Source organism: Oncorhynchus mykiss, chromosome 3, assembly GCF_013265735.2.
Source record: "Oncorhynchus mykiss isolate Arlee chromosome 3, USDA_OmykA_1.1, whole genome shotgun sequence".
In the NCBI taxonomy this organism is placed as follows: Eukaryota; Metazoa; Chordata; class Actinopteri; order Salmoniformes; family Salmonidae; genus Oncorhynchus; species Oncorhynchus mykiss.
The window spans coordinates 66013490-66084162 of NC_048567.1; the positions used below are offsets into that span (position 1 = coordinate 66013490).

The 70673-nt window shown below is 44.4% G+C and overlaps 3 protein-coding genes across 19 annotated transcripts; 1 reads left to right on the forward strand and 2 right to left on the reverse strand.

Annotated features, from left to right (window-relative positions):
* Nucleotides 1-6543: 6543 nt before the first annotated feature.
* Nucleotides 6544-14112, reverse strand: ttf2 (transcription termination factor, RNA polymerase II). 3 transcript variants are annotated; one of them, XM_021597737.2, is made up of 23 exons: nucleotides 13964-14112; nucleotides 13511-13625; nucleotides 13254-13340; nucleotides 13075-13144; nucleotides 11933-12946; nucleotides 11703-11823; nucleotides 11418-11594; nucleotides 11146-11303; nucleotides 10954-11035; nucleotides 10703-10819; nucleotides 10412-10562; nucleotides 10195-10300; nucleotides 9920-10104; nucleotides 9646-9799; nucleotides 9478-9569; nucleotides 9304-9392; nucleotides 9028-9167; nucleotides 8423-8596; nucleotides 8245-8303; nucleotides 7706-7859; nucleotides 7515-7597; nucleotides 7360-7434; nucleotides 6544-7214 (listed from the first exon to the last, which is right to left on the reverse strand). In XM_021597737.2, exons 1-23 carry the CDS (start codon nucleotides 13989-13991, stop codon nucleotides 7070-7072), a joined length of 3576 nt encoding a protein of 1191 aa, XP_021453412.2. In that variant the 5' UTR covers nucleotides 13992-14112; the 3' UTR covers nucleotides 6544-7069. The 3 variants fall into 3 exon arrangements, with proteins under 3 accessions (XP_021453412.2, XP_021453411.2, XP_021453410.2); XM_021597736.2 differs by lacking the exon at nucleotides 13964-14112 and adding an exon at nucleotides 13824-13875 and having other exon boundaries at nucleotides 9313-9392; XM_021597735.2 differs by lacking the exon at nucleotides 13964-14112 and adding an exon at nucleotides 13824-13848.
* A 31-nt stretch (nucleotides 14113-14143) lies between these two features.
* Nucleotides 14144-22810, forward strand: LOC118964312 (centromere protein J-like). 15 transcript variants are annotated; one of them, XM_036974978.1, is made up of 17 exons: nucleotides 14144-14278; nucleotides 15813-16172; nucleotides 16405-16884; nucleotides 17085-17258; nucleotides 17383-17488; nucleotides 17649-18303; nucleotides 18414-19217; nucleotides 19331-19439; nucleotides 19562-19725; nucleotides 19964-20251; nucleotides 20369-20438; nucleotides 20564-20708; nucleotides 20910-20989; nucleotides 21875-22015; nucleotides 22132-22216; nucleotides 22290-22405; nucleotides 22571-22810. In XM_036974978.1, the coding sequence occupies exons 6-7, from the start codon at nucleotides 17959-17961 to the stop codon at nucleotides 19158-19160; spliced, it is 1092 nt and encodes a 363-aa protein (XP_036830873.1). In that variant the 5' UTR covers nucleotides 14144-14278; nucleotides 15813-16172; nucleotides 16405-16884; nucleotides 17085-17258; nucleotides 17383-17488; nucleotides 17649-17958; the 3' UTR covers nucleotides 19161-19217; nucleotides 19331-19439; nucleotides 19562-19725; nucleotides 19964-20251; nucleotides 20369-20438; nucleotides 20564-20708; nucleotides 20910-20989; nucleotides 21875-22015; nucleotides 22132-22216; nucleotides 22290-22405; nucleotides 22571-22810. The 15 variants fall into 15 exon arrangements, 14 of the variants coding, with proteins under 14 accessions (XP_036830873.1, XP_036830874.1, XP_036830875.1 ...); XM_036974979.1 differs by having other exon boundaries at nucleotides 22311-22405; XM_036974980.1 differs by having other exon boundaries at nucleotides 21875-21994.
* Nucleotides 22811-22852: 42 nt separating this feature from the next.
* rnf17 (ring finger protein 17) lies at nucleotides 22853-56645 on the reverse strand. Its single transcript, XM_021597738.2, has 37 exons — nucleotides 56445-56645; nucleotides 55877-55989; nucleotides 51840-51937; nucleotides 50622-50685; nucleotides 50362-50451; nucleotides 50013-50116; nucleotides 49647-49815; nucleotides 49457-49533; nucleotides 49254-49328; nucleotides 48748-49169; nucleotides 48524-48631; nucleotides 48253-48414; nucleotides 47955-48126; nucleotides 47690-47831; nucleotides 47302-47492; nucleotides 44701-44851; nucleotides 44421-44598; nucleotides 43194-43309; nucleotides 42917-43037; nucleotides 42680-42800; nucleotides 42277-42528; nucleotides 41904-42051; nucleotides 41617-41729; nucleotides 41287-41377; nucleotides 34144-34265; nucleotides 33716-34020; nucleotides 33098-33261; nucleotides 32870-32989; nucleotides 32690-32770; nucleotides 32377-32502; nucleotides 32231-32284; nucleotides 31960-32067; nucleotides 31737-31860; nucleotides 31447-31582; nucleotides 25231-25417; nucleotides 24784-24901; nucleotides 22853-23047 (listed from the first exon to the last, which is right to left on the reverse strand). The coding sequence occupies exons 1-36, from the start codon at nucleotides 56521-56523 to the stop codon at nucleotides 24806-24808; spliced, it is 4980 nt and encodes a 1659-aa protein (XP_021453413.2). The 5' UTR covers nucleotides 56524-56645; the 3' UTR covers nucleotides 22853-23047; nucleotides 24784-24805.
* Nucleotides 56646-70673: the final 14028 nt, after the last annotated feature.

Sequence of the window (70673 nt, forward strand, 5' to 3'; positions counted from 1 at the left end):
CTCAGACACATATGCCGTTCCTTAACCTAATGACCTATTGATTATTGGATTCAGGATCCATGTCTAATGACCCAGACACATGTGCCATTCCTTAACCTAATGACCTATTGATTAGTGGATTCAGGGTCCATGTCTAATGACCCAGACACATGTGCCATTCCTTAACCTAATGACCTATTGATTATTGGATTCAGGATCCATGTCTAATGACCCAGACACATGTGCCATTCCTTAACCTAATGACCTATTGATTAGTGGATTCAGGGTCCATGTCTAATGACCCAGACACATATGCCGTTCCTTAACCTAATGACCTATTGATTAATGGATTCAGGGTCCATGTTTGATGGCCCAGACACATATGGCTTGTAATGATTCTGCTTACTACTCTAACATGTGTAATGTGCACATATGTACTGGAAAATGTCCAATATATTCCTCCTCTGGGGCTTACCAAGTCTTAAAGTTTGTTCCAGTAGAAGTGAGAAGGGAAGCAACTTCTCTGTTGCTAAGGAGACAATCTGCCTCCCTTTCACCTTATTATCCTTTGCTTTACTTTCTCATCCATACTGGGGAGTCAGGACCAAACATCTCCTTTCACATATAGCTAGAAAGAAGTAAAAGATCCCTCATCAAGTCAATTGTCCTTTAACATAATGTAAAAGCATGCACACGCATTTCTTTGCCTTGCCTGAGGTTCTCATTTATGTAGAATACAAGAAAAAGAATAAAAACATGAAAGACAATAAACTGGAACCTTATAAATCCTTATAACATCATTCTCAATATGACACCTAAACACATGGCCCTCCCTCACAGACGCCTCTCTAACAATTGTTTGGTCATAAGTGAAAAACCTGTTAGATGATTAAGGGCAGGGTCCGTAAACACTTGTAACTGGAAAACCCTATGTAACATAAAAATGTCTAGGCGAACAAAATATTAAGCAGGTCTCTCATCATTTATCCTTTAGCAACTGTTATATTGAGTACATGGTTATACACTTTTAGTATTGATTCCGTTGTATCTTTCTTACATGGCATATATTGCACTTTTACTGTCTTCTCCAACACTGTGTTTTTAAATTATTTAAACCAAATTGAACATGTTTCATTATTTATTTGAGACTAAATTGATTTTATTGATGTATTATATTCAGTTAATTTAAGTGTTCATTGTTCATTCAGTATTGTTGTAATTGTCATTAATATACAATGCTCAAAAAAATAAAGGGAACACTAAAATTACACATCCTAGATCTGAATGAATGAAATATTCTTATTAAATACTTTTTTCTTTACATAGTTGAATGTGCTGACAACAAAATCACACAAAAATGATCAATGGAAATCAAATTTATCAACCCATGGAGGTCTGGATCACACTCAAAATTAAAGTGGAAAACCACACTACAGGCTGAAATAACTTTGATGTAATGTCCTTAAAACAAGTCAAAATGAGGCTCAGTAGTGTGTGTGGCCTCCACGTGCCTGTATGACCCCCCTACAACGCCTGGGCATGCTCCTGATGAGGTGGCGGATGGTCTCCTGAGGGATCTCCTCCCAGCCCTGGACTAAAGCATCCGCCAACTCCTGGACAGTCTGTGGTGCAATGTGGCGTTGGTGGATGGGGCGAGACATGATGTCCCAGATGTGCTCAATTGGATTCAGGTCTGGGGAACGGGCGGGCCAGTCCATAGCATCAATGCCTTCCTCTTGCAGGAACTGCTGACACACTCCAGCCACATGAGGTCTAGCATTGTCTTGCATTAGGAGGAACCCAGGGCCAACCGCACCAGCATATGGTCTCACAAGGGGTCTGAGGATCTCATCTCGGTACCTAATGGCAGTCAGGCTACCTCTGGCGAGCACATGGAGGGCTGTGCGGCCCCCCAAAGAAATGCCACCCCACACCATGACTGACCCACCGCCAAACCGGTCATGCTGGAGGATGTTGCAGGCAGCAGAACGTTCTCCACGGCGTCTCCAGACTGTCACATGTGCTCAGTGTGAACCTGCTTTTATCTGTGAAGAGCACAGGGCGCCAGTGGCGAATTTGCCAATCTTGGTGTTCTCTGGCAAATGCCAAACGTCCTGCACGGTGTTGGGCTGTAAGCACCCCACCTGTGGACGTCGGGCCCTCATACCACGCTCATGGAGCCTGTTTCTGACCGTTTGAGCAGACACATGCATATTTGTGGCCTGCTGGAGGTCATTTTGCAGGGCTCTGGCAGTGCTCCTCCTGCTCCTCCTCGCACAAAAGCGGAGGTAGCGGTCCTGCTGCTGGGTTGTTTCCCTCCAACGGCCTCCTCCACGTCTCCTGATGTACTGGCCTGTCTCCTGGTAGCGCCTCCATGCTCAGGACACTACGCTGACAGACACAGCAAACCTTCTTGCCACAGCTCGCATTGATGTGCCATCCTGGATGAGCTGCACTACCTGAGCCACTTGTGTGGGTTGTAGACTCCGTCTCATGCTACCACTAGAGTGAAAGCACCGCCAGCATTCAAAAGTGACCAAAACATCAGCCAGGAAGCATAGGAACTGAGAAGTGGTCTGTGGTCACCACCTGCAGAACCACTCCTTTATTGGGGGTGTCTTGCTAATTGCCTATAACTTCCATCTGTTGTCTATTCCATTTGCACAACAGCATGTGAAATGTATTGTCAATCAGTGTTGCTTCCTAAGTGGACAGTTTGATTTCACAGAAGTGTGATTGACTTGGAGTTACATTGTGTTGTTTAACTGTTCCCTTTATTTTTTATATATATAAAGATCGGCATCGGCTTTTTTTGGTCCTCCAATCGATATCGGCATTGAAAAATCATCATAGGGAAACCTCTAGTTCCTATTGTTTGGTATACTTCATGTAAGTGAATTTGTCCAAAAATGGGGGGGGGGGGGGGGGGGGGACTGCTATGCTAAAAGTGCTGTTACTTCTAAACGGTTTACCTGATATGGATGAAAATACCCTCAAATTAACGCAAACAGTATGCAGTTTAACCTCATAGTCATGTAATCATTTCAAATCCAGAGCCCCCAAAAACCTCATGTGTCACAGTCCAAATACTTGTGGACCTCACTGTATAAAATAATCAGATTGAAACAAAACTTCCAAAAGGTGGCTAGACTGTAGAAAAGCAAGTGATATATTGTGAAACTAATAATGATGAGACTGTGTGAAGTCTATACCATAACAGTGATTTCTGTCTCAAACATTCAGAATAACCTAGGTCACACTACATTACGTTGCACTGATAGGTCAACAAGAATTGCTCAACTGAATTGCTCTGTACATAAACCCATATCTCATAGAAAAAGTGTGATTTAGTCCTATTCTGTAACTTAGATTTTTGGTTGATATGGAGACGTGAATCCAACATATCAATTATTCATTTATAGAGAAACTGTAATTAAAGCCAGACAAGTCAGTGGCACAGATGGAACTATCCAAGTAGAAGATATTTGGTTGCATTGTTAACAAAACACATTTCCAAATCACTTTTGTGATTAGCCTGTTAACCTGATTAGCCTGTAAATAGCCTGTTAACCTGATTAGCCTGTAATTAGCCTGCCGACAAGTTAACAGATTGTTGGATTTACGTCTCCAACTCAACCAAAAATAAAAGTTGAAGAACATTAAGCCAGTGGCTCAGAAGAAACTATCCAAGCAGTAGATGCATCTCCTTTAAAGATTTGTATTTGGTTGCGTTCTCAACCAAACACAATTCAGTAATACATTAAATGGCCTAAAGAGTAACACACCGATGGCAACCTTGGTTACGGTAACTAATGTTCTCTAATGTGATCATAGAAAGCATGCATGTTCAAGATAGCAAGCAACGGTCATGTGTCTCTGGAGATGTTCAAAATTGTTATAATAAAGAATCTCAAACAGCATTGATCACTTGCACTATGCATAGGGTATGTACTTTTAATGTTCTCAACTGCAGTTAGTTGGGATTGGCCATTTGTTGTGTGATGTAATATTTCACTATAAAAACAGAGAAAAGTTAATCAAGCAGGTTTCACAAGTAGGTGAAACCTGTGGGCTGTATCAAAATGTCTTAGGGCAGTTTCCATAAGGGGAAATATGACCTCAGTAACCCCACCTTTTTAAGATAGTTATAAAAAGACAACCAGCACATGATACAATCACAGAGCACCACTCCATACATCATTTTGACCAAGGGGAGGTGTTCTTATTTGAGCTGATATGCCAGCACATGCCAATCACCCAGCCCTAAACTCTGAATTCTTGATGAAGTTGTTTGCTACAGGCTACAGTGCTTTTGCCATTGTTGCCTTTTTCATAATTTTCCAGTACATTTTCAAACTGGACTTCACCTGTCCTTGTCAGCCGTATTATAAGAAAATAGCTTGCTTAGTTTATATGGCGTGGCCTTGCCTTATACTGTGTTTTGTCCTGATGATGATGGACCCACAGTTCATGAAAATCTGTAGGGGGGGAATGCAGTTTTGTTCATTGTTGCATGTTTTTCTTGAGGTCATTTTCAGCTGGACTTTTATGGGTAATAACAGCGCTCATTGATGGAGACTGGTTTGTGTGTCTCCGATCCACAAACCCCAAAGAGCAACTATCATGCAAAGATCAAAAAGACTAGACCAAATCAAATGTATTTATATAGCCCTTCGTACATCAGCTGATATCTCAAAGTGCTGTACAGAAACCCAGCCTAAAACCCCAAACAGCAAGCAATGCAGGTGTAGAAGCACGGTGGCTAGGAAAAACTCCCTAGAAAGGCCAAAACCTAGGAAGAAACCTAGAGAGGAACCAGGCTATGTGGGGTGGCCAGTCCTCTTCTGGCTGTGCCGGGTGGAGATCATTACAGAACATGGCCAAGATGTTCAAATGTTCATAAATGACCAGCATGGTCCAATAATAATAAGGCAGAACAGTTGAAACTGGAGCAGCAGCACGGCCAGATGGACTGGGGACAGCAAGGAGTCGTCATGTTAGGTAGTCCTGAGGCATGGTCCTAGGGCTCAGGTCCTCCGAAAGAGAGAGAGAAAGAGAGAATTAGAGAGAGCTCACTTAAATTCACACAGGACACCGAATAGGACAGGAGAAGTACTCCAGATATAACAAACTGACCCTAGCCCCCCGACACAAACTACTGCAGCATAAATACTGGAGGCTGAGACAGGAGGGGTCAGGAGACACTGTGGCCCCATCCGAGGACAAAAGAAGCAGCAACATTCTGTCTCCAAGTAATGTGTTCTCGGGTATATAACCTATTTAATTAATGTACTTATTATGGGAAATAATTTTCTAATCACAAATATCCTCATTACTTTCAGACATTAGGATTGACTTTGACAGTTATCTTGGCTCTGTGGGTTTGAATCAGAACACTCACAGTCTAATGTCGCCCACACACAGAGTGGACGACCTCAGAGTGGAGAAAGCATTAATGGAGGACCTCAGATTGGAGGCTTGGAGCATCAAGATCAACATGGATGTTCAGATTGGAGGCTTGGAGCATCAAGATCAACATGGATGTTCAGATTGGAGGCTTGGAGCATCAAGATCAACATGGATGTTCAGATTGGAGGCTTGGAGCATCAAGATCAACATGGATGTTCAGATTGGAGGCTTGGAGCATCAAGATCAACATGGATGTTCAGATTGGAGGCTTGGAGCATCAAGATCAACATGGATGTTCAGATGAATCAACATTCGACTGATCAGGAGAACTATTATGACGGGACAGAACCTCCGGAAGACTCCTCTACTGAAAGGTCAGAAGAGGAATGTTTTCTCATTACAAGGATAAATTAAAGTCAATTACATTATTAGCATATCAAGTTTCCTTACAAAATATTTTTGCCAGTGGAAGAGATTGTTTGTGAATAACCACTGATTTTGCAAAGTGGTTGAGCATTAACAATATCCGTCAGCAACCTCCATAGAAAAAGGCAACTCCTAAAATTTTAAGCATAAGAATCTACACAGCTTAACATCAGAAAATTGATTAATATTGCATGTAGCCTAATGCTACTGAACATTTTAGTTTGAGCAATGTGTATATTTATAGTGTTGTTAACATTACTCCATAACCCCTCCCCTGTATGTACTTGCCTGAGTTTTATTCTAAACCATGTGACTGGTGGTTTAGGGACTTTCTCTCAGTGGGACAATCATTCCATCATCTCACGTTTGAAAAACTCTGAACTGGGTATGGTTTTAACCAGAATACTTTCACAAACAACATAACACCCACTTTTGTAATACATCTGGCTGTACATTGTATGATTACTGATTGTAGTCTTTATTACTCATAACAATACTGGGTTCTCAACGGTCAGATGGATCATTATCTGCTATTTGCCACTTTAAATGATTCTCTTAATAAATCCACTTATGAAGACCCCGGGTCATTTAGGATGCTTTCTGTTAAAACAGAAACTCTGTTTATGTAGATTTCATTATTAATCCAAAATCTAAACATATTTTCACCCACTGCAGTGATTGTTCTTACGGAATTCATGCAACTTTTCATTCTCAGAATAAGCGGGTTGATCAACTGTAATAAATAATATTTTATTAAAAAACATCCAACAGCCTTGAGGAAGACCTAATAATCAAACGCAGCATAAGAGGTAAAAGTATTTAGGATTAGAAATAACATGACCCAGCAGAGATAAATCAGTCTTATAAATTACACTTAAAATGTATTCAATGAAAAGACCATGTGACCTGACCAGGAGAAACACGGTCGTTGTCGTAACACATGGAATAGTGTGAAACAGAGTGCTGGATATGGGAAATACAACAGTACACAGCTAGTAGGCCTGAGGCTCTGCAACCTGCCAGAAGACCATGTGGAGAAAAGTAGCAGCAAAGCATTCAAGCGCATAACAGCAAAGTAGTGCCAACCACATTAGCCACACTATGTGCCAATATGTACTGTTGTGCGCAGTAACCAACAAGAGCAAAGGGGGTTATCAACCAGATTCATACACAACACTAATAGTTTAAGTATGGCTGGCCCCGCTACTACCTGGTCCTCAGTCTGGCTGCCCCCACCACCCTTACTTCCTGGTCGTCAGACCCCAAAGATGACCCGGAGGTCAGCCAGGGAGAGCTTGGTAAAGGAGGCTCCAGTCCCTGACAGCACCTTCTGTGCGAGATCCTTCTTCTTCTCCTGCAGAATGGAGATCTTATCCTCCACTGTGCCCTCACACACAAACCTGCAGGGATAGGGACACACATGCTCTGTGTAAGCACTCACATCAGCAATCAGATTTATACAATGTCTTTATCCAACAGGGCACAACCTCAAAATATGTCAGTGAGATTCTCCTACAGTATCTCTGCACCCAAGCATGCGCTTACCTGTGGATGGTGACGTCTCGGTGCTGACCCACTCTGTAGATGCGGTCACAGGCCTGGTCCTCTAGAGCTGGGTTCCTGTCAGAACCACAGTATAAATCAATAAAGAACACTCAGATGGTAGTGGTGGATGGGTGTGTGTGTGTTGTGAGTCTCACCAGTGCATGTCCATGAGGAAGAGGTGATTCCCTCCAATAAGGTTAATGCCCACTCCTCCAGCACACAGAGACACAAGCATCACCTAGAAACACAAAACACCTTGTCTAAACTCTACCAACTACACTGTATCCAAAGCTGAAAATAGGTAGAGCATATCAATATTTTATGGTCACGGTTGTCCATACGATACCTGTGGTCCTTTAGGGTTGGTGTTGAACTCTTCGACCAGGTCCATGCGGCGTTTGGGGTTGACAGTGCCGTCGATGACAGCAAAGCTCAGGCCCATTCTCCTCAGGTGAACGGCCACGATGTGAAGCATGCTGGTCCACTGGGACACTATCACACTGACAGACAGACAATGGATGATTATCATATATGATTACTGTACAATCAAAATGCAACATAACGACACATGCATTCAATCACTTTCTGACTGCACCTCTTTAGATTTGAACGAAGCCTTCCAGACGTGTTTGCCCATGGTAGAAGTGGTCAGAAAATGATTTTTTGAACCCAAAACATTCAAGAGATAGAGGTGCTCAAAGTTGACCCATTTTGCATACCCACCCTACTATGAGGGAAACATGTTCTATTACCAATAATCCTTTATTTGTCATGGACTTTAGTTGTCTATCAAACTCCTCTATATCTGTCTGCCAGGACGACATCATCCAGATGACACCAAACATTTGTAGTTTGAATGGGCTACATTTAGGTGTGTGGAATTACCTTTTCTGAGCCTCACTCTGCTGCCTGATATCCTTCAGCTCTGTGAGAATGGCAGCGATCTGAAACAACATTAAGACAAACATTAAGAAAATCAAGCAGGTAGTAGCGTATAAAGATGCACCAGATAGCCGTATAAAAACAGAAACATTTTAGTATACATGGAGGCAGTTGACGTCACCTTGGTGCTCTCGTGGGTGTCCTCAAAGAGATCGGAGGCGAATCGGCTCCCATTGAGGGACACGGTGGCTTTGGGGTCGGGGCCCGAGGGCTCGGAGGAGAGGCACAGGGCATTGAGCTGCTCCTCAAGGGAGAGAGAGATCCCATCCCCCTGCAGCTCAGACGGATCCAGGGTCTTTGAAGAAGACACACAAAGAGAACGCCAGGTAAAGACAGACCAAACTTACCCATTGTCTGTGGAGCAAGACACACAGAGAAGAGCAGCAGGTAAAAAACCAAACAGATGCCTGTTCCATAGACCCCAGAGATAAAGAAAAAAGAGAGGAGCGCAGGTCAGGCCCTCTCCACAGGTCTGGCTCCTGATTGGCGCAGCGCTCTAAGGCACTGCATCTCAGTGCTAGAGGCCCCACTACAGACCCTGGTTCGATTCCAGGCTGTATCACAACCGGCCGTGATTGGTAGTCCAATTGGCCCAGCGTCGTCCGGGTTAGGGTTTGGCTCGGGTAGGCCATCATTGTAAATAAGAATGTGTTCTTAACTGACTTGCGTAGTTAAATAAAAGGTTAAAAATAGTTTTGTTTTTTAAAGGTAGAAGTGTGTTTGTACCTTCTTCAACAGAGACAGATGGCAGCAGCTCTGTCTGAGTCGGAGCAATAGAGACAGGATGTGAACAGTGCTGGTGGGGCCCTGGGTCTGCTGGGAGGAGGACACAGAGTCCGCCTGGGACACTCCAAACTCACGAGCCACTGGGGGGGGGGGAGAGAGACAGACACTAAGGTGTCACATTGGTATCCTGTCCAAATTCACACGCCTCTGGAGAAAAAGACACATGAATTCAAACAGATTATTATTATTAGTATTATTTTTTAACAGAAAGTTTACCTCCCTTACCCTTGTCGAAGGGATTGGAGTCGTCTCCCTTTTTACCATTGTCTCCCTCATGTCTCTTCAGATAGTTCTGCAGAGTGGACCTAGGAGAAAAAGTTTAAAGAATCAGTCATTAAGCCGTAGACCCAGAGAGGGAAGTTTCAGATACCAATCAGACATAGCTGTTACCTGGACTGTGCAAACACCACATCGTAAACAGACTGCTCCTCTTCAGACAGCTTCAGGCGATGCACCTCACAGGTCCGATCTGGCAGATTCACCTGGAAAATTAAGAAGGAAATCAAATCAGCTAATAATCCACATATGCTAATGTGTGTGTGTCTGTGTGTCATGTACCAGAGGTTTTCCGGTAGAGTCCATCTGGTCTTTGGTGCGTCGGAGCAGCAGAGTTCTGGTCAGAATGTTAAGTCGCTCTCCTCCTCTCTTAGAGCCGTTGTCTACCTGGGTTTTCCAAAGCTTGAACTCATCAAATGGGGCGCAGCGCAGAAACCTGACAAACACAGGCAAAGACTTTAGCAGAGGATTCTGTGGTTTTGGGGGGTGTATTGTTACTGGACATGTGGTATGATATGTGTAATATAAGGGTAGAGTAAGATATTGATGGACTTACTTGAGCAGGGCGTATATATCCAGTAGGTTGTTCTGGATGGGGGTCCCGGTAACAGCCCACCTGGCCTTGGCCCTCAGCTTACACACAGCCAAGGAGGTCTGCACCTTGGGATTCTTGATGTTGTGGGCCTCGTCCAGCACAATGCGGGCCCAAGCCACCCGCAGCAGAGGAGGGAGGGCTGATGGCTGGGGAAAGGGAGCGAGGGGACAAAGTCGTAGCATCATTAGCACCATCAATACATTACACACCGTTTCTCTCTCTGTGTTTATTCTTACCACATCCTCAGGGTCCTTGCTAGGTTTCTCTGCGTCGTCCTTCGGGACTGGGATCTCCTTGGAGACAAGGCTGTAGGTGGTCACCACCACATCATGCTCAGCCAGACTATCAGAGAGCAGGAGATAGAAAACAAATAAAACACGTGTCAAAAGTCTTTCAGGTGACACAAGTGTGTTAAACTCAGGGAAACAGATGACTCAGGTGTGTGTGTCTTACACTTTGGCGTTCTTCTGGCGGTTGGGCCCGTGGTACAGGTAGATACTGAGTCGGCTGCTCTTGACGTGTCTCTCGATCTCCTTCTTCCAGTGATGAACCAAAGAGGCAGGGCAGATGATCAAAGTGCCCTGAGACACTGCCAGGCTAGAGTCTGCAACACAATACAGGGTATAACAAATATATCATACACAAGTTACTAAATACATTATATATACACATTGTTCACATACATGACCAAATATATCATAATACAAGTTAATAATTACATGAGAAGTTGCCATTTGATATTACCATTTCTGGAGATCCAGCCTTCCAATTTAGTGTCTTTCTCCTCCTCCTTTTGCTTCTTCTTCTGGGCCAGAATGAGAGCGATCATGGTGAGGGTTTTCCCCAGGCCCATGTCATCAGCTGAGGATTAGGGGAGAAATGTTGTTAATGCATTTTCTGAAGGTTTTTGAAATACTCTGGCCATTCAACTCCTTACAAAACCCCTGGGGCTGCTGCAATCAAAGCAACTACACAGACAGGCTGGTTGACCTTACCCAGGATCCCTCCACAGGGTTTCTGGGTCTCTCTCCACAGCAGCCAGGCCAGAGCTCGTCTCTGATGGGCCAGTAGAGGCACCTGACCAATGAGAATGACCACAACACCACAGTAGATTAGGGTACCATACCCATGTACAATATGAGGTTTAGAAGGGTTGAGGCATTGAGTAGTGTACAAGGAGGTCTTGCCTTGATGCCTTTTGGGTCCGTAACCTCAGCATCGGGGTCGGGGCAGGACTCCAGGGAGCTGTGGAGGTGGTCAATGGCCTCAGAGGTGGCGTTCTTCACCGCTAGCAGACGGTTGTCTGTCATCCTGCCTCCATAGAACGCTTGGCTCTGGGGGTTCACTGGACAATCAGGGAAAGACAGAGGATTTACTGACGGTGATCACGGAGATACGATTATATCTGACTAAAGCAGGTTACAAGAATACCAAGTGTGTGTGTAGCCCTGTTCCATACCTCCATACATCTGAGTGTATCCCTGGCTGAGCTGCAGCCCCATTGAGCTGGTGGAGGCCTGGTACTGGAGGGGGGCAGGAGCAATGGGCAGTAGGATGGTGCCTCCCGGGCAGCTAAATGGGTTGTACTGGCTGGGAGTGGGCTTCGGGTTGGCATTACCTTCGTCACCCTGAGGCTCTAAAAACAGAACATTAAATTGAGTTTGTGCTTGAAGTACCTACAATGACAATTCAGTAGGCAATGTTGTGGTTAGCCAAACAGTCCAGTATCCTGCTAGGGTCTTACCTGGCTCAGTGGAAGTGGTGAGGCAGAGAGACTCCAGAGCCTCCTCCAGGTCTTTGACCTGACTCTTCAACCTCTCCCCTTTATCGGGCAGAGCAGACATATTCACCACCGACAGAGTGGCCTGAGAAAGGGAAGGAGAGTTAAATATTAACTATTTATTTCAGTGTACATTCTGACACACACACACACACACACACACACACACACACACACACAGGGGTGTCCCTTACCTTCTTCTGTTTGAGCTGAGCAGTGAGCTGGCTGTGCAGGGCCCTGGGGTCCTCCCGCTGACCTTTGACCTGAGAGGCAGGCTGGAACCCTGGGAAGGATGTCAGGGCTCTCTGGACCAGGGGCACTGGTACTAGAGACGTCGTCTGTGTACCTGGCTGAACTGAAACAAACTGGACATCATCATCATCATCTTCATCACAACGCCACTCTCCAAATTGGTTCCCACAATGGGACTTGTCCTGGTTCTGCTGTGATGATGAAGCAGTCATTTTCTCTGCCTCCTTATCCTGTTCAGTTGTTGGAGTGGAAAGTCGCTGCGCTGGTTTATCAGATTGTGGGATTGGGGTTTTGGTCTTCTCTGTGCTCTTATGTGCTTGGGCGTCTTTAGAGGTAGTGCCATTTGGGTCGGAGGGGTTGCTCTTCATCCTATCTGTGCTTGGCTTTTTCCCAGCATGCTTTCCAGACTCTTTTAGGCTATTGGTTGGTGGCTCTCGTGGGTAGTATCCATGATGACCCTTTGAGGCTTTGTGTGGGTCCTCTGTATCCTGGGGTTTCGGGCTAGAGTTGTTGCTTTTCTCAGCCTCTCTCTGGCTGTCTTTGTTTGAGTTCTTGTTTTTGTCTTTCATCTCCTTGACAGTCTTTTCCTTTTCCTCAGGTGATGTTTCAGAACTTTCCTTATTCTCCTCGCCTGATACTCTCTTCTTTATCTTCATCCCTGCTGGAAGCTGTTTGTCTCTCCAAGACTCTGAGGGACTTGACATCCCCCTCTCCTCCTCCTCCATACCTCGCCCGTGTTCGCTTTCTTTACCTACACTCTTGTGAAGCCTCTCCTTCTCTCCACCTTTCTCATTCTTTCCTTTGCTCTCATCCTCCAGTCTCCCCCCATCTTGGAGTCTCTTCCACTCTGACGTCTGGTCAGTCTTGCCTGGGGCCTTGAATGGATTTCTCTCTGGGGGCAGGCTGGAGGGCTGCAGCTGTCTGTCAGACAGTGGGCTGCGTTTCTCTGCCTCTGGCTGCAGGGGTGGAGCACTAGTCAGCCATTTTGAAACACATTCAACGAGTGCTTGCCATGACAGTAATAGGCTATGAATTAGGCAATGTATACTGTATTTATCATTACCAGTAGTTAGGAGGTGCTTACCGCTGTCCAGGGAACATTGCCACACCACCTCTGACCTGCGTTCTTCCCCAAAACACACCGGTAGTACAACCTGAGAAGAGAAAAGAGAGTGAGACAGAGTATGATAATGCACCTGAACACAAACCATTGATCATAGCTAGAGTTAGAGGAAGCATCCACACACATGCACACAGACAGACCTGTAGCCCTGCTGCTGCTGACTGCGGATGAGAGTCTGGAGTTCCACCATAGAATCCTCATGAAGCAGGCAGTGTGAGGCCGGGATCCTAATGAAAGCCATAAAACAGTCATATCAGTAAATTACTATTGCATAAGTCCTGTACTTTGTTAGATGGCTTTTGAGAATGCCACGGTCAGATACCAGTTAGGATAGAGCTAGTGCTCTTCATGAAACGAGAAACATGCATTAATGAACTGACAAGAGAGACCAACCTACCCTGCCACTTTGGTGAAATCACAGGGAGACCCCAGTTGACGCTCCCCGCACAAGTAGAAGCTTTTACCCTTATTTGGCCCTTCTTTCACTCCCGTCTTCAGCATGCATGTGCTGCCTGGTTAGTGTAAATACAAGTCAAATAGATGAAAACATGAGTTCATATTCAGTAAAACACGTCCTTGCATTACTAACGTTATCACCCCTATTGGTTGATATGATGTCTCAATTATGTTAATATTATTATTAGGCAGGTGGCTAGCATCATATTCTGCCTCGAGAGATAAAGAAAACACCATTGAGCTATGTTCCCAACCTGCTAACGTTAGATGGCTACAATAGCAAGCTAGCATACGTTTCAGAAAAGCACCTCGTTTCAACAGGCACGAATAACAATATAATAATTATGATAATGCAACACTTTGACTATGTCAATGCAAAAATAAACACATTTACCGTGGGTATTGCATAGTACAATCTCCATTATCAAGAAAAGTTTAAGATAATGATCAAATTCGTCCAAAAGTAAAAATGCGTTTGAACTTCTTGAAACTTTCAATTGACCAATGGGAATTGTGTTTGAAAGTCACTTCCGAGTCAATTATTTAACGTTAATTACTACATTACCCAAATTGCAATGCGACCCATTTTTTTCTCTCTCTCGCGGGCTTTGTTTCAGTGTTGCGGAACACTTCGAAATCTCGAAACTCCCATTCGTTGTCTTCACAACAAAAATACCGTGAATACGTGTACTTGTCGCATGTAAACAAGGTACGTTATGTAAGTTCGCTTTGTATCCATCATTATATAATTGAAGCACAAATGTTGTGGACTTCAGGAAACAGCAGAGGGAACACCCCCCTATCCACATCGATGGAACAGTAGTGGAGAGGGTAGCAAGTTTTAAGTTCCTCGGCATACACATCACAGACAAACTGAATTGGTCCACTCACACAGACAGCATTGTGAAGAAGGCGCAGCAGCGCCTCTTCAACCTCAGGAGGCTGAAGAAATTTGGCTTGTCACCAAAAGCACTCACAAACTTCTACAGATGCACAATCGAGAGCATCCTGGCGGGCTGTATCACCGCCTGGTACGGCAACTGCTCCGCCCTCAACCGTAAGGCTCTCCAGAGGGTGGTGAGGTCTGCACAACGCATCACCGGGGTCAAACTACCTGCCCTCCAGGACACCTACACCACCCGATGTCACAGGAAGGCCATAAAGATCATCAAGGACAACAACCACCCGAGCCACTGCCTGTTCACCCCGCTATCATCCAGAAGGCGAGGTCAGTACAGGTGCATCAAAGCTGGGACCGAGAGACTGAAAAACAGCTTCTATCTCAAGGCCATCAGACTGTTAAACAGCCACCACTAACATTGAGTGGCTGCTGCCAACACACTGACACTGACTCAACTCCAGCCACTTTAATAATGGGAATTGATGGGAAATGATGTAAATATATCACTAGCCACTTTAAACAATGCTACCTTATATAATGTTACTTACCCTACATTATTCATCTCATATGCATACGTATATACTGTACTCTATATCATCGACTGTATCCTTATGTAATACATGTATCACTAGCCACTTTAAACTATGCCACTTTGTTTACATACTCATCTCATTTGTACATACTGTACTCGATACCATCTACTGTATCTTGCCTATGCTGCTCTGTACCATCACTCATTCATATATCCTTATGTACATATTCTTTATCCCCTTACACTGTGTACAAGACAGTAGTTTTGGAATTGTTAGTTAGATTACTTGTTGGTTATTACTGCATTGTCGGAACTAGAAGCACAAGCATTTCGCTACACTTGCATTAACATCTGCTAACCATGTGTATGTGACAAATAAAATTTGATTTGATTTGATTTACTTGCCTGCCATGGTAAGACTTTGTTGCAAGCTTGCAAGCTAGTTTGCTAGTCAAACCAATGCGTTGTCAATGGAGTGGCAGGCACTAACGTTAACATTAAACTGCTAACTAAGCTGTTGTTCCCAACATTATAAAACACATCTGTCATTTAGCACGCAATATAAGGTAGTTACAGGTACTTTACGGTTCAGGGATTTACAACTTATTGCAACTAGTGTAAAAGGCACAGTGGGTAAACTGTAGGTAGCAAGCTGTTGCTAACAGTCCTTTTTGCCGTAGCTAAAGCCTAACTACATTGTGACATTCATAACTAGCTATATTAGGTCGCTAGCCACTTGATCGTGCATTCTGAAGGAGGCACGCCGCCTTATTATTGACCTGTCTCTAAACTATGATTTACTCGGTTTAGCCCTGCCTGGAGAGCACTTTCATGTCATCTCCAGCTGGGTTACAGGCTCAGCAGTGCCAAACAAACTTCCTCTCCCGATGGATGCCAAGCAGCTCTTGTGCCGGGGTTATCCTGAACCACTACCTAGACCTGGCTGAGTCTCTTCGACATAGCTCTGTCTGGGGGTCCCGGGACGTGGTCGATTCCTTCGCCTCTCAATTCCTTTGCCTCAGTGTACATTCCCTCGTCCATGATGCTGAGTCTGGGACAGAATTGAACAAACAGAACCAGCGACCTGGGGATAGGCCTGGAGAGATGGACGGTATGGAGAAGTTGGTAAAGCAGTCTCAGGACCTACCCCTGATACTCAAACTTGAACAGGTAAGAAAAAAACATTGTTGAATGGCTTCATAAAATATTTGAGAACTGTTTGGAATGGCTTGTCACTTCCAGGTAGGTAGGCCTGTCTAGTGTTGTACAACAGGAACATAAGCACTGCAGTGCATAGTGCTGTTATCTAGGCCTATGCTTTGTTGTAATTGAGGCACTGATTATTGATGTGTGCTGTATTTGGAAGCAGTGCTTATTGGTAGTGTAATGTGCCGTGTTTCAGCTGAGGCAGTGGCAGCAACACATGCAGGAGCAACTGAAAGCCCACCAGCTGGAAGAGCTGGTCCATCTCCAGGAGGAGCAACAGAGGCTACTCGGCATGGTGCATGTTGCTCAACAGGATGGAGCAGATACTGAAACACGCTCACACTGTGTTATTGCCATGTCATTGTTGTTATTCCGGTGGTATTACTCAGCAATCTGGATGGAGCAGGAAGCACCAGTTTGAGTTTGACACCCCTGATTTAGACAAGACTGATTTCCCACAGATTACATAGAGACCTCCAGGTTGACGGGAGCAGACTGGAGAGAGGGAACTAATTGGGGGACGCCCCCCTTTCTCAAAGTTCCTCAACAGCCCAGAGCTTCCCTATAGGCCCCCCACAAGGGCCTGCGTCTTCCCAGCTTTGTAGACAGGGGCCTGCCTTCCAACAGCCTCCAAGGGGCCAGGAGCAGGAGGGAGAGGATCAGGACCAAACACTGGGTTGGTAAAGTGCTTACTGGGGGGGAAATGTACTTACCATGACTGTGATATGTGGTTGTCTCACCTAGATACCTTAAGAGGGAGGCACTAACTGTAAGTAGCTCTGGATAAGAGCGTCTGCTAAATGACTAATGTGCCACGGTGCTTAAAAGCATTTAAGTGCTTTTTACATGAGCATTGACTCAAACGCTGTCACTCAGACAGGGACAGAAGCATGGAGCAGTCCACACAAACATCAGCTGAGTGGGAATGCTGATCATATGGGTGATAATGAGGAGATGGAAGAAGTCATGTTATCCCCCCATTCTGCTCCCTCTATGATCGAAGAATGCAAAGATTAGAGGAGATGACAGTGAACTAGACTCACAGGACAGGTAAATGTTTAATTTAATATGAGATAAATGTCTTAACATTTTTTATTTCACTATTCTCTGTCAGCTGACAGTACAGACTACAAAGAAGTGATTTAGCTGTGTGTTTATGCTCTACTCATTAAAGACCCATTAAACAAGGAATAGAGGGGCAGAAGCAAACATTTGAGGAGCTCCTGGAGGAAGAGCTGAGACTGGCGGAGCAGAGACTGAAGACCACCCAGCAGCAGCAGGTCAGAAACTAAACTACACTAAATATGGGCTGTAGAGCTCACACAAGTGACAAGTTTGAGGTTGATTTAGGTATGGTGGTCTTTGGAGCTACAGTACCATTCCCTTTTTGGGGGGGCATGCAACATTGCTAATGCTAAGCTCTTCTCTCCATTCCAAAAGAGCCCAGAGGCAGTTGAGGGTGCCATTCCCAAAAGGTTCTTCCTGAGGCAAGGGGAGGGCCTCTCTAGATTCACCAATAGAAGCAAAGCCAACAGACAGAGACCCCAAACCCCAGGGGACCTCAGAACCCAAGCCCGCCCAGAGGGTCAGTCAGTGGCCTCCCATACAGTGCAAGACTGCTGTGCTCAACAAGGCGAATAGACCCAGAGATCCCTGCTCACCCCCCCTGGACAGTGGCAGTCCAGACAGCAAGGCAGCGCAGCCAGAGGCAGTGAGACCCGGAGTCCGGCGCAGTCACCACAGACAGAACATGGCACCTGACCTTCTGAGACCTAGGAATGTGATTAGTAACAAGGTGGGTGGGACTTCTCAGCCTGTGAGTAGAACTCCTGCAGCTGCAATTAAACAGTTTGGGCTTGAGGAGAGGACTGGGGCCCTGCAGAGAAATGGAAGTGGTCCATTGAGACTAGATGGAGCAGCAGAGGGAAAACCAGGCGTTGTTTCAGACTATTCCTTTGAGCTGTCATTTCAGGAGAAGTTGCAGCGCTGGGACTGTGACCGTCACAAGGAGTGTGTGGAGCTAGGAGAGTTTGAGCTGCTGGAGCAGGCAGCCGAGGAGCTCTCTTTCTCCTCCAACTCATCCTTCGTCATGAAGGCTTGTAATGCTTTTATACCTGTCTTTTTTATCATGTATGGCATTAACATTTTTTTGTATGTTTCACAAATTTAATGCTACACAATTGCTTAGTAAATGTAAACCTACAGGTGCTGCAGCTGGACCAGCAACACCCCCTCCATGGCAGCTGGGGGCACCACCCGCTACGCCTGTCCTCCACTCCAATCAAATCCCCCAAACCCTTGCCAACTAAAGGTATTCACAGCAGAGGCACCAGTAAAAGTGGCCTAGGAACAGGAACCAGCTCCTCTGAATCATCAGGAGTATTTGCTGTGAGGGCAAAGGAGGTTGTGATGAGGGAAAAAGGAAAAGCCACTGAGGAGGAAGATGAAATGAGGGACCGCAAACATGAGGAAATCTGTATTTCGTTCCATAGCAGCTCTGAATTCGGGGATCAGGAGGAAGTAGCCCGACCGCCGTACCAAACTATATTTCCCAGCAACCCCTGGGAAAACACGCTCCCCACATCCAGCCCTCCATGCGACAAGAGGTCATATCAGGACAGAGAGGGGGGCAGGGAGAGAGACCTTGACGACTCCACCCTATTGGAAGACAGAGAAGAGGGGGACCGCAAGGGTCGGTTGGTGTTTGATGACGATGACACCTGGAATGACCTGGAGGTGGCTGGCAGAATCATTGAGGACCCCATCAGAACAAAAGGCGCTGCTATAGGAAACAGCCACACTCCCACAATAACAGGGAACGACGTCTCACCCCCAGAGAGGAAGCTGAAGAGAAAGGTGGCTGGGGCCGAGCTGGAGAGGGTGTCAATTATCACAGCAGCCAACCAGGAGCCAGATCCTCCCAGCTTATGGCCAGGCTGTTCCCCTCGCTGAAGCCCAAGACCCAGGCCCCTCCTCCACCAGAGCCTAGGAAGTCTGAGAACGGACCAGGTGAGAGAGAGTTGCAAACACACTCTTAACCCAGGGGAGCATCTCAACAGCAACTATTTTCCCTTCCAAAGTTGGTAGCACCAGCATTAAACTGTGTGTGTGTGGGGGGTCAGGCCAGCAGCAGCACTCCAGGCAGCTGAGGGAGAGAGAACGATTCAGGACAGAGAACACTGCCCTGGCCAGACTCCGACTGGAGAACGAGAATAACCAGGAATATCTCAGGTAACAACCATCTGGTCTGACCTGGAATGGGACGGTTTTCCTCTCATTCAAAGGCATTGTTACAAAAATTATATTTAATAACCCCCATATTAAAATTATTAATATTGGGTATTCTATTCCAGGAAGGAGAGGGCAGAGTTTGAGCAGCAGAAGGCTGAGGAGCTGGCCAGGTTTGAAGAGTTCGAGAGAGGAGACTAAGAAGCTGCAGAAGTAACGCAAGGTGTTTGAGAAGCACACCTCCGCCGCCAGGGCCATACCAGATAAGAGGGAGCACGACGAGATCCAGGTGAGATGTTTTTGTCATTTAGTAGACACTCTTATCCAGAGCGACTTACAGGAGCAATTAGGGTTAATTGCTTTGCTCAAGGGCACATCAACCGATTTTTCAGTGTCGGCCCGGGGATTCAAACCAGTGACCTTTCGCTTACTGGCCCAATGCTCTTAACCATTAGGCCAACTGCCGCAGACACACACACACAGACAGGTCTTGTATCCGTCAACGACCTTGCCCCCGTCCCCCCCAGGCCCTGAAGCAGCAGCTGAGTTCCCTACACAAGGAGCTGAAGTGGAGAGAGAGCCACGGGTCCACCACACACAGGCGTCTCCGACAGCAGATCGACTCCCTGAGCTCAGACAACAGTGCCCTGAGAGACGAGGTCCGCACCCTGGAGAAACTAAGCCTCGGCACCTGGAGGAAGACTGGGACAGACAGCGATAGAGAGGAAGACCGGCGGGAGAATGAGAGAGAGAGGGAGGGACCCAGGCCATTTGACAGCAACATTGCTCTTGGAGCCAGGGGCCTCAAATTGGCAGTGAGTTTACAGATTTACTATTACCACCATTTTGTGATTTTCCTGTTTTATTCTGTGTTCTGAATTCACCACGAAGGTTGTTAAATTCTCTGTTGGACTAATGCAATGTGTGTTCAGAGTCCTGACACAGTGAGGAGTTGCCCACCACAGAGCAGTAGCTCCTCTAGAGGCAGTGCTGCTATTGAAGGTACAAGGAATGCAGCTACATATGGACTAATGATACTTACCACAGACTAGGAGTTGAATAAATATAATTTCTTGATTTATTCATATGTGGAGGTATTGTTCTACATTGTGTGGTCTCTTAAACAGACAGTATCAGGGGCATCCTAAAGAGGTCAGCCCCAACAGCAGCCGCAGCACCCGATCCCACTGTTACAGCTCAGACGAACAACCATCTTTGACCAGAAGTCACCACCCACCACAGAGCCACGACCACTCACACAACCCATCCCCTGTGAGTTAGGAACGCGCACAGCCTTCATCTGACATAAATCACCAGCCTTTTTAATAATTTAATGAAAGTACCTCCATGGCATAGCTCCACACTGCTATACACCCAGAGAAATTACATAACTGTATGCCATTTTAATAGGATCTCTGTGTATACACCACCATTGTTGTTGAGTGTTGCTGTGGTGTTTGAATGTACCCACAGAGGGCTCCAGGTCTGCGTCCACAGAGGTCAACAAGCAGCAAGAGCTAAGTCAGGATGTCATCATTCACCCTGATGGAAAGGTGAGGGGGGGATGAGAAGCATTGGGAGGGAATTCTGTGAAAATAATTTTGAATTTAGTTTAACTCAAAGCCGGTATTGTCTCAGAGCCATACATTATATTAAGAGTTCGGCCAGGTTTTAGAAGTGTCAATTATCACTAGCAACGGCTATGGAGGAGAAAGTGGAGTCTCGGAACGTTCAGACAGAAATCGCAGTGGCCCGGCTTCCTAAATACTGCACACCGAGTCACCTTCCTAATATTGAGTTGCACCTCCTTTTGCACTCAGAACAGAATCAATTTGTCGGGGCATGGACTCAAGGTGTTGAATGTGTGCCACAGTTGTCAAGTTGGCTGGATGTCCTTTGGTTGGTGGACCATTATTGATAAATGGGAAACTGTTGTGTGAAAAACACAGCAGCATTGCAGTTCTTGACACAACTGTACCATACCCCGTTCAAATCTTGTCTTGCCCACTCACTCTGAATGGCACACAAACACAATCCGTCTCAAGGCTTAAAAATCCTTCTTTAACCCGTCTCCTCCCCTTTATCTACACTGATTAAAGTGGATTTAACAGATTATTTATTATTTAACTAGGCAGTCATTTAAGAACAAATTCTTATTTACAATGACTGCCTAGGAACAGTGGGTTAACTGCCTTGTTCAGGGGCAGAACAACAGATTTTTACCTTGTCAGCTTGGGAATTCGATCCAGCAACCTTTCGGTTACTGGCCCAACGCTGTAACCACTAGGCTACCTGCCGCCATAGCTTAAACCTGGTCAGTCTATCATGGAAGGAGCAGGTGTGCCTAACGTTTTGTGCACATGACTCTGGATTGTATTTATGGATTTATTTAGTGCTTTTCCAGGAGCTCAAAGTGCATGTATGTGTTCCTGTTGAAGATGGAGAGGGTGCTGGCCTGTGGAGAGAGACTCATCATCTTTCCCAATGGGACCAGGAAGGAGGTGTTAGCGGATGGACTGACAGCCAATGTCACCTTCTTCAACAGGGACATCAAGCAGGTTATGGCTGACCAGAGTGTGGTGGGTTACTGACAGTGACCCTTCCCTGGCCTTAGTTAGTGCATTAGCTCAACACCTTAAGTGGGATATTAAACTTACATGAATCCCAGATCGGTGTGTGTGTGGTCCTCTTACAGATCTACTACTATGCTGATGCCCAGACCCCTCACACCACCTATCCTGACGGCATCGAGGTTCTGCAGTTCCCCAACAACCAGACTGGTGAGATTTGATGGAAACATCTCATTATTATACTTAATTACCTCCTTCTCCACCACTTTGTTCTGACCCGAAGCATTTCCCCGATGGCCGTAAGGAGATCACGTACCCTGACCAGACAGTTAAGAACCTGTACCCAGATGGGACGGAGGAGTGTACACTCACTGATGGGACCATCATTCAAGTTAACCTGTAAGTCCACACCTATCTATCCACGTTCTCTACACTGACATGCATCTGGAAAGGTAAAAGCTCTTGGTGAAGAGTTCCCAATCTGTCTCTTTCGTGAAGTCAGTGGTTTTGTTGAAGTAAGTCTCGTATTTTTCACCACTGTCCTCATGTTCTCCTCTCCTCCAGGGATGGCAGTAAGGAGATCCGGTTCAACACAGGCCAGAAGGAGGTCCACACAGCAGACTATAAAAGGAGGGAGTACCCAGATGGCAGACAGGAGACCCGCTACACCACCGGACGCCAACGTTGTCATGGACAACAGGCCCTAGGACTGAATCATTTGTGTTTCGAGAAGTTTAGTTTAATGTCTATTTATTTTACCTGATTAATTTATTTTGTAAAATAAACGTTTATCAAATCCCTGTGCATACATTTAGGGAGTGTATTAAAGAGTCAGACACATTGAAGCAGTTTTAAATGAAAACTTTAATACTTCTGTACCCTTCATACAGACAGTATTTCAGATAGAAAATAAAGTGTTCAGCTACATTCTGCTCAAAACAAAATGTTTGAGATTTGTATGTACTGTATATTGAAGGCAGCATTCTTACAATGCAGAAGGAACAGGGAACTGAAGAACCTGTCCAATGTCACAGCAGATCTCTGGGGGGGGGGGGGTCAAAGGAGAGAAAAGGTTACTTGATAATGTATTGACTACAGAGACTTGACATCGCTCTCTTGAACAAACAGATTACACTTTCTTTGAAAACCACAGTAACACTGTTACTGACCATATGATGCCTGGGGTCCTGTTATGTGCTTTGCAAAAAAACCTGTCACTGATATTCATTCATTCACTTCTACAACACGTAATTAAATTCACACTTCATTGTCTAATGGAAAACTGCATAGAATGGATGGCGGAAGATGTATACATGCATAATGTCCTGCATGTCATTGTAACAGCAAGTTTAGGCCTATATGAATCCTACCTTGAAGGGGGTAGTGTATCCCAATGTGTGTGCTTACTGTGACTATCGCTCGGACATTGGCCACTAGGTAGCTACTTCCCACGCCGTTGCCGGACAGTAGTGATGGGGGAGCGAAGAGTACTGTGTTGCGGTGTTGCCATTCATGCCCTCCCCATTGAGTAGTAGAGTATGTATGGTTATCAATACTAGTTATTTCTTGTATAGGCTACTATCCTATTTGAAATAAAATTATGGTAGGAATGAAATGGCCACGTTAGTTACCCGGCTTATCAACTTGTCGTGCAGCCCAATCAGCCACGCAAAATTAGCTGATTTGCTTTCTATACACATCAACTCGCCCATACTCCGGTCACCATATTGGGCTGTAGCTACCCACACTTACCTTCGAAGCACATCTCATGAGTAGCAGACCCTTTACTTTCTTCCTGTGCCAATCAAAATTGCTTAGACCTAGTATCAATGTTAGCCGGTTGTTAGCTAGGTAGGTAACATGACAACGTTTAGCAACCCGGGATTAGTTAAAAACAGCCGGTGACATGGTTTGTGAAATTATATAAAATGCGTGTAAAATCATGCTGGAAGAAAAAAAGGTAGCTTTGCTAATATGGGTCATATTTCTGGAACCATTTGGGCTAGACACAGTGTTCTCTGCTATAAATCTGCAAGCATGCCTGTCGCGAAGCGGCGCTCCATTTTTCCTCTGTTGCTCAGTGGCTGTGTGACAGCGAACTTAGACTGGCCTGTGACCTTGGTTATACCAGACAATGAAATTATACAATGTATCAACTTTGCTCATTGCTCTAATGTATCAAATGTACAGATGTAGCAACGGATGGCTCATCGGGGTCTGCATCCTCTCGCCTTCACAGTCAAATTATATTTTAAAAACTGAGCGGACAGAGAGAAGCAGGTGAGTGAAGGCTGGTAGGGGATGCAGAGAGAAGCAGGTGAGTGAAGGCTGGTAGGGGATGCAGAGAGAAGCAGGTGAGTGAAGGCTGGTAGGGGATGCAGAGAGAAGCAGGTGAGTGAAGGCTGGTAGGGGATGCAGAGAGAAGCAGGTGAGTGAAGGCTGGTAGGGGATGCAGAGAGAAGCAGGTGAGTGAAGGCTGGTAGGGGATGCAGAGAGAAGCAGGTGAGTGAAGGCTGGTAGGGGATGCAGAGAGAAGCAGGTGAGTGAAGGCTGGTAGGGGATGCGGCTGGCTGATTATAGCTGCCACAAGTGAGATGCGCCTGAAAGTGAACATTACTAGACTGGCGCAAGAGAGTAGTTGTTGCTTAATGAAAACAATTTATGAACAAAACTGACTTTATAAACTGTGGCAGCTGATTTCTTTTAGATCGGTAGGACTGAAAAATGTGGTACCGGTATACCGTGCAACACTACTCCTGAATGAGAGCCAAACCCACCTTTGTCTCTTGCTGTAGTGTCTTAGTCAAAGTCAGCCAGCCCTTTCTCCACCAGAGGCAGGTAGACCAGAGCTCCATCCTCGTCATACAGGAACACAGACAGCTCCGGTTCAGTGGCCTGAGACAACCAGGAAACAGCATTATCATAAAAACTACACTATAGCTTCATTATCATGATTGGCGGAGATGACCAACAGCACCAAGGTTACCATCTCACAATGACCTAATTGGCTGAATGGTATTTGAACAGTATACTGTTTATAACCACAATACACACATGCAACAATTCTGCTGTTATCGCCCTTGTTGAGCAGAGACCACAGTGACGCTGAATGCCAAAAATCCACTATCATAACCATGACCACACTTAATGTGTCGTCATCGTCTGTCCAGCTTTTTATGACTGCCACTGATATGACGGGGATAACTAAGGCAGATGTTGCTCACGGTAACGGATGCGGTGCAGCAGCTGTGCAGCAGGTCAATCATCTCCAGGGCAGCCTTCAGGCTCCACTCTGGCCGGTAGGACAGGCGCTCCTTCTCCAGGTTGTGGCGGGGTGGTCTGAAGCCCGCCACCCGCACCTTGATGGCCTTACAGGGAAACCGCAGGAGATGGGCCGGGATCTGACGCAGCCTGACGGGGAGAAAAAAAAGACACCATATTACCTCCGTTAACCAGAGAGGAAAAGGCAAAGCGATAGGTTTTTACTCAGCCCAAAATCTGTCCACAAAAATGAGACAGACATTTTTGTATTCCCCAGTATACCCCAGTTAGGGGGAGTGATGAGCTCTACAGCAGAGTCTCACAACTCAATCGCTGGTTGAAAACTGTTTTCTGCCCCTCCCAAAAGATAGAATTTGTAGATAATTGGCCCTCTTTCTGGGACTCGCCCACAAACAGGACCAAGCCTGACCTGCTGAGGAGTGACGGACTCCATCCTAGCTGGAGGGGTGCTCTCATTTTATCTACCAACATAGACAGGGCTCTAACTCCTCTAGCTCCACAATGAAATAGGGTGCAGGCCAGGCAGCAGGCTGTTAGCCAGCCTGCCAGCATAGTGGAGTCTGCCACTAGCACAGTCAGTGTAGTCAGCTCAGCTATCACCATTGAGACCGTGTCTGTGCCTCGACCTAGGTTGGGCAAAACTAAACATGGCGGTGTTCGCCTTAGCAATCTCACTAGGATAAAGACCACCTCCATTCCTGTCATTATTGAAAGAGATCATGATACCTCACATCTCAAAATAGGGCTACTTAATGTTAGATCCCTTACTTCAAAGGCAATTATAGTCAATGAACTAATCACTGATCATAATCTTGATGTGATTGGCCTGACTGAAACATGGCTTAAGCCTGATGAATTTACTGTGTTAAATGAGGCCTCACCTCCTGGCTACACTAGTGACCATATCCCCCGTGCATCCCGCAAAGGCGGAGGTGTTGCTAACATTTACGATAGCAAATTTCAATTTACAAAAAAAGAAATGACGTTTTCGTCTTTTGAGCTTCTAGTCATGAAATCTATGCAGCCTACTCAATCACTTTTTATAGCTACTGTTTACAGGCCTCCTGGGCCATATACAGCGTTCCTCACTGAGTTCCCTGAATTCCTATCGGACCTTGTAGTCATAGCGGATAATATTCTAATCTTTGGTGACTTTAATATTCACATGGAAAAGTCCACAGACCCACTCCAAAAGGCTTTCGGAGCCATCATCGACTCAGTGGGTTTTGTCCAACATGTCTCTGGACCCACTCACTGTCACAGTCATACGCTGGACCTAGTTTTGTCCCATGGAATAAATGTTGTGGATCTTAATGTTTTTCCTCATAATCCTGGACTATCGGACCACCATTTTATTACGTTTGCAATTGCAACAAATAATCTGCTCAGACCCCAACCAAGGATCATCAAAAGTCGTGCTATAAATTCACAGACAACACAAAGATTCCTTGATGTCCTTCCAGACTCCTTCTGCCTACCCAAGGACGCCAGAGGACAAAAATCAGTTAACCACCTAACTGAGGAACTCAACTTAACCTTGCGCAATACCCTAGATGCAGTTGCACCCCTAAAAACTAAAAACATTTCTCATAAGAAACTAGCTCCCTGGTACACAGAAAATACCCGAGCTCTGAAGCAAGCTTCCAGAAAATTGGAACGGAAATGGCGCCACACCAAACTGGAAGTCTTCCGACTAGCTTGGAAAGACAGTACTGTGCAGTACCGAAGAGCCCTTACTGCTGCTCGATCATCCTACTTTTCTAACTTAATTGAGGAAAATAAGAACAATCCGAAATTCCTTTTTGATACTGTCGCAAAGCTAACTAAAAAGCAGCATTCCCCAAGAGAGGATGACTTTCACTTTAGCAGTGATAAATTCATGAACTTCTTTGAGGAAAAGATTATGATTATTAGAAAGCAAATTACGGACTCTTCCTTAAATCTGCGTATTCCTTCAAAGCTCAGTTGTCCTGAGTCTGCACAACTCTGCCAGGACCTAGGATCAAGAGAGACACTCAAGTGTTTTAGTACTATATCTCTTGACACAATGATGAAAATAATCATGGCCTCTAAACCTTCAAGCTGCATACTGGACCCTATTCCAACTAAACTACTGAAAGAGCTGCTTCCTGTGCTTGGCCCTACTATGTTGAACATAATAAACGGCTCTCTATCCACCGGATGTGTACCAAACTCACTAAAAGTGGCAGTAATAAAGCCTCTCTTGAAAAAGCCAAACCTTGACCCAGAAAATATAAAAAACTATCGGCCTATATCGAATCTTCCATTCCTCTCAAAAATTTTAGAAAAGGCTGTTGCGCAACAACTCACTGCCTTCCTGAAGACAAACAATGTATACGAAATGCTTCAGTCTGGTTTTAGACCCCATCATAGCACTGAGACGGCACTTGTGAAGGTGGTAAATGACATTTTAATGGCATCGGACCGAGGCTCTGCATCTGTCCTCGTGCTCCTAGACCTTAGTGCTGCTTTTGATACCATCGATCACCACATTCTTTTGGAGAGATTGGAAACCCAAATTGGTCTACACGGACAAGTTCTGGCCTGGTTTAGATCTTATCTGTTGGAAAGATATCAGTTTGTCTCTGTGAATGGTCTGTCCTCTGACAAATCAACTGTAAATTTCGGTGTTCCTCAAGGTTCCGTTTTAGGACCACTATTGTTTTCACTATATATTTTACCTCTTGGGGATGTTATTCGAAAACATAATGTTAACTTTCACTGCTATGCAGATGACACACAGCTGTACATTTCAATTAAACATGGTGAAGCCCCAAAATTGCCCTTGCTAGAAGAATGTGTTTCAGACATAAGGAAGTGGATGGCTGCAAACTTTCTACTTTTAAACTCGGACAAAACAGAGATGCTTGTTCTAGGTCCCAAGAAACAAAGAGATCTTCTGTTGAATCTGACAATTAATCTTAATGGTTGTACAGTCGTCTCAAATAAAACTGTGAAGGACCTCGGCGTTACTCTGGACCCTGATCTCTCTTTTGAAGAACATATCAAGACCATTTCAAGGACAGCTTTTTTCCATCTACGTAACATTGCAAAAATCAGGAACTTTCTGTCCAAAAATGATGCAGAAAAATTAATCCATGCTTTTGTCACTTCTAGGTTAGACTACTGCAATGCTCTACTTTCCGGCTACCCGGATAAAGCACTAAATAAACTTCAGTTAGTGCTAAATACGGCTGCTAGAATCCTGACTAGAACCAAAAAATTTGATCATATTACTCCAGTGCTAGCCTCTCTACACTGGCTTCCTGTCAAAGCAAGGGCTGATTTCAAGGTTTTACTGCTAACCTACAAAGCATTACATGGGCTTGCTCCTATCTATCTCTCTGATTTGGTCCTGCCGTACATACCTACACGTACGCTACGGTCACAAGACGCAGGCCTCCTAATTGTCCCTAGAATTTTTAAGCAAACAGCTGGAGGCAGGGCTTTCTCCTATAGAGCTCCATTTTTATGGAACGGTCTGCCTACCCATGTCAGAGACGCAAACTCGGTCTCAACCTTTAAGTCTCTACTGAAGACTCATCTCTTCAGTGGGTCATATGATTGAGTGTAGTCTGGCCCAGGAGTGGGAGGGTGAACGGAAAGGCTCTGGAGCAACGAACCACCCTTGCTGTCTCTGCCTGGCCGGTTCCCCTCTTTCCACTGGGATTCTCTGCCTCTAACCCTATTACAGGGGCTGAGTCACTGGCTTTACTGGGGCTCTCTCATGCCGTCCCTGGAGGAGGTGCGTCACCTGAGTGGGTTGAGTCACTGATGTGGTCATCCTGTCTGGGTTGGCGCCCCCCCCCCCCCCCCCCCCCTTAAGTTGTGCCGTGGCGGAGGTCTTTGTGGGCTATACTCAGCCTTGTCTCAGGATGGTAAGTTGGTGGTTGAAGATATCCCTCTAGTGGTGTGGGGGCTGTGCTTTGGCAAAGTGGGTGGGGTTATATCCTTCCTGTTTGGCCCTGTCCGGGGGTGTCCTCGGAGTGGGCCACAGTGTCTCCTGACCCCTCCTGTCTCAGCCTCCAGTATTTATGCTGCAGTAGTTTATGTGTCGGGGGGCTAGGGTCAGTTTGTTATATCTGGAGTACTTCTCCTGTCCTATTCGGTGTCCTGTGTGAATCTAAGTGTGCGTTCTCTAATTCTCTCCTTCTCTCTTTCTCTCTCTCGGAGGACCTGAGCCCTAGGACCATGCCCCAGGACTACCTGACATGATGACTCCTTGCTGTCCCCAGTCCACCTGGCTGTGCTGCTGCTCCAGTTTCAACTGTTCTGCCTTATTATTATTCGACCATGCTGATCATTTATGAACATTTGAACATCTTGGCCATGTTCTGTTATAATCTCCACCCGGCACAGCCAGAAGAGGACTGGCCATCCCACATATGCTCTCTCTAATTCTCTCTTTCTTTCTCTCTCTCGGAGGACCTGAGCCCTAGGACCATGCCCCAGGAATACCTGACATGATGACTCCTTGCTGTCCCCAGTCCACCTGACTGTGCTGCTGCTCCAGTTTCAACTATTCTGCCTTATTATTATTCGACCATGCTGGTCATTTATGAACATTTGAACATCTTGACCATGTTTTGTTATAATCTCCACCCGGCACAGCCAGAAGAGGACTGGCCACCCCACATAGCCTGGTTCCTCTCTAGGTTTCTTCCTAGGTTTTGGCCTTTCTAGGGAGTTTTTCCTAGCCACCGTGCTTCTTCACCTGCATTGCTTGCTGTTTGGGGTTTTAGGCTGGGTTTCTGTACAGCACTTTGAGATATCAGCTGATGTACGAAGGGCTATATAAAATAAATTTGATTGATTGATTGATTGTATTGAGGTCAATGAGTGTGTCTAATTTGGTCAACACTTTTTTAATTTTTTAAATTTGCGATGTGGGGCTTATTTGATCTAATATAAGTTTTGTAATGGTTAGGTTGTAAACAAATACACTGATATAAATGGACGCACGTGGCATTCCGGCAACTTTGGAAAATAAATAAATACTTTTTGCCTGTTGTCATAGAGATACTCTATAACCCATTTTAGCGTGGACATTGCCGTTGAGGACTTCCACCATTTTAAAGTAGTCAACAGGGTGGGGATTCCTATGAATTGGGAGCAATCAGCCAATGAAGAATAAGACAATTGACTACTTAAAATGGAGACAGCCTCAATGGCACTGCCCATTGTTGGGGAATTATCAGAATTAGTTGGGTAACATAGATAAGATGTTTTATTTTCATTATATGTTTGTGAGTTACTTCTCTACAGAATGTCTATTTTTGTATAATACTGTTCGCCATTTGCAGTCATCTGTTCTCTGTCAGGACTAAGTTACTTGGGCCGCAGAGAGGGGAGAGGTCAAGCGTGTATCTCTTGGCTCCACAATGTCTGTGTGCCAGTCACTGTGTCTCTGTGAACTTGTCAAGGAGGGGGTATTTGATATATGCCTGTTGATAGGTTTTGTTTTATGGTTCTGAGAGCGAGAAAAGAACATAGTTTAGGAGACAAAGCTGAACAATAATTTATGGCCAATGCTGTCTGGCTATGTGTGTCTTTGCTATAAAGGATCTCAGTTGCAATGTGTAAGGGACTCTCAGAGAATTCATTGATAAACACTGAATTGATCTGAGAGTCACAGGGTTGTGATGGAGCTCATATAATTAAAGATGGACTTTATGATAACTCTTGACTTGTGTGTGGTTTGCTCTCATGATTTGGTAAATACAGGACATTTCCACGACACCATGCTGTCAGACACTATAATGGCACAGATACAAAGATGAGTAGTCTATCTCAAAGGTTCCCAACCAGGGATACAAGGACTCATAAGACCATAGGCTTACTGGTAAAATGCACGAGTAAATCAGGGCAGACCAAAATTCAGTTGGTGGTACAGTAACCGAAAAAGGTTGGGAACCACTGCTCTTGCCTGTTGTTCGCATGCCCTCTCATTGGCTAGAATGGTCCCACCTGATCTCGCCTCCTTTTGCCTGCCTTCCATCTTTGAGGATGTGTATTTCCATTGTTAGAGCGGTCACTTGACTATCTTGTCAATATAATAGACAATCAATCTGCACGAAAATGGGATTTACTTATGCTCCAATCTCCAGTAGGATTCGGCCAACAGTGAGATGTCTTACTTGTGTGTGGGAAGGGTGTCGTCAGAGCCAAAGTCCACGTGTCTGACCAAGATCTTAACAGGGTTGAGGCCAGCGAAGCCCAGCAGCTTGGCCCGGTAGTACTTCCCATCACTGTATTCTGCCAGACACGGGGCCTCTGGAGAGATGGATACACAGGATCAACAAGTCAGCACTTTACCACCTAGCTCGTTATAAGTCCCTGTTACAAGACAATACGGAAATGTTTTAGTAAAAGCATTAAGTGTGAAGTTTAGTCCATGGAAAGTGCTTGTGATCGTGTTGTGGTTTACCAATGGCGAAGTCCGAGAGCATGGCCAGACGGTCAATCCTGTCATGGACTCTCTTCAGTGCTTCCTCCAGACTCTCCCCACCAGACTCCACACAACTACTGCCATCTAAGGGATACAGGAACACCTGCAACACACACGCAGTAGAAAAAGTAGAAAATGTTGCAAAAGGCATAACAAATCATTTCAGAATTGACATTACAGTTGGGTATGGAAGTGGTAGTACCTCGTTGGGGGTCCGGAGGTGTTTGATCCTGACCCGGAAGCGTTCGCCTTTCTCAGGCAGGGTTGGGTATGAGAACACCCTCGGTACTGGCTCTGGGTCCTCCAAACCCTGTACATAAGACAGGAAAACACAGCAGAGCAGTGGGGATGACTGACATTCTCACACTCGATAAATAAATAAACAAATGTAATTGGCAAGTTATATCGCAGTGTGCATACTAGCAATTTCAAACAACATCTTATATACAGATGGCACTGAATAACCAACGTACCTCTGTGTCAATGTCCCAGTCATCTAGATCTAGGTGAGATGACACCACCAGCTCCTGAGGAAAATCACAGATTTAGACAATTGTGTTGAATCCCCACAAAAATTGAAGGATTGGAACAAGGGTAATACCCACTCCCACCTCCCTACCTCCTGCGTGGATGCAATAGCCTGGTCTACAGAGGCGTGTTGGTGGTGAACCATGATTCTGCTTAGAGTCATGCCATCCAGAGAAATCTGTACTGTCAGACAGCCCAGAGGATCCTCAGGCAGTTCCTAACACACACAGTCATGTTTTTTGTTACATTTCATCATACATCAGGCCAGTGAGTCCATGCACAACTGATACAGGGCCTTGCCTGCAGCTTATAGTGAGACACCCACACTTACTCAAACTGAGAGGATCACCTCATATCCCCCAAGCACTAACATACCATCTTTGTGTGTGTAGTATCCACCTCACCATAACTTGCATGTCCACACAGCGGTTTAGCAGCAGCTCTTTCAGCAGAGCCACAGCATCCCACTGCCACGTCCTGCCCACCTGAACAGAGAGAGGGGAGGGGGGAGCTACTGTAGATAAAGGAGAGGAAGATACTGCGATGGAACACAAACACCACGATTCTGAATCTAGTCCACTCACAGGGATGACTCCGTGCAGCTGGCAGGGCATACAGAGCTGGGGAATATCCTCACACAACACTGTGGGGTAGACGTGACACACTGGGATGTTCTCCACTAGACCCTGGTCCACGTAGCGCACCTGGAACACACACACAGGTTGGGGTCTTGTAAGTTTTGTATAGACATCATTTGTATAAATTGTTCAAAATCCCAGTATTTATTTGTTCACAAAAAAACGTGTCTGTACCTTAACATGACCTCCAATGACCTCCAGCACCTCTCCTCTGTACCAGAGCATGTCAGAGCCCATTACAGCACAACCCAGGACACTCTTCCAGGTGTAGGGCTTCAGCCTGGGAAGGGTCTTTATGTGCTGCTGTAGACGCTCCCGCAGCTGCTCAAACTGACGCCCTGACAAACACACAGTAGTTACGCATGTACACTGAGTGTACAAAACATTATGAACACCTTCCTGATATTGAGTGTGTCACCTAGGGCTGTTATGATGACCACTGAATTATTTTTCTTAGATGCATGCCAGCAAAGCACAACACAATACAAGTGGCTCCCATTTTGGCTGTAGTGTTCGTTGCGTGTTCCGGTGAGGGCGTGCACTTAGTTATTTATATCCGGTAATGTTCTCCGGGATTCTCCGTCTTAAATTTGATCGTTTATTTACATATTAGGGTACCTGAGGATTGATTAGGAACGTTGTTTGATATGTTTGGAAGAGTTTATTGTTAACATACGGGATTCATTTGTATGCATTTTAAACGAGGGAAACCGGTGGATTACTGAGTCAAGCGCGCCAATGAGAGTGAGTGAGAGGGAGCGCAGGGGTAAACAGGAGTAGAAAGGAGAGTACCTGCGTGGTGCGTCATGGCGTAGATGAGGCCATCCTCTCCGATGGCAGAGATGGTCATCAGAGTGCGTCCACAGTGGGGCAGCTCAGGGGGGCAGTAGGCCTGTGTCTTCACCTTCTCTGGGGAGGGGTTAGTACGGGGGGCCGGTTTGGGCGGCGTAGGGGCAGTGGAGACAGGTCGGGGAGAGACTGACCAGTCAGAGGAGGGGGTGGGGGGCTGGTTTTCTGTGTTAGGTGTCCTGTTTTGAAGGCCCTTGAACTTGGAGTCAGAGTCTGATAACTCCTCTAGTTTAGGCATGGGGGACGCTCTGTAGCACAGAACACAGGGACAAAGAGGGCAGATACGTAGAGCCAGCAGAAAGACATGGGTCCTAGGAAACACATTATACTCAACTGTGAAACATATATCCACACACAGTTCTGTTACTCACTGTGGCTTCCTCTCTTTCAGAGCGAGGCCCTCACTAACCAGGAAGTCTGCGATGCTAACGTCTTGCCCGGCCCGGTTGGAGCAGTACAGAGAGACCGGCACCGGACGCTGCTCTGTGTTCTCCTGCAGAGAAGAGGAAAAGGCTGGTATAAAGAGAGATTCAAGTAAAACCATGGATGGTCTCCACTGAGCTGGTGAAGAACAAAGTATCACAGTATTCAGATGATCTACGATTATATATCACAAATCCTGTCTATAACATACTGCCTATTTTAAACACATTTGGATCATTCTCAGGTTACGAATTGAACATTCAGAAAAGTGAATGTTTTCCGATCAACCCCGCTGCCAAGCAAATTCACCCTGGAGCCCTGCCTTTCCGTCTGTCGCCCTCTGGTTTTTACTATTTAGGTTTGAATATAACACCTTTGGCTACCCTCCATAAAACTAACTTCGCAAGTCCAGTCAGTTGAGTTAAAACAGACTTAAAACGCTGGGATAGTCTGCCTCTGTCCTCAGCTGGCAGATCCAATCTGTTCAAATTACATTTTTACCATTTTACCTTTTTCCAATGTCTTCTGATCTTCCTGCCAAAATCATTTTTTACCAAGTTGGATAGGCTCAGTCATTTTATCTGGGCTGGCAAATCACCTAAGATACGTAGAACAATACTTCAAAGGAGACAAGATGGAGGATTGGCACATCCAAATATACTGCTTTACTATTGTAAAGACAATATTCAAAAGATTGTGGTCTGGTGTAATGCTCCAAGTAACAACTGGTGCTCATTAGAAGCACACACCTGCCAATCATCCTCCCTTTCTGCTCTTACTTGTGTCCCACTGTCCTTCAAAGTACACTGGAAACCCCAATGCGCTCTCTACTTTGAGGATCTGGAGACAATTTTTTGCCCCTTCTCCTCTAAGCCCCATTTGTAACAACCACTTATTTTAACCCTCCAAACTCAACCAGGCTTTTGTTTTGTGGCAACAGGGAGGTTTGGTATGTTTCAAAGATGTATTTTTATATGGGAAGTTAGCCAATTTTAATGATCGTGTAGCTAATCTTTTCCCCTATTTTCAAGTCCGTAACTTTGTTTGCTCTAATTTTCAGATGACTGGTGGGACTCGGAGGCCCTTCTTAGGGTTAACTCCATATCCTCATGTGCTCGGTTAAGTTTAATTCAGTTCAAGGTCTTGCACAGAATTCACTACACCAAAGAGTAAATTCCTCCCAGACACAAATGACACATGATAGATGTTCAAATCACTCCGACCTGCAGCCTTGTCCTCTAATAGCTATATTTGAAGTTACATCTTTGTTGCCTAGTCTCACTAAAAGTAAAGACGGCGTTGTAGTGTTTGCTTCCCTTATAGCACGCAGGGAGATCTTGCTTAATTGGAAATCCTCCAAACCTCCCACTGTATTAGCCTGGTTAAAAGATCTGTTTTCGACAATTAGAAAGGTTATTCTGGCAGCCTTTAATTTCCTTTTTTGAACAGTTGCCTTCTATTGATCAGGAGTAATGTTGGCCAACAGGGGATATGAGATTGTGTGAGAGAAGAGGGTATGTAGTGATATTTTTTATTTATTTTTGTGTATATATAATTTCCAATTTATGTTTTAATGTATTTTTGTATGTATGCTGCTTTTGATGTTAAGGGGAGGGAGGTGTTTCAATAAGTATAGGGGGATAAAAGGATGTATCTGTTCAATTTGCAATTTGTGTTTATTTGTCCAATAAAAATATATATACACACAGTACCAGTCAAAAGTTTGGACACACCTACTCATTCAGGGGTTTTTCTTTATTTGTACTATTTTCTAAGTTGTAGAATAATAGTGAAGACATCATTTGAGATTCTTCAAAGTAGCCACCCTTTGCACACTCTTGGCATTCTCTCAACCAGCTTCATGAGGTAGTCACCTGAAATGCATTTCAATTAACAGGTGTGCCTTGTTAAAAGTACATTTGTGGAATTTATTTCCATCTTAATGCATTTGAGCCAATTAGTTGTGTTGTGACAAGGTAGGGGTGGTATACAGAAGATAGCCCTATTTGGTAAAAGACCAAGTCCATATTATGACAAGAACAACTGAAATAAGCAAAGAGAAACCAGTCTATCATTACTTTAAGACAAGAAGGTCAGCCAATGTGGAGAATTTCAAGAACTTTGAAAGTTAAGTGCAGTTGCAAAAACCCTCAAGCACTATGATGAAACTGGCTCCAGTGGAACGGAAGACCCAGAGTTACCTCTGCTGCAGAGGATAACTTCATTAGAGTTACCAGCCTAAGAAATTGCAGCCTAAATAAATGCTTAACAGAGTTCACGTAACAGACACATCTCAACATGAACTGTTCAGAGGAAACTGCATGAATCAGGCCTTCATGTTCAAATTGCTGCAAAGAAACCAATTATAAAGGACACCAATAAGAGGAAGAGACCTGCTTGGGCCAAGAAACACAAGCAATGGACATTAGACCGGAGGAAATCTGTCCAAATTTGAGATTTTTGGTTCCAACCGCCATGTCTTTGTGAGACACAGAGTAGGTGAACGGATGATCTCTGCATGTGTGGTTCCCACCGTGAAGCATGGACGAAGAGGTGTGATGGTGCTTTGCTGGTGACACGGTCTGTGATTAATTTAGAATTCAAGGCATGGCTACCACAGCATTCTGCAGCGATACACCATCCCAATTGGTTTACGCTTTGTGGGACTATCATTTGTTATTCAACAGGACAATGACCCAAAACACCTCCAGGATGTGTAATGGCTATCGGAGCAAGAAGGAGAGTGATGGAGTGCTGCATCAGATGACCTGGCCTCCACAATCACTCGACATCAACCAAATTGAGATGGTTTGGGATGAGTTGTTCCGCAGAGTGAAGGAAAAGCAGCCCAAAAATGCTCAGCATATGTGGGAACTCCTTCAAGACTGTGGGAAAAGCATCCCAGGTGAAGCTGGTTGAAAGAACGCCAAGTGTGTGAAAAGCTGTCATCAAGGAAAAGGGTGACTACTTTGAAGAATCTACAATATTAAATATATTTTGAATTGTTTAACACTGTATTGTTGGTTAACCTGTCTAGGACTGTTGCCAACAGTCAATGAAATTGCAAGGCGCCAAATACAAATCAACAGAAATCTCATAAATCAAATTTCTCAAACATACAAGTTATTAGGCACCATTTTAAAGATACAATTCTCATTAATCCAGCCACAGTGTCTGATTTCAAAAATGCTTTACAGCGAAAGCTCCACAAACGATTTTGTTATGTCATCACCAAGCCACAGAAAACCCCAGCCATTTTTCCAGACAGAGAGGAGTCACAAAAAGCACAAATAGATAAAATGAATCACTAACCTTTGATGATCTTCATCAGATGACACTCATAGGACTTCATGTTACACAATACATGTGTTTTGTTCGATAAAGTGCATATTTATATATATTTTTTTTAAATCTCATTTTACATTGTTACGTTCAGTAGTTCTAAAACATGCGATGATTGTGCAGAGCCACATGAATTCACAGAAATACTCATTATAAATGTTGATGAAAATTCAAGTGTTATGCATGGAACTTTAGATACACTTCTCCTTAACCTGTTATGGCTGTATCCCTTTGTTCTCAATTTCCGCCTGAAGACATACCCTAATCTAACTGCCTGTAGCTCAGCCCCAGAGGCAAGGATATGCATATTCTTGGTATCATTTGAATGGAAACATTCTGAAGTTTGTGGAAATGTTCATTGAATGTAGGAGAATATAACACAGTAGATCTGGTGGAAGAAAAGAGAAAGAAAGAGCATACGTTTTCTGTTTTTTATCGTTGTTGCATCATCTTTCACATGTACTAGAATAGCCACACAGTCAGATAGGATGCTGGAGATAATTTTGATGGATAACACAAGAGGGCAACTGTAGGTGTGCAAAGTGCAGACTGATAACTTCAGGAATGGGTGAGCTACATGACATTTAGCATGAAGTCACCCAGGTGTCCCACACAAGTTTCCCAAATGTACACAAGTGGCCGAAATTGGTGAAATGACCTATAACTATATACAACAGTGCAAATAACTATATACAACATATCAAAAAGCAATTCTAACACAAAAGAATTTATAAAAATGCTTTAAAAAAATTATAAAAAAACAACAAAAAAAACAGGGGTAGACCGTTCGGAAGCCCTCTACACAATCTTTTGTTGCCTGTGCCATGTCCCATAGCAGTCTCTTTCTGCTGTAAAGCAGAGGCAAACTGAACAACTGGTGCAGGTGATGGGGGATTTCATGTGACAAAGAACACAACGACGCCTCCATGCTTTACCCTTTTGGCCCTGAGGCACAGTCATGCCTGCAGTAATGAACTGTGGCATATGAACACCACTGGAGGCAGGAGTAGAGCTGGCAGAGGTAGAGGCGGCAGAATGTGATGCAGTGGACTTGCTTGCTGTAGCCAGCAAGCTCCTGGATGAGCAGCTCCCTGAAGGCTAGCTGTGAGATGGGGGGCTGCTCTTGGCCATTTCCTTCTGGAGGATGAAGGAATTCACCACAGCAATGTCAATGAAATGGTAAAACAATGTCTTGTACCATTTCTTTGTCTTAGGTAGAACATTGTAGTACCCTATAAGTGCGTCTGACAGGTCCACACCTCCCATGCTCTTGTTGTAGTCCTTGATGACTGCAGGAATGGGGACATTTTTGGTGGTCCATGCCCCAGTAGCGTCCTTCACACACCTGACGACGTGATCTCCACTGAAGGACTTGTGGATAGTGGAGCACATCACCACCTCTCTGGTGTCCATCCACTTCACAAACAGCAGGCCATCTTCATGGATCCATCGCATGGTCCCCCGCTCAGCCCGCTTAGGCATGTCATTTACCTTGGTCTTCGGAAAGCCCACTCTATTGGTCCGAATGGTGCCACATGCCCACACCTCCAGCTTTTTCAGGTCTGCAAACAGGGTAGGGCTTGTGTAGAAGTTGTCCACAAAGAGTTTGTAGCCCTTCCCCAGCAGTTGAAAATCCAATAACTCCATTACAGAGTCATAACTAAGTCCTTTACCAGTCGCACACGTGTTCTTCCCCTCATAGACAAAAAAATTGCATGTGTATGCACACACAGAATCAGCCAAAACAAACAGCTTGTAACCCAACTTAGTTGGTTTGTTACGCATGTATTGTTTTAGGCCAATTCTGGCCTTTGAGGCTACCATCCTCTCATCTATGGACAAGTTCTGGGCGGGCTGAAAATGTATCTTGCAGGCCTCAACCAGCTTGCGGTGCCTCTCCTCCTGTCATTCTCCTCATCAACTTCTGGGTCACTGATGTGAAGCGCCCGTGAGATATTTAAAAACCTTGTAGAGGACATGACAGGGGGGGGGGGGGCAGGTGAGTGGGGATGTTTTCCAGTAATCCTTTAGGGTTTTTAACTTCACCAGCCCCATGTAAATTACCAGTGAAAAGTAGCAGAAAAGGTTTGACATGAAAATGGGCTTCCATGCCTCTTTCTTTCCTGCTTGCTTCCTAGCCCCATACTTGTTAGTATTACACACCGGGGAATCAACAACTGCCGGGGTGAAAAACAATTGGAAAAAGTTGCATGGGGCTGTATTTTGATGTCATGTCGAGCTGAGGTCCAGGCCCTTTTGGTCGGAATATTGGAGGACGTGGCTCCACATCCTTCTCCAGCAAAGAGTGCCATTGCCCCTCTCTCTGCCAGCAGGTTCCACACTTCCCTTCTTCCGCTTGTTTGTTTTGTTTGATAATGTCCATAATTTATGTCCAAATAGCTTCTTTTGTTAGGGCGTTTGGTAAACAAATCAGGTCCAGTCAGACGAAAAGTTCAAAAAGTTGCATTACAGGTCGAAGAAACTTGTCAAACTAAGTATAGAATCAATCTTTAGGATGATTTTATCATAAATGTTCCAACCAGAGAATTCCATTGTCTGTAGAAAAGCAATGGAACGCAGGTCGCTCTCATGTGAAATGCACGTGACCAGCGCGTGGCTCTCTGCCAGACCACTGACTCAAAGAGCTCTCATCCGGTCTAAAGACGGCTGACATCTAGGACTGGGACTGAGTAGGAGGCAGTTTACTCTGGGCACACTATTCATCCAAAAGTGAAAATGCTGCCCCCTATCCCAAAGAAGTTAAGGGCTTGTAAAGTAAGCATTTCACTCTAAGGTATTCGGCGCATGTGACAAATACATTTGATTTGATTCACTATTATTCTACAATGTAGAAAATAGTTTTAAAAAATTAAATAAACTTGAATGAGTAGGTGTCCAAACTTTTGACAGGTACTGTGTGTGTGTGTGTGTGTGTGTGTGTGTGTGTGTGTGTGTGTGTGTGTGTGTGTGTGTGTGTGTGTGTGTGTGTGTGTGTGTGTGTGTGTGTGTGTGTGTATATGTATATATATGTATATCACACATACAACAGGTCAGCCAACAGGGGAAGACTCGTCGAGGCCTGTTGACAGAGAGTATACATCACGAGGTGACGCCTCCATCTGCTGGACGTGCCAGGTCTCGACGGGCTCTCTGGCCAGGACTAATTGGGGCTGATTGGGAGTTGGTGAGAAATCAAGGGCTGATTGCTCACCAGCTGAACGAGTCCCATAAAGCTTCCAGAAGGGCAGCACACAGGGGAGAGAGTGGGGGAAGAAAGGACTCCCGTATAGTTGGGGATGGTTGCAGAGGTAACAGGAGTGAGTTCAGTTTTTGATTCCCACAGGATACAGCAAGACCCGGAGCCAAGAAGACGGTATCCCGTGGGTCTCATGGGGAGACGTATTCTTTTCTTTTTGAACTATTGTTTTAATAAACACATTTGAAACTAAGCTAAACCTACTCTGTCCGTGTCTGATCTGTGTAAACGTTTTCACCCAACCCCCTGGTCTGCCACTATATCTATACACACACACACACACACAACCAGTCAAACGTTTGGACACACCTACTCATTTAAGTTTATATATAAAAACATGGATGGTCAAATATGCCACAACACAAAACAGTGTGGCATCAGAGACTAGGCTCCATCCCCACCCCTCTTTGCTTGGAGTTCACATAAGTGTGGGGAAGGGGTAGGGACTAGGGGAAGTGGTAGGGCTAGGAAAAGGTGTGTGATGTGGCGTCACCTTGATGGTCATGATGGCCATGGCTCCTGTCAGGTAGTAGGAGATGAAGTCACACGCCGTGGCTGTCCAGGTGGAACGACCGCCTGCAGGTCTGAGAGGGAGAGTGAAAGAAATGGAGCGAGAGAGAAAGAGTGATAAATTTGAAATGAGGTCTAAGGAGAATAGCATGCCCCTTGCTCCACTATTAGGATAGGTGTGATAAATAGCTCATGCCCAGAGGAAACCTGTCAGAATCTATTTTTGTGAAAGGCCTACTAATTCAGGACATTTTGCCAGGGATCAGTGTTTGAGGTCAGCCCTTCGTATACCTGCATTTGTGTGTGTGTTCACCTGATTTCACTGAGGGAACACTCCAGCACCAGACAGCCAACCAGACTGGGCAGCAGTGGTCTCAGGTTGTTCACATGGAGTTTCACCTTGTTGCCAAAATCACAGCGTACTACCTAACACCATTTGGAGACAAAACACCACACTGCAGTTACAGCTGGATGTACCCATCCATCCATCACTGATGAAACAGTTATGACAAATCAGCTACAATGTTATTACTTCTAAATCCACTCCTAGTCCACTTCTGTGACTCGTAAAGGATAGATGTGTGTGTGTTCGTGTGTTACCTCGGCAATGCAGTCAAGGGAAACAGGAGAGCAGAGCTGGCCCCTCTCCCAGACCCCGTTGTTGTAGGCAGCACAGTACATGTCTGCCTTCCACTCTATCGCCTGGGGCTCTGTACGGGCATACTCCTGCTTCAACAACTCATACACCCTGAAACAGAGAGGGGGAGAGAGCAAGAGGGAAAGGGAGAGAGAGAGAGCGATAACTAAATGACACAGACCTCTCATCAGCGTCTCATTCTAAAGTCACACATCCACTCTACAGTTACAAGATTCCTGTGTGAACACAGCCCAATATTCTCTGCTGGATTTGGCGAGGCTTCAGTAAGCCATTGTCTGTCCCTCCTTGCCCTCCTCTCCATCTCCACTGGCTGACCTCTTGAGCTGGGTGTCCATCTGTAGAAGCTGGACGTAAAAGCTCCCGGGTGAGACCACGTGGGTCAACCTGACCCTCAGGTCTTTCAGGTTGGCCGGCAGCATCAGGTAGGGCTGGATCTCTTGGTCCTGCTCTGGGGTCTCCTGTCCCAGGGAGGTAGGGGCTGGCTCACACTCACCCAGAAGACCCTCGAGTGGGGGGTCCCACACTGTGGTGTCTACCACCGGGGCCTGGGTGTCCTTAGATTTGATGCTAAGGAAGAGGGAGATGGGGTAAAACAAAACATCTCCTTTTTGGAACCATACCCACATCTGTGTGTGTAGGTATCAAAAAGTCTAAATAAGATTAGTTATTGATTTTACCCATGAAGTATCCTGCTGTGAGATGACAGACACACACTCACCCCTTCTTGAAGCAGGCCAGTTGGTCGTTGACCAGCAGATCTTCAATGTTTGCTAACGGCTCGCTGGAATCACTGGTCTCAAACAGCCTGACTGGCAGACCCCTGCCCCTTCGACCAGCCTCTGGGGGTTCAGACGACACACACAAATCAATCAACTACAGAACAGTCACACGGTTGTCGTAGGATGCCAAGACAGTGCCGTGTGAAAGGAGAACACTCCAGTTCTACCCATCTTACCTGTGGCCACAGCAGTCACAAGTCTCTGGTCAGCAAGACTCTTGAACTTCTCTATACACGCTTTGCTCCACGTCTCACCCTCTTCCAAAGGAATCACATCAGCCAGGTAGCACTGGATGGCCTGGGTGGGGGGGAGAGGTAATTGTCAGAGCCAGTTGAATAATAGGAGTGCCCTGCCCAGTCTACCAACCCTAGCAGTTAATGCTGGGATGGTATATGGATACAGTCAGCCTTATTTATTCTCCATCCAACATACTCTTGTGTAGTGTGACCTCACCATGGCTGGGAGGGCAAAGAACTCATCCTTGATCTTCCTCAGGTCGTTGACTGACAGAATCTTGTTGTTGCCAAAGTCTACAAACTGGACTTCCACCTTCCTGCCCCCGGGAATACCTACACACAATAACATTCTAATCTTTAGGTAGACTCTTTTCCATACATTTTTGGAGTTTGCATATCATTTATTATCTAAGGGAGTGGTTCTAAAACCTCTCCTCGGAATTTCCAGACATTTCACCATTTTGTTGTAACCCTAAACTAGCTCACCAGATTTCACTTAGTTGACTATTTTAAAATCAGGATGTGGTAGTTCTGGAATAGATAAAATACATGGAACGGTTGTGGGCCCCCAGGAGAGGTTTGAGAACCACTGATCTAAGGGGACAATACCGTAAAAACACATTGTGACCTCAATGAGCGTACCTAGGGGCTGTGGCGGTCTTTACATTTTGTCAGTTGGTAACCGTCATGCCAATGACTGCTAGTCTCACGGTCTCAAAGACCAAAAACAAACAGGTAGGCTGCTCCTTAATAATCTGAAAGGAGTTGTTATTTGTAACAGTACGCACACACACTGAAGGAAGAAAAGAAGCGCAGTAACGTTATGTAGACTAGCCTCAATTAACCTACCTAGCTAGCTTCTCTCAGTTTGACGCAGTCAAGACTGGTACTATTTAATCAGATATGATGAGAAATAACAAGCAAGAAGTCTGCTAGCGCGAGTTAAAAGTGCTTGCCGTCGCTCTCTCTTTCTGTGCCTGCTCGTGTCACTCACTGCGCACACACACACACACCACAGGCCCCTTCTCCCTAGTGCCATGCTCGTTCTCTTGCTCTCCCTCTCCTTTCCTCCACTCCGGTTAATAAAGTACACAAAATAAATTGAATTTTCTCATACAAGGTTGTGAACCTGACCGGGTCTCTATGTTAAAAAGTGTACTGTGCATATTGTGTCCGTCTGGGAAAGCCCCGGGTCCATTTTGGAACGGGACCTCTTAACTCCCATCACCATTTATCCTCATCATTCAGATTAGACTGACAACAGGGCGCTGAGTACCAAGCCATTCATTAGCCAGTTGATTATTCTGCCTTATGCATCAGCGCCATTCATGTAGGCCTACAGAGAGCATTCATGTTGGCCTATGTGACTCATGACTGCCGGTGTGGCGGTAATTCGGTCACCGCAACTGCCCTAAGTGTACCCACGCACAGACAGTGTACTGACCGATGACATGGGCCCTGTACCAGACCTTGTCGTCAAAGCGTGCCACACAGGCCTGATCCAGGACAGGACAGTAGACCTCCAAGTCCTGGTCCTCTCCTCTGGTCCCCCTGCTGGGGCAGTCATAGCTGTAACACTCCTGCAGCTTGGCTGTCAGCAGCAGGAACTCCATGTTGTCAACCTGCGTTTAATCAGCGAGGGGGAAGAGTTAGAGAGGGCACTGGAATATCAGTTGATAATGCTTTCATGTGTGTGTGTGTGTGTGTGTTTGTGTGTGACCTACCAGTTGGATGTAGAAGTGTGAGGGTGTGTCTATGTGGGACACCACAGCGTTGAGCTCTACGTTGGTACGAGGGAAGACAGGAAGGTAGAACTGGAGAGGCCTCCTGCCACATGGCACAGTCTTGGCATTCCACGCCACAGGAGAGTAAAACCTACAGCAGCAGAACGGGACAAACATATTACTACTGATTATCCATAGCAACAAGGAAGAAACTGATGCAGCCTTCCGCAAAACTCATAAGGGAAACACTGGATATGTACAGTATGCAGGGTTCATACACATTTTGACAAATGGAATTAAGACTTTTTCATGACTTTTAACCAAATTTCCATGACCAATAATTGGTGCCGTCTGTGTGTACGTATAAAAACAGTATGTAATGTGGTATCAACCCTGGGAGGCTGCTCTCTGATACCAACTCCTGTCGTTGTGCAAAGCACTTAACCCCACCACAAAGTAGAATACCTGTTAGGCAACTGTACAAAACAAGAGGTCAGTCTGGAGAGCTACTGGGTGTGCAGGCTTTTGATCAAGCCCCGCTCAAACACTGAGACAGTTTATCAAGGTTCGGTTCAGCAGCTAATTTCTAAAATGTGGTTTGTTTGAGGGGGACTGGAATAAAAGCCTGCCCACCCATTAGCTCTCCTGGAGGATAGTTGACCACCCTTGATGCATAAAATTGCAACATTACAACCAAATACATTTTATGCCCTTTTAAATAATATGCTCATTTTATATATCAAAAGATCAAATGGCTTTGATAGGCTCCAATTATTTTTATTCAGCTGAAGCAAGCCCACACATTTTCTTCAGGAAATGTACCTTTTCTAATTTATTTTAGTTACCTTCGAGGTGTTTATGTTGCAGGCTGACTAGCATCTATTGAGTTGCAATGTCCCATACATTGCATGCCCAAATAAACTATAAAAGTATCACCAAAACAAGTTGAAGCCACTTAATCCATCTTTTTTTCTAAATTTACTGTTCACGATTCACAAATTCTTATTTTGATTCACTGCATTTGAACCAAATCCAAACTAATACAATGGTGAAATGTGTTGTTCGTTTCGTAAAAAAGAATAGTTTAAAATGAATAATCTGAGTCGTTCAAAAAAGTAAATCAACTTTGTATGGCCTTATTCGCAAGTGTTTTGGACATGACGAAAACATTAATACAAGCTAACAATAGCTTAACAGTTAACTAAAGGGCACAAGATATGTTTTGAATTGGCTACAAAGTTATTAGTCTGTTCAGCCTGAGAAAAAGTCCGGTAAAACGTGCCAATATATCCTCCAAACACCGGCTTCGAGGGCATTATCACTTTTATACAACGTGTTACCAACATATTACAATAATCATTGACATATTTCCATAAAAAAATGTTTTTATGAATATATTCATACTATTTCATCCTTCCACAAGATATAGTCCCAACACAAATCTAAGGTTGCTAACCAAGCAGGCTGGTCGTTCGTTCGTTCGATCGGTTCGGGTGCCAGAGACGCGACCCAGTCATTCAGTCTTTTTGTTCTGCATCTATGGACGAGACACACTTGCAATTCCAGCTGGCAATGTTCTTATCCCTTGCTTGCTATCTAACTAACTACAGCTAATTTACAGTCACATAAAAAAGTGCAGCCAGAATAACAGAAAAGTAGTTGCATTTGTTTAAGCTGTTTTCTAGTGACATTTATTTGGATATATCCATAACAATGATCTAATAAGGCGCGATTTCGGCTGGCATAGAAAATGTTCAGAGGAGCTAGCCAACAACTCAGCTAACACAATCCCTTCAAACTGAAAAGACTGCAAACTAGTTGCACTTCGTTTAGTTTGACATTTTTTCAATTGACATTTCTTTGTATATACCCATAAAAATTATGCCAGCTGATTCATGATTTCGACTGGCTGAGAAACGCTGCCTGCCGGTCTTGTCACGTTCATTACTATGGGACAGCTGGAGATCAAATTTGAATATTGAAACAATGTTGCAAATGTCGGAGACAGACAGCAAGGTTTATACCAATCTCTGCTGTTGAAAACTAAATGTTAGTCTAAAAGAAATGTGAGATAATGTCTAGATGTTTTTACAGTGGAGATTGAGTTGATAAATTGCTTGGCTGACGAGACAGCAGGTTGCCCAGTCAGATGGAACAGAGTAAATACGCATTTTAACGTCATAGATTTAGCCGGTGGTAACTTATGTAATAGTCTGGAATGCGATTTTAACCAATCAGCATTAGACCCACCCGTTGTATAACATATTTTATAGGCGAGGCCTACCTGCTGCTGCAATGTTCGACTGTCTCGCTCTCCTTCAGCAACAGCCCACTCTTTTCTCACAAATGCAGGTGATGCGTGTAAACACAGCTGTGCAAAAGTGTCATTCCGATCCTGGCTGATATGTGGATTTTAATTTGATTTATAAAATATTTAAAAACGGTCTCTAAACAAATTACATTAACAGAAATTACTTTTTCCACAACTTTTCAGATTTGATCATTTTCCAAAACCTTTCCAGGCCTGGAAAACACCATTCAAAAAATTCCATGTCTTTTCCAGGATTTTCATGACCATACGAACCCCGAGTATGTATGTACCTGGCGAGCTCGAGGAAGACCAGGTACTCTCGGAGGGACATGGGCATGTTGCTGGAACCGCTGTCCATGGGGGCTTTCTTCAGGTCCACCAGCAGAGCACCTCTCTCCTGACCAAACACCTGCATCTCTACTGAGGCTGAGCCCACCACGCGGCGAAACTCATCCTGGGCCTCCGCACTCCAGCCTTTAGTCTGGGAGAGAAGAGAGGAAAAGGAGGGGGATGCAGGTAAAGAAAACAAATCTAAACTTATCCTAGTCACTTATACAAAAGCCCTTCACTTGGAAGAAAAAGATAGATGGCGACATACACAAATGTTATGTCAGAATATGGACAATATGCAAATGTATGCCCCTTACAAGATCTGCAGGCACGATGTCATCGACTTACCAGGTCTGCAGGCACAATGTCCTTGAGGGAACACTTGATAGCCTGAGGGAGCCAGCGGCTCATTTCTGATTGGCCGGCCACGTCCACTCTTCTCAGACGCTCATTCATGTCCCTGATGAACAGGTCTGGACCCGCCTCCTCACTGGGAATGGGGAAGTAGAGGTGTAAGAGAAAGATAGACCTGGGTGACTGAAAAAAACAAATCAATGTTCTGTCCCTTTTTATGCCTACTAGGTTTTTCACGTGTGTGCATGTGCGTCTGTACCTCTGCAGGGCTATTCCCTTGCAGAAACCGTAGTCTTGGAAGTAGACTCTGACACGGTGAAGTTCAGGAACAGGACAGCTGCGGACCGGGTCCAGGTGACCTCTCTGGAACAGTTCTGTCAGGGTGGCCCGACACCACATCCCCTCCTTCCACTTCACAAACACTGTGGAGCCTGACGGAGACACTCACGCGCAATAGTCAGTGGCAACATCGCACTGCTTTCATTTCACAAACACCATAAAGCCTAGGGAGAGGGACATACCCACAGTAAGGTATCACACACACACAGTGATCTCACCAGTCTCCAGTATGTCGCTGGCTGTGAACAGTCCTCTCTCTCCAGAGCAGAGGGAGTTGATCTTCTTGGACAGCAGAATACAGGCCCTCTGCTCTGCCACGTGGCGGATGTAGAAGTGGTTAGGGTTCACCACATGGGTCACCATCACCCACTCCTGGAACACTGAACACACGCACAGTTTCTATGTGTCTCTATTCATCAAGTTATAGATTATGTGACCATAACTGTTGTGCATGTTATTATGTGACATGTGTGTCTGTCTCTCTTCTACCTTTCCCCTGACTGACAGGTGGGAGGTCCTCCTGGCTCTTCTTGCTGCTCCTCTGGGCTCTCTGTCTCTCACTGGCCTGCTGCAGCTCAGACAGGTGAGCTGGGACAACTACAAGCAGAAACCAAGAAACACCATTATTATCCTATGGGTAATGGGGATGCGGTTTACCTCAGCAGACATGCACTGACGTGCGCTCTAAATGTTGCTGTGACATTGTCACTAACTTCCAACTGAGAACCCTGATGCAGTGGTTTTGGATGAGGCTGTGGTGACTTGATGGCAGGATTTCAAACCGACTTCGTCCTTCCCTTCTCCTCCTTGTTCAATCTCCTCTATAATCTCCTCTATGATGACGTTGGGGCCGGAGTCTGAGACAGGGCTGGAGCTGGGTAAGGGCAGAGGGCCAGGGATGGGAGAGGGGCCCCAGGTATGCCTAGTCATCCTCAGGCTTTCCTGCTCCTGGTGAGGTGGAACATGCTCTCTGGTGCTGGGCGGGGGAGGCCTCATCATCGTTTGGCTCTCCTGCTGCTGCTGCTGGGGGCGGCTGGGCTCTCTGGTGTTAAGGGAGTGTGGGAGCAGGGGGGCCTTCCTATTGGGCCCAGCCTGCTCCTGGGGCCTCTCTCTGTGGATCAGCTCATCTGTCAGACTGAGGGGGGAGTTCAAAAGTCAGTTAAACCATGTAAACAAAGATACATATATTTTTCTATCTGTAGTCAATTACAGTACGTACATCTTAGCGTTCCCAATGTTGATCTTCAGACACGCCTTCAGACTCCTGCCCAGCGCATCCTGCTGTGCTATGCAGCTAACACACACACACACACACGCGCGCCATGGTTCAGATGTGAGTTCAAATTACAGTAGCAGAATTCAGGTCAGGCCACATAGCTACAGGGTTTCAAATTGTAATTCAGGTCAACTTTATTGACTCACCTCAGTCCAGAGCCCAGAGACAGACACTTCAGGTCAAACGACTGTACATCCACAGAAGCCTGCAGGGTCTCCAACAACTGTTCAACACACAAACACACCTCATATTCCTTGAAGTGCCACTCTACAACCAGAAGGTGCAGTTTAATGTATGTATGTATGTATGTATGTATGTATGTATGTATGTATGTACCTGCTCCAGGTCACAGTAGCTCTCCAGGGAGGGGTGCTGTCCGACCTGCTTGGCCTTCTGCATGGCTGTGTCCAGGGCCCTCATCCTCTCCTCCACCCGGCCCAGTTCCCTCCTGCTGGACGGGAAGTGCTGCTCCATGTTGGTCAGCTCAGCCACCAGTGCCCCCTTCCTGACAATGTAGGAATTACACCTCACCCCATGAAACCAGAAAAATAATGGGGTCCACTTACTGTATACGTCCATTTGATCAGCCCTGATAAAAAGCATTACAGCCAAGCCCAATACACACAATAAGTAGCAGAAGCTACAAATACATAACACACTAGCCCATTAGTGAGAAGAAGGTATGAGGTGGTTGTAGTGTACCTTCTATTGAGGATGGTGAAAGCCCTACCCATAGCCTCATCTATCTCCATCAGCAGTCTGGCCTTCTCTCTCTTCACCTGCACCATCAAGCCTTTCACCAGAGTCTGCAGAGCCAAGCACACAGCAGGTATGCTAGAGGTAACATCTTGCTTTCATACAGGGCTGATTTACCAGACACAGATTTAGCCTAGTCCTGGACTACAAAGCATGCACAATGTATATTCTCCATTTAATGTGCTTTTTTTAGTCCAGGACGAGAATTAATCTGTCTGGGAAACCAGGCCATAGTATTATTGGATCAGTACAGATGGAAGGACAGGAAATGCGGGACAGTACTTTAGTCGCTCACCTGATGGATGTTGTCCAGATTGGCCATGTTCTCAGAGGCCTGAGACAGAGCCTCTTCTACTGCTTTCAGTGCTTTCTCTACATCTGGACCCTAGAACAGAATACATATATTGCCTACTATATAGAAACAACAGAAATTCTTCCATTTCTGCAGCATTCTTTAAATAATGCCCTGCATCTCTGTTTGGCTGACCGACTCCAGAAGCTTGGATATTACTGATCAGACAGGCCAAGCACACTTATATTAACGTTAAACCATACCTGTTTTGTGTCCTCCTCGAGAAGTGAAGACGAGGATTTGACTCTGTGATGCCTCGGTCTGTCTCTACCAGAGTTTTAATAAACAAAAATAAAGGTTGTCTACAGAATAAGAACGATTACATAAAATGCATTCCGAAAGTATTCAGGTCCCTTGACCTTTTCCACATTTTGTTACGTTAGAGCCTTATTCTAAAATGGATTCAATTGTTTTTTCTCTCTCATTAATCTACACACAAAACCTCTTAAGCAAAAACAGGTTTTACGAAATTTTTGCTAATTTATTAAAAATTAAAAACAGAAATACCTTATTTATATAAGTATTCAGACCCTTTGCTATGAGACTCGAAACTGAGCTCAGGTGCATCCTGTTTCCATTGATCATCCTTGAGATGTTTCTACAACTTGATTGGAGTACACCTTTGGTAAATTAAATTAATTGGACAATTTGGAAAGACACACACCTGTCTATATAAGGTCCCACAGTTAACAGTGCAAAACCAAGCCAAAGGTACTTCAACAAAGTACTGAGTAAAGGGTCTGAATACTCATGTAAATGTGATTTTGTATTTTGAATTAGCAAAATTTAAAAAAAAAAACAGTTTTTGCTTCATCATTATGGAGTATTGTGTGTAGATTGATGAGGGGGAAAAAAACTATTGAATCCATTTTAGAATAAGGCTGTAACGTAATATTTTTGAGAAAAAGTCAAGGGGTATGAATACTTTACGAAGGCACTATGTAAATAAAGATTAGTTTATTTTTTGGACATTTTCAAAAATTTAATTGTGGGGTATTGTGCGTAGAATGATCAGGAAGAAAATGTACATTTTCTCCATTTTAGAATAAGTCTAATGTAACAAAATGTGGAAAAAGTGTAGGGGTCTGAATACTTTCCAAATGCATTATATTTCTAGTTTGGAGTGTTTGTTCATCATTGAGATATGAGACAGAATCTCTGTGATTCCCAACAAAAGGACCCATAATGGTCTGAGGAGAATGGTAGTGTTCGCTCAGAGTTAGCTGCTAAATGGACACTGAAAATAAAAATGAGAATAGGGGGAAATAATATTGAAATGTTTTCTATTTATAATTATGCTCTTAATATGTGTGTAAGGTCAACTGGACAGCAATTCAGTTTCTGCATTGTAAACTGCCAAAGTGAATCATAGTGGCTGGCATGTGTGTATTTATAAGTATGTGAAATAAACTGTTATATACCTTTTCATTTTGTTCATTTTGGCTGTGTAGATGAGGCCAATGATTCTGCTGTCCACCTGCAGTCCTTCCACCCCTCCTTCAGGAAGAGTGGACTCAACCTGCAGGAACACCCACTGCATTTCATACAACTACACTACTTATTCACACTGCAGCCAATTAGCCTGCTGGTAAGTAGTATGAACTGGCACAAAAGTATGTGGACACCCCTTCAACCACGCCCATTGCTGACAGTAGGGCTGGGCGATATGGCCAAAATCTCATATCCCGATATAGGTAATTTCATATCCCGATAACGATACATATGACATAGCACATTTTCTGTAAATTCAATGAATAACTACTTTATATAAAATGACCACATGTAAAAGGCCTATTTCTCTTTGAATTATACTCAACAAATAAAAAGGTACTTACTCATATTTGATTATTTCTCCTTTTATTTAGAACCTTTGTGCAAATTTTCAATTAAGCATGTAACATAACAAAATATTAATGTATAAAATCTAAAAAAGTTAAATAGAAAACATTTCAACTATAGTTGCAAACAAAATAAATATAGGCTTAAAATATATATATTTTGGGGAATTAATACGTGTCACATTTCAATTTGCAGTTGGTACCTTGGGTCGAGAGTTAGCACCAAATCACGAAACCCCCGTTTCTCAACCGTGTAAATTGGGGCCATGTCTTTGCAGATGTAAATTGTAACAGCAGCTGTTCTCTCCTTCCATCTTTGTGATTCTTTGCCATAAATGGTGTCACGCGGGCAAAAGCCTCTTGCAACGAGTTTGGTGGGGGTTTGTTTTGAGCACTCGACTGTACTTTTTTGGGTCTCATCTGTAGACTATCTCCGTACTGTTTCACATGATTCTTGCGTAGGTGGTAAAAGAGGTTAGTGGTGTTTGATTCTGTTGTCAGGAACGGCCTGCAGCATATTTAGCAAAGGACAGTTTTCTGGTCTGTGCCAGACTTTTCATACCCAAACTATGTCCATGCGACTGAAGTAGCCCCTCTTTTAGGTACGAGCTCTGTGTCTCCGTGCCACGTTCACTCTCCTCCATGTTTGTTTGTGTTGCAAATTTCTTTCCACATGTGAACGCAAAGCGTCATCCAATTGACGAAAAATATTGCCGTAAAGAGTGATTTGCGACACAACAAAATAAACAATAGAGCATAATATGAAACAAATGACGTTTTTCTATTGTCACACGATATATATATATAGTCATATCGCCCAGCTCTAGCTGACAGGTACAGTGGGGCAAAAAAGTATTTAGTCAGCCACCAATTGTGCAAGTTCTCCCACTTAAAAAGATGAGAGAGGCCTGTAATTTTCATCATAGGTACACTTCAACTATGACAGACAAAATTAGACATTTTTTTCCCAGAAAATCACATTGTAGGATTTTTAATGAATTTATTTGCAAATTATGGTGGAAAATAAGTATTTGGTCAATAACAAGATTATCTCAATACTTTGTTATATACCCTTTGTTGGCAATGAGGTCAAACGTTTTCTGTAAGTCTTCACAAGGTTTTCACACACTGTTGCTGGTATTTTGGCCCATTCCTCCATGCAGATCTCCTCTAGAGCAGTGATATTTTGGGGCTGTTGCTGGGCAACACGGATTTTCAACTCCCTCCAAAGATTTTCTATGGAGTTGAGATCTGGAGACTGGCTAGGCCACTCCAGGACCTTGAAATGCTTCTTACGAAGCCACTCCTTTGTTGCCCGGGCGGTGTGTTTGGGATCATTGTCATGCTGAAAGACCCAACCACGTTTCATCTTCAATGCCCTTGCTGATGGAAGGGGGTTTTCACTCAAAATCTCAAGATACATGACCCCATTCATTCTTTTCTTTACACGGATCAGTCTTCCTGGTCCCTTTGCAGAAAAACAGCCATAAGGATGATGTTTCCACCCCCATGCTTCACAGTAGGTATGGTGTTCTTTGGATGCAACTCAGCATTCTTTGTCCTCCAAACACGACGAGTTGAGTTTTTACCAAAAAAAGTTATATTTTGGTTTCATCTGACCATATGACATTCTCCCAATCTTCTTCTGGGTCATCCAAATGCTCTCTAGCAAACTTCAGACGGTCCTGGACATGTACTGGCTTAAGCAGGGGGACACGTCTGGCACTGCAGGATTTGAGTCCCTGGCGGCGTAGTGTGTTACTGACGGTAGGCTTTGTTACTTTGGTCCCAGCGCTCTGCAGGTCATTCACTAGGTCCCCCCGTGTGGTTCTGGGATTTTTGCTCACCGTTCTTGTGATCATTTTGACCCCACGGGGTGAGATCTTGCGTAGAGCCCCAGATCGAGGGAGATTATCAGTGGTCTTGTATGTCTTCCATTTCCTAATAATTGCTCCCACAGTTGATTTCTTCAAACCAAACTGCTTACCTATCGCAGATTAAGTCTTCCCAGCCTGGGGCAGGTCTACAATTTTGTTTCTGGTGTCCTTTGACAGCTCTTTGGTCTTGGCCATAGTGGAGTTTGGAGTGTGACTGTTTTAGGTTGTGGACAGGTGTCTTTTATACTGATAACAAGTTCAAACAGGTGCCATTAATACAGGTAATGAGTGGAGGACAGGGGAGCCTCTTAAAGAAGAAGTTACAGGTCTGTGAGAGCCAGAAATCTTGCTTGTTTGTAGGTGACCAAATACTTATTTTCCACCATAATTTGCAAATAAATTAATTAAAAATCATTTTGTCATAGGTGAAGTGTACCTATGATGAAAATTACAGGCCTCTCATCTTTTTAAGTGGGAGAACTTGCACAATTGGTGGCTGACTAAATACTTTTTTGCCCCACTGTATATAAAAACGAGCACAGCCATGCAATCTCCATAGACAAACATTGGCATTAGAATGGCCTTACTGAGGAGCTCAGTAACTTTCAACGTGTCACCGTTATATGACGACACTATTCCAAAAAGTACGTTTGTCAAATTTCTGCACTGCTAGAGCTGCCCAGGTCAATTGTAAGTGTTGTTATTGTGAAGTGGAAACGTCTAGGAGCGACAACGGCTCAGCCGTGAAGTGGTAGGCCACACAAGCTTACAGAATGGGACCACCAAGTGCTGAAGCGCGTAAAAATTGTTCATCACCAACAAACTAACATGGTCCAAGCACACGAAGACAGTCATGAAGAGAGTACGACAAAACCTATTCCCCCTCGGGAGACTGAAAAGGTTTGGCAATGGGTCCCCAGATCCTCAAAAGGTTTTACAGCTGCACCATCGAGAGCATCCTGACGGGTTGCATCACTGCCTGGTATGGCAACTGCTCTGCATCTGACAGCAAAGCTGGGTAGTGCGTATGGCCTAGTACATCACCGGGGCCAAGCTTCTTGCCATCCAGGACCTCTATACCAGGCGGTGTCAGAGGAAGGCCCTAAAAATTGTCAAATACTCCAGCCCTAGTCATAGACTGTTCTCTCTGCTACCTCATGGGAAGCGGTACCAGAGCGCCAAGTCTAGGTCCAAGAGGCTTCTAAACAGCTTCTACCCCAACGCCATAAGACTCCTGAAAGTCTAATCAAATGGCTTCCCAGACTATTTGTCACTCATCCACTTCTACGCTGCTGCTACTCTGTTATCTATGTATAGTCACTTTAATAACTCTACCTACATGTACATATTACCTCAATTACCTCGACACCGGTACCCCCTGTATATAGCCCCGCTATTGTTATTTTACTGCTGCTCTTTAAATATTTGTTATTCTTATCTCTTACTTTTTTAAAAGGTATTTTCATAAAACTGCATGGTTGGTTAAGGGCTTGTAAGTAAGCATTTCCCTGTAATGTCTACTACACCTGTTGTGTTCGGCACATGCAACAAATATAATTGAATTTGATTTATATTACTGTAAATGTGAAAATGTTGAAAATATAGGGACTATACATATACAGGGAAGTGTATACATTCAGCATTGCATTTACAGCCTTACCCCTTTTGAAATATGTATGTGACCATCAGTTTCATGTAGTGTTTGTTGTATAGCTGACACCAGGTGCTAGTACTGTACTGTACCTTGCATTCAGGGCACAGAATGACATTGTTAAACTCCAACGAGCGAAGACAGGTAGTGCAGAAGATGTGGGAACACAGGAGGACATTGGGAAGGTTGCCAACGATTTCGTCCTCTGAAAAGATTAATGGCATTAAAATGTATTTTACAACGTTTTATGCGTTTTTAGATTGGGGGAAGGAGGTGCCTAAACCTTCAACATTTTTTTTTCCCAATGCCATAATAGAGTTAACGTTAACGGAAGATACTTCCTCTCTGGCCATAATGGTCCAGTCCAGACGTATTGGCACTGTGGCAGTCTATAGGCAGAATGAGATGATGTGTCCGGACCAAACTCTTGATAAGCTTCTTCAAGTCAACAAAATGTATTATTAACTACGATATAACGTTACTGTATAAACACAGTTCGCCTGTTTACTGAAGAAAACGGACCGTATAACTTTTGGTAGCCACAACGTGGCCCGAAGCTAGCTAACAGGTGTGCAATTTGACAGGTAACGTTAGCTCGATATAGCTAAAACTTTAAACAATATGTGGACTGGCAAATTATAATTATTACAATGAATTTACCTGGTAAAGTGTAAGCAATACCGCATATGTTACAAACCACAGAGTTCGGGTTGTCGGCTCGAGGCGATCTGTCCGACATTTTTGAATGGACGACTAAGGTTCACATCGATTGAAAGAATGTTCTGTCTGAGTCCTCTGCCTCCAATTATGTCACGTGCTCATAAAGGCACTCAAGAGCAGATGGAAAGGCCGGACCGTGCACACGACAGGATGGATGGAAAAGGCTGCGCAGAAAAGGCAATATCTTTCTCCATAATTCCCACTTGAGGGCGCCATATCATACTTTAGCAATCCCTGGCCTTCTGGAACCGCCTGCACCCGGCAGTGATGTAGTCTGTGAGTATTGTGGTCAAGACAGGTAGGCTTAAGAACACGTTGACCATTGTGCACTCAAGTGCATGATGATAACAATTCATTTTAAACATAATAAAGAAAGTATGAATATTTCCACCGTTTTTTCACCTTCTTGCCATTAAATGGGTTTAAGGAGGAAATTGAAACCTGTACTGCATAGATTCACTTTTGACGGTAAGATGAAACTACTTAATACCGGCATTTCGGGTAGCAATGGTAAACCCTCTGTTTAAAATGAGTAATAATATTTAAATTGGTTGTATGAATGTGTTAATTATGTACATGTTATTGCCTACAGGTGAAACAAGTGCTTTGGGGCAGACAGTGAGAAAGAACAGTTTAAAATTAGTTTTACATGTAAGTTGACCTAATTGATTTAATGTCTATATATTTAAATCTCATAATTGTGACCGACTGTTTGATTCCCACAGTATACATTCATTAATGTGCAGCAATGAGGCTGAGGAGACATCACTTCGATCTGTATGCAGCTGCAGTATTCCAAACACGGTGCCTAAGGGCAGCGCAAGCTGTGCAATGGAGCTGAATAATGGGAAGTGACAGGTTACAAGGAGCAGAGAGGCCAGACGGCATAGGTAACGTAGTAAACACAGTCAAATACAACAGCTTTGCCCTTCAGCCTGCGTCCACCAGTCTGAGGTAAAGGAAAAAAGTAGGCCCTACATTCAACCAGGTGAGGCTTGTGAACTGTGTGTGGCTGTCCATGTGGGTGTTTGAGTGAGAAAGACACAGAGAAGAACCAATCAGTAAAAAAGCACAGTAGACTGAAAACGGGACAGCCGGGCATTCGTGTAGTTGAGTCAGTTTCTGCTGTAACATGGACTCTAGAACCGGATGAACCTTTGTTACAGAAACAAGCAAGGTGTTGTAGCAAACAATACTTTAGTTGCCTAGGCAATGCCCCCCTCTCTGCAGCAGCAGCACATGTAGTCAGGAGCGGAGAAGAGGAGAAAATGTGCATCTTAAAACACTATTTGTTGTTGGTATTAGAACAGTTATAACATTGGCCGCAATCATTTAGCTGACCAATTACGTCATTCAAAATACCATGACCGTCACAGCCCTAGGGTAAGTGGCAAAAAGAGGCATGGCTTCATCTTACTGACTGTAGCCTGTCAGACAGATGCCTAGAGTGCAAAGAGATGTATGAGTCTGTCTGTGGAGGAATCTGGCCTATGGTATTTACCAGGGCTAGCTGCAGACTGGCAGGGAGAGAAGCATGTTTACCACGGGTAATGAACCAATGAGGTGGGCTGCCCAGGGGTGGTCGACGGGGTAATACCCCAACTTTCCCCCCAAATGTGGGTCAATACTCATCCTCGGGTGATTCCCTCCACCCCTGGTTTCATACTCCATGTTTTTTAACAACAATACCAAATTCCCAATAATTAATTGGATTCATCGGATTGACAGTGTGGTGTTCAACAGCATTTGTCTCCCTGCTCAGGCCTGTGTCTCTGGAACACATGAAAAGGTCAACAGACACTCCAGGAGACTCGCACTCAGGGTTTGGTACTAAGTACACCCCCTATTTTACCCCAAAGGGAAAATAGAGACATACAGTAGATCTTCTCATTAAATCTAGGTCAGCTGACACAAACAGGATTGCTCTTTTTGTGAACTGAGCTGTGCCTATGGCGTTATTGCATGAAAGGTAATGGGAGAGATACAGAGGGCCATATTGTACCCCCACGATACACTGATCCTGCTCAATGTGCTCATTGGGTCCATGTATTAATAAGCCTACTCAATAGAGAGGTTTTCTGTCTTCAGATGGTCTTCTCTCTTTAAAGAACGGCTCCTGGAATCTGTCCTTAAATTTCAAAGCCAATATGGCTCTTAACAACCAACATTTATTTATTATTCTTTGTACAGTATATAATATTGTTAGATGCGAGAGTTTTGGGAAAATATTGCTCTCTTTTAAGTTGGGATCTAAGTTCTCCAAGTTAATTTGAATTCAAGAAGTGAATGCCACCACATACTACTCTGTGAACCCTCAGGTGCCCTGGTCCTCTCTCTCTCAGGGCTTTCCTTTTCCCCCCATCCCCTCTTCCATTCCCCCATCCCCTCCACTCTTCATTGACCCTGTCTTCAAAGCAGTGCTGGGAGGTGGAGGTACCAGTCGGACCTAAAGGGGGTATTTAGAAGCGACCGGAGGCCCTAATAGCCAGGGATATCACACACAGCCACATCAGAGGGCCTTCGTTCGCCAGGGCACTAATCACAATGTCGCCAACTATCCCAGGGCCTGTCAGTCATAAACAGGTATTACTCCCCCCGCCCCCTCTGATCGGGGACAATTGCCTTTGAAACAGTGGCCTTTTGAATGGTACTGTGCCGGGGGGTGCAGAGGGTGGGGTCTTTAGCGGTGGGGGTATATTTGAGTGGTAAGCCCTAAGCTGTCTGGGTAAATCACAGTGTGACAATTATCTCACTTTGCTGCACTTTCAGAATGCTTGACCTGCTTCTCAGCATTGATACACATTCTCAGGGCGAGACGGGGGTCGTAACCGAGGGTTCCAGTGTGTGTGAAGGAGTGAGTGTGTTTCAGTGTGTTGGTGAATGAGTGATATAGAGAGAGACAGAGCGAGAATGTATGTATATGTGTTTTATCTGTAGGTCTCCATTCACTATAAGTACTGTATGAAACACAAACTTTTGTCAAACAGTGCATAATAGGGCATTTTTGATTTTTTTTGTTTGTCCTTGTAATCTCTTTGATTTCATTCTCAGGCCTTGTTATGCATAACTCACTAGTCACTACATCAATATTATGACAAGTATTTATTTAGAAAACTTGGAAGAGGCAGATATATTGTAACAAACATCAAAACTCTTCATGTGTACCAGTAATTGTGGTCCATAAATATAGTTTGACACAGAACATGATTTGGTTTTCACACCACAGTGTGTTATTGATGATGACTCACTACTTGAACATTTGGCCTACATGTCTCTCCTCCACATAATAATAGCTGGAATAGAGTGAATGGAATGGTATCAAACACATGGAAACCAGGTGTTTGATACCATTCCATTTACTCCGTAAACATCTGGAAAGATAACTCCATCCCACAACATCTCACTCATCATTATTCATGATTCATTCATGATTTCTCTTAATCATGACATTATCGGGATTCATTAATAGGGGTTCAGAAACATCTTATATCCACTCACAACTTTAGACTACTTAAATACAATATAAGTGAATTTGTTCAAATACTTATGACACCTTCAAATGGGGGGACTAGATACATAACAGTAAAACAGATATTTATGAAAATACCCTCAAATAAAAGATGACATTCTGTACTGTCGCCTAATAGCTTCACTGTCCAAATACATATGCAGGGGAGTATAAATAATACAAAAAATGGCACTTTAATCTATACTTAAACCTTCTCCTACTGTCTACTAAAGCTCCCAGCTCTGCTCTATTATATACCAAAGTGGATTGGAGTCCATATAACTTAGACCACTGTTTATTATGACTCTTCATAGAGGGGTGTAGTGTGCTGTCTTGTGCCTTGTGACTCAGGCTTACACCTGGTCTGGTGGAGACCCAGCCAAACTAGATGAGATAAATGAATGGAAAATCCGCTGGATATGAAGAGAATGAATATAGGCTCAAGTGGGATATGTGTTCTCTGGCTCACTGTTAGGCCTGTGAAGTAAAATGGCCCAGTGGAATATTGGAAAAGGCTTCTCTGCTGTGATCCATCAGTAGAAGATCTGGACCTCTTCACATGGCTCTGGGAAGATGTTGCCTTCAGGCACAGATGTAGGATCAACATATCATCTCCAAATCATAATCTTAACCTGGATGAATCCAATTTAATCACTTGGCATTACTGGCACTACATTATTGCTGTTAGTCAATAATGTACAGTATAGATGTGGTCAGAGTGTGAGACAGATCTGTTATCTGGTCTGCTGTACTCCAGGGATATCATAGTGTCCCTGGACATCATAGCGTCCCTACTCCTTTGGCCGCCTTTCCTTACAGTTCTCTGCTGCCAATGACTGGAACGAACTGCAAAAATCACTGAAGTTGGAGACTTCTATCTCCCTCACTAACTTTAAGCGTCAGCTGTCAGAGCAGCTTACCAATCGCTGCAGCTGTACACAACCCATCTGTAAATAGCCCATCCACCCAACTACCTACGTCATCCCCATATTTGTTTTTGTTTTTCTACTCTTTTGCACACCAGTATTTCTACTTGCACATCCTCATCTGCACATCTATCACTCCAGTGTTAATCGCTAAATTGTAATAACTTCGCCACTATGTCTGACCTCCTTACTTCATTTGGACACACTGTATACAGATTTTTCTATTGTGTTATTGACTGTAGGTTTGTTTATCCCATGTGTAACTCTGTGTTGTTGTTTTTGTCGCACTGCATTGCTTTATCTTGGCCAGGTCGCAGTTGTAAATGAGAACTTGTTCTCAACTGGCCTACCTGGTTAAATAAAGGTGAAATAAAAATAAAAAATAAATAGTGTGAATGGTTAGACCTTACTGTACACTATCTCTGTCATTGAATGAAGAGAGATGGGATGTCTGTACACTTTTGAGAAATGATGCAACAGATGTTGTCAGTGTCTCTAGGAAGAAGGCCACATACACACACTCTAAACTAAGGATCCTGGGACTAAACACCTCCCTCTGCAACTGGGTCCTGGACTTCCTGACGGGTCGCACCCAGGTGATGAAGGTAGGAAACAACACCTCCACTTCGCATATCCTCAACACTGGGTCCCCACAAGGGTTCGTGCTCAGCCCCCTCCAGTACTCCCTGTTCACCCAGGACTGCGTGGCCAAGCACGCCTCCAACTCAATCATCAAGTTTGCAGATGACACAACAGTAGTAGGCTTGATTACCAACAATGTCGAGACAGCCTACAGGGAGGAGGGGAGGGCTCTGGGAGTGTGGTGCCAGAAAAATAACCTTTCACTCAACATCAACAAAATAAAGGAGATGATCATGGACTTCAGGAAACAGCAGAGGGAGCACCCCCCTTGTCCACATTGACGGGACTGTAGTGGAGAAGGTGGAAAGCTTTAAGTTCCTCGGCATACACATCACTGACAAACTGAAATGGTCCACCCACAGTGGAAGGCGCAACAGTGCCTCTTTAACCTCAGGAGGCTGAAGAAATTTGTCTTGTCACCTAAAACCCTCACAAACTTTTACAGATGCACAATTGAGAGCATCTTGTCGGGCTGTATCACTGCCTGGTATGGCAACTGCTCTGCCCGCAACCGCAGAGCTCTCCAGAGGGTGGTGTGGTCTGCCCAATGCATCACCGGGGGCAAACTACCTGCCCTCCAGGACACCCTATGTCACAAGAAGGCCAAAAATATAATCAAGGACGACAACAACAACCCGAGCCACTGCCTATTCACCCCGCTACCATCCAGAAGGCGAGGTCAGTACAGGTGCATCAAAGCTGGGACCGAGAGACTGAAAACAGCTTCTATCTCAAGGCCATCAGACTGTTAAATAACCATCACTAGCACATTATATGCTGCTGCCTATATACATAGACTGTAAATCACTGGCCACTTTAATAAATGGAACACCAGTCACTTTAATAATATTGACATATTTTGCATTACTCATCTCATATGTACAGTATATACTGTATTTTATTCTACAGTTTCTTAGTCTGTGCTGCTCTGACATTGCTAGTCCATATATTTATATACTCTTCATTCCATTCCTTTACTTTTATTTTTGTGTATTGGGTATATGTTGTGAAATTGTTAGATATTAATTGTTAGATATTTCTGCACTGTCGGAGGTAGAAACACAAGCATTTCACTACACCCACAATAACATCTGCTAAACACGTGTATGCGTAACCCTCCTCCTGTCAATCACAAACACAACACATGATAAAAACACCGGAGTACTCTGTTGCAAAAACACTTGTTCCAAGCATTTCGCTACACCCGCAGTAACGTCTGCTAAATATGTGTATGTGAACAATACAAGGTGATTTTAATTGATTCAGGTGATGGAAAAAAACACAACGTGTTGGTTAGCTGGGAAAGTGCCATGCAAGCACTATAACGTTTTTATAAACAGAAATCCCACTGCATCTTGATAGTTCTTGAAGCATGTCAAATTCAAGGAAGGCATTGGTTCTACTGGTTCCATACATTTCTCCATCATAGTCATTCTGATTGGACTTGATTTGAAGGTAGAGCCCTGGCCTACTCTCTCTAGTCTTTTAGGATAGAGAGAAATCTTATCTACAGGGAAGAGGTTCCATGCCCTCTCTAATGAAGAGCTTCCTGAGATATGCTGTAAGTCAGTTCAGCTCTAGTTAGGGAGAATCTTTGCCTCCAGTTTATGATACATCTTACACCCTACCCTGTCTTGAGCTACAAAGGCATGCCATGTTTGTATATAAAACCAACCATGAGGAATTCTGTGGAAATAGATATTAGATAACATACTTTTTTATTAATGTCACGTTGTGTGAAGGATCGGGAGACAGGCGCAGGAATGCGTAATAGTTTTTGAACATTTCCACCCAAATTACAGTGTGCCATGTACAGGCACGAGGACAAAGACCCAAACACGTATACAAAACACAGGGTTGAACTGAAACAAAAGAGCGAGGAGTACCTCGAATACATACATGGGATGAGACCCGAAAACACAAGCGCACAATGATCCATCACGGTACGTGACCCGTAATCATATATGCACATCCAAACGGCACGAAAGCCAAAACAACACAGCACAGGTACTCACAGGCACAACGGACATTGAAACAATAATCGAAAACCCAATGGGAACCAAAGGACACATTTATACAATTACTAATCAGGGGAGAATATGGGGACCAGGTGTGCGTAATGACACAGTTCAGGCCAGTGAGGTAGACCTCCGAAACTGGTGCACGGAATGAGCAACTGTACCGGGGACTCCATGACAATTAAGACAAATTTAAGTTCTTTATCAAAACTGTAGTGGATGTGTGTTCTCACATGACTAGCACTCCATTCATTTCGCCACGGGCTTCAAATCAATGTTTATTTGTCACGTGCGCCGAATACAACAGCTGTAGACCTTACTTACAGGCTCTAACCAATAGTGCAAAAAAGGTATTAGGTGAACAATAGGTAAGTAAAGAAATAAAATCAACAGTAAAAAGACAGGCTATATACAGTAGCGAAGCTACATACAGACACCGGTTAGTCAGGCTGATTGAGGTAGTATGTACATGTACATGTGCTGTTCTCAAATGCATGGAGAGCACAAGGCACAGCACTTGTGGCCTAACAGTTTGGATGCTTGGTAGTCTTGTGTTTGTTTGTAGATTTTCTAATGAATGACAATGTTTGGTAGACGTATCTAATTGAGGTCATGGGTTCAACCCAGCGATGGTTTGACTGGCAGATATCTGGAGGTGCACGTATGGACACACACATAAACAGACAAACACACACACTCACTCCTTTGCCCGTTGTATCATTATTACCCCTCACCCTGCCGGGGTTTCCGATGCCCTCCGCAGGCACTCCCTCTAGTCTTTGATGTTCTATCTCTCCTTTTCCGCCCCTCTTCTCTCTGTCCCTATCTTGCCTTCTGTGTCTCTCTTCACTGTCGTTGATCGCTCGTCCCTAGTCACATTTCATATGGTGCCTTAAATGGCCCTTTGGCTTCCTGGCATTAGCATAACCACTAACCTAGCTAACACTCTCATGACCATGGACGTCCCCTCATGTTAAGAGAGTTAGCTCCCATCACTCAGCTCTAGGCTCCACACTACTTCGTAATGAGAGAAGACACTGCTCTAGGTGACGCAGCGCTGCATTAGCACTCAAACAAACAGGGAGACACATGCACGTATGAACACACACACAGGCACACTAGTACTGACTCTGGGATGGATGTCACTGTAATGAAAAGATCAACACTAACACACTTTGGTAGCTAGACACAGTTCTCTGTGTGTACTGACTGATGAAGTGCTTGTCAAACCAGGCGTTCTCTTGAGGGGTGGTCATGATGACAATACCTCTAAGTGAGGCTGTTAGGCCACTTTTTGCCTCTTGTAATGTCTCCCTCTACCCCTGCACCCTGATGTCGTGTGCTTGGGATTTTACTGCACTATATTAGCCAGATGCAAGCATAGACCATCAGCCTGGGACTACACCCCTTTGTTTATGCGATATAGGACTGATGATGTCTCTCCATCCTACTGGGTTTGAGTCATTTACATGTGGAACTAATCTGCCCACACCAAAGACCTCGCCCGTTGGATACCGCCACCATCTTGTAAAACAATGGGTTACCATGGCGATATGTCGTGTTGAGGTATTCCCAGTTTATTGGGGAACAGGATTTTATTAACACTTTCTGAATGTAATCTGGAAATATAATTTTATTTCATTGGTGTCGTGCAGCGGCTCAATCTGTGACATCCATTAAGACTTTAATGTAATGGTTCTCATGCTGAGGCAGAGTCTGCACAATATTTAGGATAATAACAAGACAGGTTTTCATTGACGTTTGGGTCTACGCACAACAACATAACTGTGGACTGGGTTTTTGGGCTGTTTTAAGATATTGCACAAGTGCCATAGTCGGCTCAGTGAGAGATGAAAGGAATTCAAATGTTTGTGTTCTATATGCTCTACCTGTCAAACAGACAATGTCGCACAAGTGGATCAGATTTACACAGTAAAAACAGTGGAGGAAAAAAACCTGTCCAATCAGAAAATTTGCAGTCACAGCTCTTAAGCTTGAGTGAGACTCTAAACATTTGAGTGTTGTTTCTTCTTTGCTTTGTTTTACAGTGTGGATGGAGTGAGGGCCACATTGGAATCCAGCCATACCTCATTCGCCTGGCCCCAGCACTGTCGGTCTCTCCTCTGTGAAAATAGGTCAATAGGACTGAAGGTTGAGCAGAACACGTTTTCAGACCGACCATAATGTCAATATATTGCCCCATTCACTTGATTCCTGTACGACCACATTCCAATGCTTAAGTTTTCTTAATCCCTTCATTTCAACTTCAAGATTGAAATAAAACGATCTGTAAATTCAGGAAGCATGCCCAGAAATATGTGGAATGTGCTTTCAACAAAAGGGGAAGTGGCAACGTGATTTTTCGCCCCATTGACTTAAATCTTCCATTGTACTCATGGTCTTTGTCTAGAGGTATGTATTTACAGTACTGTATGCTTCAGCAATGAAGAAATCAGGACCAGTTTATTTAGCCTTTGAGGATATTGACACACAGAGGAGTTGGCTGTAGCTTTTGGTCTTTGGTTAAGAATGTACAGTGCTCTCAGTGCTCTCGTAGTCGACAAGCTATACATTGATAACCTACTGTTTCTGAGACACCAAGACCACTCCATGGCTATTCTAAATAAAATGGAACATCCAACACTATTAATGGTAGGGATTGTAGTAAAAAATAAACAGAAATAATCAAATACAACCATTAATAAAGAAACTATAAATACACTATACTATTCAAGTTAGGGAATGTTGAAAAATTATTTGTATTCTATTTTTTATGTATAGTATTTATAAATAGATAAAAGATAGGACAATACATGAAATAATAAATCCCCAAATACAAGGAACTTGAACACAAAAGTATAAATAGGAAAATTACAAACCGAGGACATAAATGGCACAGTATGTGGGTATGAACAGGTATATTTCTGAGAGAAGAGCGGGTGTGTAGGATGAGGGGGTGCCTGTGTGTTTTGTGTGATTGGAAAAGTGTGATGAGTTAAGTGAGTGAGTAAGGAAAATGGTTGCAAATGCCAGAGCCCATGTGTCTGCGAGCAGGAGTTGTGACAGAGCGATAGTCTTCACTTTTGCACAGATATGGGATATACATTTTTAAATAAAACTTTACGCATTCACACATCATGTCTTCTCTTGAGTTTGGCTCAGGGATGGAGTAACCGTTGAACATTTGAGGTTGTGTGTGTGTGTGGGGGGGGGGGGGATGGGGGGTGTAGGTCGGTCTATGGGTGGAAGGGGAGAGATGGGCAGAGGTGGGTGAGTGAGTGAGCATCCCACATCTGTTGACAAAAATGTAGAATTCCTACTACTGGCTGTTGTTATGGGTAACAATCCTTCCTAGAGGCGCTAATATTATTATGTGTATTATTCAGCAATTGTGGGAAAGAATTAAGATATGCAAGATCTTTTGAATGTACAGTACCAGTCAAAAGTTTGGACACACCTAGTCATTCAAGGGTTTTTCTTTATTTGTACTATTTTCTACATTGTAGAATAATAGTGAAGACTTCAAAACTATGAAATAACACATATGGAATCTGTAGTATCCAAAAAAGTGTTAAACAAATCAAAAATATTTTATATTTGAGATTCTTCAAAGTAGCTACCCTTTGCCTTGATGACAGCTTTGCACACTGGTAGAGTTTTGTTGTCTGTTAGTTTACTGCAATTAGGGGAGGGGTGGTAGGGTTAGGGGAAAATAATAAAGAAGGAAATATATTTCATTAGTTTACTCCATTTATGCGAGGGGTGGTAGGTTTAGGGAGAAATAATTTAGAATAATTTAGATGCTTGCAGCATTCAAGGTCCCAAGAACATAAGAGGCCTCCATCATTCTTAAATGGAAGAAGTTTGGAATCACCAAGACTCTTCCTAGAGCTGTCCGCCGATCCAGGTGACTGATATTCCTGATTCAGGCCTCATGTTCGGGCCTGGTTAGTGGACCTTGACACCTTGACAGATTGTTTCAATCAACCATCAAACAGGCAAAGCGTCAATACAGGGGTAAGATTGAATCATACTATACCGGCTCTGACGCTCGTCTTATGTGGCAGGGCTTGCAAACTATTACAGACTACAAAGGGAAGCACAGCCACGAGCTGCCCAGTGACACGAGCCTACAAGACGAGCTAAATCACTTCTATGCTCGCTTCGAGGGAAGCAACACTGAGGCATGCATGAGAGCATCAGCTGTTCCAGACAACTGTGTGATCACGCTCTCCATAGCCGACGTGAGTAAGACCATTAAACAGGTCAACATTCACAAGGCTGCAGGGCCAGACGGATTACCAGGACTTGTGCTCCGGGCATGTGCTGACCATCATGTCCCTGATTGAGTCTGTAATACCAACATGTTTAAAGCAGACCACCATAGTCCCTGTGCCCAAGAACACAAAGACAACCTGCCTAAATGACTACATACCAATAGCACTCACGTCCGTAGCCATGAAGTGCTTTGAAAGGTTGGTAATGGCTCACATCAACACCATTATCCCAGAAACCCTAGACCCACTCCAATTTGCATACCGCCCAAACATATCCACAGATTATGCAATCTCTATTGCACGCCACACTGCCCTTTACCACCGAGACAAAAGGAACACTTGTGAGAAAGCTATTCATTGAGCCCTCAAAGCTCATCACGAAGCTAAGGATCCTGGGACTAAACACCTCCCTCTGCAACTGGATACTGGACTTCCTGACAGGCCGCCCCCGGGTGGTGAGGGTAGGTAGCAACACATCTGCCACGCTGATCCTCAACACTGGAGCTCCCCAGGGGAGCGTGCTCAGTCCACTCCCGTACTCCCTGTTCACCAATGACTGCATGGCCAGGCACAACTCCAACACCATCATTAAGTTTGCAGACAACACAACAGTTGTAGGCCTGATCACCGACAACGACGAGACAGCCCATAGGGAGGAGGTCAGAGACATGGCCGGGTGGTGCCAGAATAACAACCTATTCCTCAACGTAACCAAGTCTAAGGAGACGGTTGTGGACTACAGGAAAAGGAGGACCGAGCATGCCCCCATTCTCATCCACGGGGCTTTAGTGCAGCAAGTTGAGAGCTTCAAGTTCCTTGGTGTCCACATCAACAACAAACTAGAATGGTCCAAACACACCAAGACAGTTGTGGAGAGAGCATGACAAAGCCTATTCCTCAGGAAACTAAAAAGATTTGGCATGGGTCCTGAGATCCTCAAAGGTTCTAGAGCTGCAACATCGAGAGCATCCTGACTGGTTGCATCACTGGGGCTAAGCTGCCTGCCATCCAGGACCTCTACACCAGGCGGTGTCAGAGGAAGGCCCTAAAAATGGTCAAAGACCCCAGCCACCCTAGTCATAGACTGTTCTCTCTACTACCGCATGGCAAGTGGTACCGGAGTGCCAAGTCTAGGACAAAAAGGCTTCTCAACAGTTTTTACCCCCAAACCATAAGACTCCTGAACAGGTAATCAAATCCCCCCCCCCCCCCCAACCCCTCTTTTACGCTGATGCTACTCTCTGTTATCCGCATTGTGTCGCGCCACCCAACACCTGCCAACCCCTCTTTTACGCTACTGCTACTTTCTGTTCATCATATATGCATAGTCACTTTAACCATATCTACATGTACATACTACCTCAATCAGCTTGACTAACCAATGTCTGTATGTAGCCTCGCTACTGTATATAGCCTGTCTTTTTACTGTTTTATTTCTTTACTTACCTATTGTTCACCTGATACCTTTTTTACACTATTGGTTAGAGCCAGTAAGTAAGCATTTCACTGTAAGGTCTACATTACATTACATGTTGTATTCGGCACACGTGACAAATAAATGTTGATTTGATTTGATTAACCAGGATGACTGGTGCTGGACCAGAACCACATCCAAAAAGTCAACCTCCCTCAGAGCAGAACAGCCCAGTCAATGTCAGGAACAATGAGGCATTAACTGATTAAGATTGCATAAGAGTAGACTTCAATCTTTAACTAAAACAGACAATGCCATGGTGGTCTGTCTCCCTGTACCAGGCTTCTCACATGGTACCATTTCCAAAATTATTTTTTATCAGTCTCTGTGGAAATTCACTCTGCATGTGCTGAGGAGAAAAAAACCCACACAGAAACGCTGTTGACCCAGCTTGACCGGTTCCAGAGCTTTTTACAGGATGGTGATAATATTAACATCATGCATTGGAAATATGAGGAGGAATGGCAACCCACTTTAAAAATATTATAATTATGGGGAATGTGCCACGGACGCATAGGGATGATGTATACATACAGTATCTCTGTCATACTTTGGGTAGTGGGTGTTCAGCGTAGTACTACAGTTTAGTATTCAGTTGAGAATTCAGTTTATTACTATTCCACACAGGGAATTTGAATTAGTTTTCAAAATGTTCAAATACTGTGTGAAGAAGATACCTGGTCAAAGCTCATCATTACAGTTGTGTGACACACGTGCATTCCATGCCTGTTATGTAGAGATGGTCATTTTTTAATATGTATAACAGAAAGCAGGTATAGCCATGTCCAACATTGTCACAATCATCGTAGTGAGGAGATCAAAGCGCAGCGTGATGTGAATACATCTTTTTAATGAAAGACGAAAAAACACGAAGTACACTAAACAAACAAAATAACAAGACGAACGTGACCGCTATCAAAACTAAGTGCAAACATGCAACATCACATAGACAATCACCCACAAAATTCCCAAAGAAGATGGCTGCCTAAATATGGTTCCCAATCAGAGACAACGATAAACAGGTGCCTCTAATTGAGAACCAATCTAGGCAACCATAGACATACATAAACACCTAGATGGTACACAACTCCATAAACCTACAAAACCCCTAGACAGTACAAAAACACATACATCACCCATGACACACCCTGACCTAACCAAAATATATAAAGAAAACAAAGAATACTCAGGTCAGGGCGTGACAATTATTGTCACCCTTGATAAAGGTGAACAAAAAACACCAATACTGAGCCATATTGTATGCTAGACAAATGGGGAAATTATATTATTTTATACTAATACAATCCCCCCCCCCCCCCTCATT

What these genes read in the sequence shown, in the direction of transcription:
- ttf2 (XM_021597737.2), bottom strand. Translation starts at nt 13,991, where the DNA reads ATGGAGATTGTACTATGCAATACCCACG. An exon ending in GCAATGTTCCCTGGACAGCG is followed by an intron (nt 12,947 to 13,074) that starts GTAAGCACCTCC and finishes CCACCCCTGCAG; the next exon opens with CCAGAGGCAGAGAAACGCAG. An exon ending in ATCTGTCTCTGTTGAAGAAG is followed by an intron (nt 8,597 to 9,027) that starts GTACAAACACAC and finishes TCTTCTTCAAAG; the next exon opens with ACCCTGGATCCGTCTGAGCT.
- LOC118964312 (XM_036974967.1), top strand. Translation starts at nt 17,959, where the DNA reads ATGGCACCTGACCTTCTGAGACCTAGGAATGTGATTAGTAACAAGGTG. An exon ending in ACTCATCCTTCGTCATGAAG is followed by an intron (nt 18,304 to 18,413) that starts GCTTGTAATGCT and finishes GTAAACCTACAG; the next exon opens with GTGCTGCAGCTGGACCAGCA.
- rnf17 (XM_021597738.2), bottom strand. Translation starts at nt 56,523, where the DNA reads ATGTCGGACAGATCGCCTCGAGCCGACAACCCGAACTCTGTGGTTTGT. An exon ending in CTGGCCTGCTTCAAGAAGGG is followed by an intron (nt 42,529 to 42,679) that starts GTGAGTGTGTGT and finishes CCTCTTCCTTAG; the next exon opens with CATCAAATCTAAGGACACCC. An exon ending in TGGCCATCATGACCATCAAG is followed by an intron (nt 34,266 to 41,286) that starts GTGACGCCACAT and finishes TCTTCTCTGCAG; the next exon opens with GAGAACACAGAGCAGCGTCC.